This window comes from Alnus glutinosa, chromosome 11 (genome assembly GCF_958979055.1).
Source record: "Alnus glutinosa chromosome 11, dhAlnGlut1.1, whole genome shotgun sequence".
NCBI lineage: Eukaryota > Viridiplantae > Streptophyta > Magnoliopsida > Fagales > Betulaceae > Alnus > Alnus glutinosa.
Genome location: NC_084896.1, coordinates 9,385,971 through 9,458,059, shown reverse-complemented (window position 1 = coordinate 9,458,059; position 72,089 = coordinate 9,385,971). Strand labels below are relative to the sequence as shown.

At 37.5% G+C, this 72,089-nt stretch overlaps 4 protein-coding genes across 5 annotated transcripts; 2 read left to right on the top strand and 2 right to left on the bottom strand.

The window, feature by feature from the left end:
- Window positions 1-14,634: 14,634 nt before the first annotated feature.
- Window positions 14,635-19,744, top strand: LOC133880883 (uncharacterized). Its single transcript, XM_062319841.1, has 7 exons — window positions 14,635-14,753; window positions 15,531-16,067; window positions 16,219-16,460; window positions 16,548-16,775; window positions 16,875-16,967; window positions 18,996-19,097; window positions 19,211-19,744. Exons 2-7 carry the CDS (start codon window positions 15,542-15,544, stop codon window positions 19,718-19,720), a joined length of 1,701 nt encoding a protein of 566 aa, XP_062175825.1. The 5' UTR covers window positions 14,635-14,753; window positions 15,531-15,541; the 3' UTR covers window positions 19,721-19,744.
- A 3,871-nt stretch (window positions 19,745-23,615) lies between these two features.
- On the top strand, window positions 23,616-25,559 carry LOC133882779 (uncharacterized). Its single transcript, XM_062321992.1, has 2 exons — window positions 23,616-23,997; window positions 24,366-25,559. The coding sequence occupies exons 1-2, from the start codon at window positions 23,638-23,640 to the stop codon at window positions 24,963-24,965; spliced, it is 960 nt and encodes a 319-aa protein (XP_062177976.1). The 5' UTR covers window positions 23,616-23,637; the 3' UTR covers window positions 24,966-25,559.
- A 5,072-nt stretch (window positions 25,560-30,631) lies between these two features.
- On the bottom strand, window positions 30,632-35,875 carry LOC133881536 (serine hydroxymethyltransferase 7-like). Of its 2 annotated transcripts, XR_009902542.1 has the most exons (5): window positions 34,658-35,875; window positions 32,801-33,206; window positions 31,845-31,946; window positions 31,396-31,739; window positions 30,632-31,038 (listed from the first exon to the last, which is right to left on the bottom strand). XR_009902542.1 is itself a non-coding variant. In XM_062320482.1 (4 exons), the coding sequence occupies exons 1-4, from the start codon at window positions 35,723-35,725 to the stop codon at window positions 31,516-31,518; spliced, it is 1,800 nt and encodes a 599-aa protein (XP_062176466.1). In that variant the 5' UTR covers window positions 35,726-35,875; the 3' UTR covers window positions 30,632-31,515. The 2 variants fall into 2 exon arrangements, 1 of the variants encoding a protein (XP_062176466.1); XM_062320482.1 differs by having other exon boundaries at window positions 30,632-31,739.
- Window positions 35,876-63,320: 27,445 nt separating this feature from the next.
- LOC133881082 (uncharacterized) lies at window positions 63,321-65,103 on the bottom strand. The gene is made up of 5 exons (XM_062320046.1): window positions 65,077-65,103; window positions 64,585-64,950; window positions 64,055-64,315; window positions 63,934-64,006; window positions 63,321-63,847 (listed from the first exon to the last, which is right to left on the bottom strand). The coding sequence occupies exons 1-5, from the start codon at window positions 65,101-65,103 to the stop codon at window positions 63,321-63,323; spliced, it is 1,254 nt and encodes a 417-aa protein (XP_062176030.1).
- Window positions 65,104-72,089: the final 6,986 nt, after the last annotated feature.

Here is a 72,089-nt window from a genome sequence, read left to right as displayed (position 1 = left end):
TCTTTAGAGGTAATTTCTTGACTACTCGAGTGAGACGAGCCCTATATCATGCATAGTATGAATTTCTCTTGTTAATTTATGATTGACCATTGTTATGCGGTGAGTGGTGAAATCAATCCCCTATTTTTTATCTCATCCATATTATCTTTAAATTTATGTCTTTTACTTTATGTATTTATTTTAAGAAAACAAAAATCAAATATCTTTTAAATTAAGTTATTTTTAATCTCGATAAGCTTGATAATAATACCTACGCAGTCCTTGAGGTTCGACACCCTCAACATAGCCCTATCCTATAAGGATTCGTCCTATTGCGAGTGGTTATTTATTATTGATATATTTTGGTAAACAAAAGACCACATCAGGGTTCTTTTGTTACTTTATTATGCCCAAGATTCGGTTATTCAAATTGACATAAATAACAAATCCATACCACATGCATATGATGATCAAGCATAAACATGAGAGGAATTCAAGAAAATAGGAAATAATCAAGTTAAGCATCAATATATGAATTATAGCAAAGACGCCAATTGAAAACCTTAATGAGACATAATTAGGGCTTCAATCGAGCCCTAACTAAAGTATTAGTTACAACTAATAGAAACTAAAATTATAAACATACAGAAAATAAATAAAGGAAGAAAATAAAAACTAGAAATAACCTCCTTGATGTAGTCTTTGATTCTTCCTCAAAGCTTGTGTGTCTTTTCTTCAAAGGCTAGAGGCCTATTTATAGGGATTAGAGAAGCTCTAGAATTCCTATTACAATTCTAAGTAGGTCTTCTAGTCCAAATAGAGTAATTACAAGTCTTTTCCTTTTCTGAAATTTCTATCCAAGTAGGAAAAGGATTCCAAAATTCATACAGATTTGTGGTCTTTTATTACGGGGCGATTTTGGCATGGTAAATGTCCGAATTAGGAAAAATATATTTCTTACATATTTGTTTAATTTTCTCTTAGCTTTCCAACGCCACAAATTTTGTTGAAATCTGATATTTGAGCCGAAGGTTATGATTAAATTACTAAGACGTGCTCATTCTGGATTCTTTTCGAAAATAACGAATTTTTGCCAACTTCTCTTTCCTTAAATTCAAAATTGATTGGAATTGAATCTATCCAAAAGTGAGTTTGCTGACTTCATTATAATCTTGGAATTTGATGGATTTTCTTCCAAAACCTATAAAATACAAGAAAACACAAAAACAACACAAAACATCAAACTATAACAAAATTATGAGCTTAACATATGTAAATTAAGGGGCTTGAATGTGTAACATTCAGCACTTATCAATTACTCATACAGATTGAAGCCTTGAAAATTCATTGTGTATATTTTAAACAAGATTTCATCTATGGTAGTCCTTAAGACACCTTTTAAATTATGGAAACCACGTTTAACGCATTTACACATATGGGGTTGTCCTTGAAAATTAATTATTAACTTCTAATTAAACCAAGTGTGTGTGTTTGTATGCAACAAAATATCTTAAAATGTGGAATTTAAAAGACAAGATATTTATTGACAAAGTAGAAACTCTGTGAAGAGAAAAACCACTCCGAGGCAGCCAAACCCAGGAGATCCACTATCCAAAAACAAAGCTAGTTACAAGACACTCATACTCACATACCCTTATGCAGTAGTCATACCTTTAACTTTGACACGAAGCCTATCGTGAACGCTTCCCAACCAGATTTTCCACCTGAAGGGGTTTTTGATGGATTTCTTTACCTTAGGGCTGACCCCTAAGATAGACTTCACACGAACAGTTGAGCACACACTGGTAATGGATTGAGAGCTAACAGATTTTCGATTTTTCCTAAACACACTCTCAAAGCACTATGGAATTCACTGTTGAATTCTGTACAAAATACAAGCCTAGGGCCTTTTATTTATAGGCTTACAAGAAACCTAAAACTGCTGAGATTCGGGCTCTAGCTGTCAAGCGTCTGGACGGAAGTTAGCCACGTTTGGACGATTTTCTGCGATATCCTTTCAGAAACAACGTAATTCTATCTTTATCAGGTTCACGTCAAGACAGCTTGACTGAGCGTCCAGACGGTCTTCGTTAAACTCATTTCCACGTTCGAACGGAACTATGAAGTATTCTGAAATACTGGACATCGTCCAGACGTGTTGCCACGTCGTCCGGACGGCTTATAGAGACTTCCCAAATAGTGTTGACTTCTGAAATCCAACTCCGTGTTGATCAATGATTGACCTAGCATCCAAACGGTGATGCTCTGACATCCGGACGTCTTCATCGTTATCTGTAAGACACTACAGGGCGTCCGGACGCCTTCAAAGGCAGATAGTTGCACAGGAACCGACTGTTTTGTCTTGGATTTTGCAAGGACTTTTCATGGACATCTTTTAGAAGCTTGTAATCAGTTACTTTCTTTGATTTGGACACTGTCTAAATACATGAAGATTTTGATTTGAAAACCGACCATCCTGTTAATTTGCAACCATTACATAAAGTGTTTTTGTCATCCAGAATATAGCCAACATAAAATGCTAACATACTCCCCCTTTGGCCATTCTGGGACAAAAAACACTTGACCGGTTTGGAAATACAGTCCCAGTCTAAAAACCAAAATGAACAAAAAAACTCCCCCTTTTTGTCACACAATGACAAAGGGTAAACAGAGTATTAATTAAAACCATGAGTGTTTTAAGAACTACACAAAATGTCAGCACAATTGTAAAATTGTTCGAAAAACTAGAAACAAGACAGAACATATAGATAAAGAAAAACACTCAATCATCATCATCATTCGGCTTTGGATGATGATATTTCAGGCACTCCCTGATGTCGATTTGGCTCTGCTCGACACGCTCTCCTATAATATTGACTTCCCGCTGGAGAGCTGACATTGAAGTCATAATCTGTGCAAAAGTAGCTTCAATGTCAAAGGTGGGAGACACAACCTGTGATGATGATGCAGCTATTGTAGGGAAATCTGGTGGAGGCTGAGGAATAGCGCCTTGAGCCTTATGCCGCAACTGAGCATTATACTTCGTGAGAGTTTGTATGCCAAGGGGATCTGGGATCCATGAGCGGAGCTCAGCGTCTGAAATATCTGTCACGACCTGAAGACAGATTTGAGTGATTAAACACCCAAAAGACAGACTCGTGTTCTTCTCATCGTAAACCTCAAGCATAGTGTGTAAGATGTGCTTGCACAGGCAAAAAGGAGTCTGCATCACGATGGCATAGAGAAGGGTGGCCTTCTTGAGAGTAAACTCACTCCGACGAGCTTGAAGCCAAAGGTTTGTCACCACAATCTTTGCTAAAAATTGGTGCATAGGAGCAAAAGCACCGATGTTGATCTGGGAGTGGAACTTGTCTTCTTTCTATGGTCTCATCCCTAAGAAATCATGTAGAAAATCAATGCTGGGTGCCTCATCACCTGTAGGAAAAGGAACGCCTGAGACTGGTAGAACAGGGACCCAATCACAGAACTGATAAGCTGGGGGTCAATCAAAATTGTCTGGCCTCTGACCATAGTCTGCATGATCAGTCCTCTGTCATCATCCTGGATGATGATCATGTGGCAATAAAATTTTCGCACCAGTCTGGGAAAGGCCTGGCAAGCACAATTGTACAGAAATTCCCAATGGTTCTCCAGTAGCATTTGGGCGATGGGGAGGAGAACTGGGTCTCTCAAATCTAGGCGGAGAAGATTCCGCTCTGATAGGACCTGTCGTGATCGCATGCGATGCAACCTGTCAGCAACTGATTCTTCAGTTCTTTGCCTGATTTGGGGAGAAGAGTCGTCTGAAGACATAATTCCTAAGCTAAAAAAAATCACAGAAACAAATCCATGAAAGCATTAAATCCTGTTAGTCCAAAAAAAATTGGGCATCATAACGACTGTAAAAAGGACTATTCCAAAAATTACAACTACATAAACACAACCCAAACAGGAACAAGATACCAAAATATGTCAAAATCTCAACCCAAACACAAAATTTCCTCAAGACAAACAAGAGGAAATATAGGGATAGAAAAGATGGTTCCATAACAACATGCAAAGTTTTTATAAGAAGATAAAAAAATATGCAAGTGTACTTGTCATGCTCTAGGATTTAGGAACCAAAATTGTAACGCCCCAGATTTTAAGTAATTATATAAAATGTCTTAAATTAGAATTTAAGACCGAATAAAATAGACAAGTCTAGAATTGACGTTCGAATCATGAGACTCGACGCTCGAACGGCTTAATATTGTAGGAAACAATATTCACATCAATCAGTTAATAAAATACGTGACTTTAAACACCGTATTTTTAATCCCTGAAAAATAATAAGGAATACATGGATATTTATGAAAATAAATATTCCTTGGTCTTATTATTTATAAACCGTAATTTTATAAATGAAATAATAATATTACTGTGTAATATATATTTATGGAGTTATAATATTATTGAGATAATAATATTACCGATGAAACAAACTAGACACAAAACGGACTTAGATTGTAATTTTGATGAATTATACATATTGGTAAAGATCAATTTAAAAATATCAGCAGATAAAATATCTAGAGAGATATTTTTGTAAGAGATATTTTTATAAGAGATATTTTAATAAGGGATATTTTAAGAAAACTTAACTGTTAAGTTATGCGTAAAATATCAGATATTTTACTAAGATAATGATTACTGAAAAATAATATCTCTATTTTATTATAACCGGACCACGCTTCTTCTTTTCTCTTCTTTTTCTTCTATTCTTCCTTCTTCGTTTCTTCTCTGTTCTTTTGCCCGAAAACAGAGACAGCGAGAGGGAGAGAGAGTGAGACTGAGATGAGAGATCGAGTGAGAGAGAAATGCGAGAGATTGAGAGAGATGAGAACCGAGAGAGAGAGAGAGAGAGAGTGGCGGGGAAGAGGGGACCCGGTGGATTCGTGAGAGAGAGAGAGAGACTGAACAGAGAGGGAGAGGAATCGGGAAGATCAGACCCGATCTTCTGGTGGCCGAGCTGGGTGACGCCGGCGAGACCAGGGAACGCTGGCGACGTGACTTCCGACGAACCCATGGCTAAAACACAGCCGCAAACCGCAGCCCGCAACCCGTCAGACCCGAGAGAGAAACTCGGATGGTTCGTGAACCCGATTCTTCGGAGGTGGAGTCTGGCGTGATTTTCGGTGGTTGGAGGCCGTTTTTCGGTGGTTGTCATCGGTAGTGGATTGCCCAGCGACCCGTGAGCCCAGAAAACCCGAGAGACCTATGAAACCAGTGACCCCGTACCCGTGTGACCCGATGGCTTGAAGGCTAGGTTTCCGGCGACTTTTCCAGCGGTTCAGTGAGGCGTTTTCCGGCGGATTTGTTGAGAAAAATCTCCAAGGTATAATTCTATAATTTATTAGATTGATTTGTTATTATTGATATTTTTGGGTTGTTTGGATGTTGTTGGTCGAATGAGTGTTTGGGCATTTTTAGAACTGAAATTGAATCCCTGTTTTTGATCAAATGCTCCATGTTTTTATGCTAGCCGAATAGTGGTGATTTTAGGATGGATCCCCTGTTTTGATTTAGGGTTTATGCATGTGTGGTGTTTGGTGGCTATAAATTCCAGTGATGTGTGTGTGTTGAGACCGGCTGTGTGTTAGTGCTGGCTGATTGAGAGTGTGTGGATTGTGGGCAGTGTATGTAGTTGTTAGACTTGTGATATTTCCTGTTGATGATTTACTTTGCTATGTTTTCTGTCCTTGACTGGTTGCTGGGGTTGAGTAGTTGGGATCCTCTGTTTTGAGTGTTGAGAAACCTCAGTGGGTGTACTAAACTGTGAAGGATTTTCTGTGTTGTCGATTTTAGTTGGATAGGTGTTTTGTTCTCCTGTTTTGTGCTGGCTGGTTGGTGTAAAGATTTTTGTGTATGTCCTAAAATGTTATTTGTTTGGGATGATTTGGCCAAGTGTGTGTGTGGGCTAAATTGGGATGTTGGCTGGATTGTTGGCTAATTGGATATATAGACATATTATGGTGAGATGGGTGTTCAATTGGATTATTTGCTGCCTTGGTAATGGGAGATTTAATGAGTTGGCGGATTAAATGGATAAGTGTAGAGTTTGTTGATTTTCTGATTATAAGTTTTGTTAGTGAATTTAGTTATATTTAAGATGGGACAGATGGTATTGATAGGATGATTTTGGTAGATTTATTGTGATTAGCTGTGTATGAGCTGATTTGGAGTTGTTGGAAACGTTTAGTGTTCTTGCCGGCTATGTAGGGTATTGAACAGTAATTTGTGATTTTCTTGTGTATGTGTTTCTAGAACAAAAATTGGATTCCCTGTTTTTGGTGTTAGCTGTGAGGTGGATTCGATTATGTGGAAGTGGTAATTGGTAATTGATTTTATATGATTGGATTTCTTTAATTAAAGCTTGGTTATATAATCTAAGGAAAATATATGAATATTGTTATAGAATGGTTATATGATTTAAATATGAGAACATGTTCATATGTTGAGTTCTCTTTAATTATAATTATGTTCAAACATCTTTTCTATTTGGTTGTGTATTATGGTTGAAAGCTTTTGAAATTAGCAGAGTAATGTTAATATCTTACCAGAAATATGCATAGGTTTCTTTATGACTGAATTATCCATACTTTAGGAATTAAGTTTTGAATTTTGGCTGTGTTCCTTTTTATGATGGTATCAATGTTTGGAAGTTAACACATTAAATTCTAGTCATGATAATTGCTTACATGTATGTATGTATGTCACTTTGGGGATTCATGTTTAGGCATGAGTTTCTAAAAGAAATGTTATTGACCTTGTTGTATGCACATGTATATGTATTTGATGCAGATGATGAATTGAGACTGCACAAAAGGGCTGTAAGTATAAATTACTTACTGAGGGTAGTACTGGATTTCAATAGTGTTGTGTTTATGTTTTATTTTAATTGGATGCGTGTGAATGATCATTGCATACAGTTAATAATTAACCTATAAATATTGGGAGGGACGTCTCCCAAAGGTTCAGGATGGGAAATGTGCCTGAAACCGAAAACACAATAATTCATATTGATTGGGACGGCTTTCAAAGTGCTAGTAGAGTGACGTGGAACGTACTCTGCTAGTGCAAAAATAAGTTAATCAAAATGTAATGTAGAGGGGACAGCCTCGAGAAAGACGTTGATCGGGGGGACGGCCCTTATAAGAGAGGAGTGCAATGACTATATTGAACTGTTAAACTTTGCATGAAAACTATCACTACATCATTATGTCATATCTCTGTTCCTTAGATAACGCATAAATCATGATGTTGTTGAATGACAGTTAGCTCACTTATGGAACTATGGGATTGTGGCGGTAACCACCTTCTCATAGATGTTTGCGCAGGTTCTGAAGATTATGGATTGGATTAATTGCTAGCTTAAGAGATTTAAAGTTGTGTAGTTAGGATTTTAGTACTTTGTACTCATAAATGTTTATACTATTTGCGTGTAACATGTTTAGACATTTACTTGTATTTATTAAGTTCCATGTATGCTTTAGTGTCATATGTGACACATGTTTCTTTGTAAATAGTGTAAAGACTTTTAATGTATTTCTAGAGGATGTCAGTTAAAGCTCTAAATGTATTGTAAGGGAATTGTCCCTAATGTTTGAAAAAAAAAAAAGATATTCGTATTTTCCGCTGCCAGATTTATCATCTCTAAATGGTTAGTGACACGTAATTATCCAGATATAATTATTTACGTTTTTTTGTAAAAAGCGGGTCGTTACAAAAATCCTAGGCATGTGTGACCTTACCTACTAAGTAGGTCTGCTCCCCCTCGGGGAGTAGGTGTCCTCATCTTTGTCCTGTCCTTCCTTCTTTAGCTGTAGTGTTAGAAATCTTACCAGATCTTGCATGAAAGAACTGACAGGAGAATTTCCTTCACAACAAATTTTGCTTTCTGCAGTCTTCTGTTTTTCCAAATACAGCTTTTTGGGAACCCAAGTCTTTTTTGCTTGAATAGGCTTCTGCAGCTGCTGATGCCTTGGAGTATGATTTCTGGGCGGAGATCTATGCTGCCTGGGTGGCTTAGGTGGAGGACACTTAGGTCTCATATGACTGCTAACTCCACATTGGTGACACATGGGAGTTTTAGAAGCCTGCCACTTTTTCTTCCTCTGAACTTGCTGATGTGGGCAGTTAGGTCTAATGTGCCTTGGCTCGCCACAATGATGGCATGTGAGAGGCTTTCTTCTGATAGGAAGCTTGGCCGGAGGTTGAGGGATGATAGGTACTTCCTTATCCATAATTGTTTTTCCCTTATCCATGATTGAGGGTGGAGATTCGAGAATAACTAGCTTTACGAAAATAGTCTTAGAGGTAGAAGGTGTATCAGAAATAGAAGGAGGAACATACCCGAGTCCAGTCTTGTCAGTTGGGCACTTCTGAATGGAGAGCATGTGAATGAGCTTCTCGTCTGAGACTCTCTAGTTGCAACTATGTCTCCAGAAGTATCTCTTCTAAATCATTGATCTTTATGAGCATAGAAGTCTTCTCAGACCTATGGCTATTCAGCTCTAGTACCTGCTATTTGTATTTCTCCCTCAGCTTTAGGAATTCAACATATTGAAGTTGATAGGCTAACTGCATATCTTCTTCTTCACTATTCTCAGGATAGTAGGACTGAGAATCCTCCTTATCTTCATGTGGGGCCACGAAGATCAGGAATTTTTCTTCTTTAGGAGTTTCTTCTTCCTTCTCAAACTCATCGCTGAGAGTTGCATTAAAGGCTTTCCCTTTTTGTTTCTTCAGATTTGCACATTCAATCCTAATGTGCCCAAAGCTTCAACATCCAAAGCATTGGGGATCCCTCGGATCTTTCTTCTCTGCTTCTTCTGTATCAACTGTGTAGGGAGCCTTTCTTAGTCTGTTAGAAAACTTCTTCTTGAATTTATTACTTTTCATGAGTGAAAGTGCTTGACATAGTGCATGGAGGGCTTTATCATTGGAAAGTTGTGCGCTTGTTTGAGTAACAGTAATTCCGCCTGCTTCTTTTGGTTTAATCCAATCAATTTCAACAATTTTCCAGACGTCAATAGATTTTAAAAAGAAGTGCATTCGGGCTTTCCAATAGCCATAGTTCGTCCCATCAAAGGGCGGAACTGAATTAAGATTTTGAGACATAATAATCAGAAACAGAAGTCAAAAGGAAATACTAAAGAAATAAATCTAAAACATAGTGTACCAAGCTCTGATACCAATTGAAAATTAATTATTGATTTCTAATTAAACCAAGTGTGTGTGCAACAAAATATCTTAAAATGCAGAATTTAAAAGACAAGATATTTGTTGAAGAAATGGAAACTCTGTGAAGAGAAAAACTACTCCGGGGCAGTCAAACCCAGGAGATCCACTATCCAAAAACAAAGCTAGTTACAAAGACACTCGTACTCACATACCCTTATGCAGTAGTCATACCTTTAACTCTGACACGAAGCCTATCATGAACACTTCCCAACCAGATCTTCCACCTGAAAGGGTTTTTAATGGATTCCTTTACCTTAGAGTCGACCCTTGATATAGACTTCACACGAACAGTTGAGCACACATTGGTAATGGCTTGAGAGCTAGCGATTCTTACTAAACACATTCTCAAAGCACTATGGAATTCATTGTCGAATTTTGTACAAAATACAAGCCTAGGGCCCTCTATTTATAGGCTTACAAGAAACTTAAAACTGCTGAGATTCAGGCTCTGGCTGTCGAGCGTCCGAATGGAAGTTAGCCACGTCCAGACGGTTTTCTGCGATATCCTTTCGGAAACAACGTAATTCTATCTTTATCAGGTTCACGTCCAGACAGCTTGACCGAGCGTCCAGACGATCTTCGCTAAAATCCTTTCCACGTTCGAACGGAACTCTGAAGTATTCTGAAATACTGGACATCGTCCGGACGTGTTGCCACGTCGTCCGAACGGCTTGCAGAGACTTCCTAAATAGTGTCGACTTCTGAAATCCAACTCTGTGTTGATCAATGATTGACCTAGCGTCCAAACGGTGATGCTCTGACGTCCGGACGTCTTCATCGTTATCTGTAAGACACTACAGGGCATCCGGACGCCTTCAAAGGCAGATAGTTGCACAGGAACCGACTGTTTTGTCTTGGATTTTGCAAGAACTTTTCATGGACATCTTCTAGAAGCTTGTAATAAGTTACTTTCTTTGATTTGGACACTGTCTGAATACATGAAGATTTTGAATTGAAAATCGACCATCCTGTTAATTTGCAACCATTACATAAAGTATTTTTGTTATCCAGAATATAGCCAACATAAAATACTAACAGTCCTGTTGAAGTGTGGATTTACAATCCACACAAAAAGGAAATTAGATTGAAGGACAACCAGTGAATCTTTTTATAGGTTATGCAGTAAATTCAAAGGGATTTTAGGTTTTATTGTCCTTCTTATAGTACTAAAATTGTTAAATCTATAAATGGAAAATTTTAGAGGATTCTGAACACTTTGGTTGAATATGACCAACTTTGCCACAATGATGGTAAGTAGGAACAAACTTATAAGAAGCTTGTTTCCAATGAAGAGGGACATAAACCATTTTCCCTTTGTTGACAAGTGTGGTTTCCGAAGTGGAAGCAACTGTAACAAAATCAACCTCACACTTGTTTTCTAAGGTTTTTTCTATTTGGAACTCAAATCAATAACATTATTCATATCATGCAATTTAACACATAAAGATTCCTTTTCAACCACAACCTCACCACATTCAATGTATCTACAATGACATATATGGTTACGTAAACATATGAAAGAAGAGAGGCAAAAATACAGGCACCTGTGTCGTCCGAAAGATTCTTTGCAAGGCAGCGCAATCTCCTAAGTCGAAACAACTATTGTTCCTCCTCAACGATGCCGCTGCCTCTATACACAACGTCATTCTATATGGCGCAGTCGATGCTGTTGTACTTGGTGGGGACCTCGCATTAGGAGTACACCAGCAGAGCCGCAATGGTGACAAGGTCCACTCCTCTGCTTAGGTCTGACTTGGGCGGAATATTTCATGGCGGAGAAGCCGTTCTTCTTCTCAGGCCAGTGATGTCATGCTGGATTCGGCGACAATGTGACTCGGCTGTCACGTCGTTGCCGTAGAACAAGTATGCGCAGCACCCACTTGCGTGGAGGCAGATGATGCCTATAAGGAAAAGCAAAATTACCCCCGCGAGTAGTGTGCCCTCTAGTGGTAATGAGGTGTGGTGGTGCAATAGCGGGCTTGGGCTCGACGCCAACAACTTGTGGTACGAAGGGGCTTAAATTCCTATAGTATTGTGGAAGGGTTTCTTACGTTGGAAGGCAATGAAGAGTCAAGAATGAGGTGGAGACTTGTCAAGCTGCATTTCTTGCCTTCTCATTCTAAGATGGTGACTGAAGAGTTGGCGCACTCCCTGGAGTCACTCTAGCATCCCTCCCGGCTGACGTGGCACCATGCCATGTCAGCCCCTTTTTTTTAAAAAAAAAAAAAGAAAAAAGAAAAAAAGACCTGCGTATATTATGTTTGGAGGTATATTATTTTTTTATATTCTTAATATTCTTCTTCTTTTTTAAATATTGTTTGTTATATGTGTATTATGTTTATAGAACTTGTACAATTGTATATTATGTTTAGTTGATGGATCTTGGATATTCAGTTCTGATTGGAGGTATTTGTTGGACAATCATCTTGTCGTGTTGGTTTTTTGTTTGGTGGGACTTAGCATTTTCAAGTGTTGTGATTTCATATTTACTTGAATATTGTTTGTAATTAATTTCTATATTGTATTTATCATAGCATTTGAATAATCTTTTGATCGAAATTGGTTTGAGTTATTTGGAGGTATCTTTGATGGACTTACTGATCAAGTTGTTGTTTATGTTGTTTGATGGGACTCTTTATTATGGTTTCTAAAATTTTGTCATTTCATTGTCTTGAATATACAAGTTTCTACTCAATTTTATATGTTGTATTTATAATTGTAGATGGTGAACAATTCATATCCCTCTTGGTAGACATGAATACTTGTAAAGGCTATAACCGACACTACAAAAAATTAGGATTTTTGATCCATTTTTGAAGTTGTTTTTAACTAAAACGGCTCTAATAGGAGCCATTTTAGCAAAAAGGGCTCCAATTGGAACTGTTTTGGAAGCATTTTTCTAAAGCAGCTCCATTTTGTGCCGTTTTATAAACGACTCTAAGTGGAGTCGTTTCTAAAACGACTTTAAATGGAACCATTTTAACAAAAAAAACGTCTCCAATTAGAGCCAGTTTAGCAAAAAGAGCTCAAATTGGAACCGTTTTTCTAAAACGGCTCCATTTTAAGCCCTTTTTCTAAAACAACTTCATATTGAGCCGTTTTATAAACGACTCTACTTAGAGTCGTTTTAAAAAATAAAAACGACTCCATTTATAATAATCCTAACCCTATATATATAGTTGATCATTTATGAGTTGAGTTTAAATAGTTGATCTTGAACTAGAGTCCAACTATACAATATATATTATATAAATACTAAGTATTAATAACTAATTAATACGTTAGCTAGCTAGCTTAACATACATAATACTATTATCAAAATATTATAATTAATTTGTAATACTATATTTAATTAGTTAGTATACTACATGCTTATTTAGTATATATATATAATTTTATTTTATTTTTGTTAATAAAAAAAAGACCTATAGACTATAGTTAACTACGATATATAATATATATAAAAATATCGAGTAATATAAAGTTATTTATATTTCTTAGTATATTTTAATTAACTAGATAATATGTTAATTTATGAGCTAACTAGTTAGTATATATATTAACTAATACACATAAATATTAAGTACCATATATAACATATATTATAAATTGAGTAAAAAACTATATTAATAAATTGAGTAAAATTAAAAATAATTGGACTCCGACTTGAGCCATTTTGGGAAAAACTGGCTCCAATTGGAGTTTTTGCTAAAAAAGATTCCAATTGGAGCCGTGGCAAAAACGACTTCAATTGGAGCTAGTTTCTCCCCAAAACGGCTTCAGTTGGAGTCATTTGAGAAAACGACTCCAAGTCGTTTTGGGGGGCGAGGGGTAGGGCGCGCGGGACACGAAACTGTCCCGCGCAACTCCCGCGTCATATCACCAATTTTTTTCAAAATTTTTTCTTCTCTCTCCCGTCCGAACACTACTCTACGCCGTCGATTTTTTTTCGTCTCTCACTCTCTCTCTCTCTCCCCCCCCCCCCCCCCCCCCCCCGGCCACCCGCCGCACCAGCTCGAAATCCAGAGACACCCTCCACCGAACGCCACCCTACCAGCTCGAAATCCGTTGCTCGGGCACCGTACGCCACCTACGCTCCTCTCTCTCTCTCTGTCTCTCATTTTCTATATCGTTTCCGGCGACCCAGCCCCGTTGCGTGAGTGGTCCGTGATTTGGTCCCCATAGCTTCTCTGCGTTCAAGCCAAAATCTACAAGGTAAATTTTTGTCCTCAAACGTCTCTCTCTGATTTTTATTCTTTTTTTGTTCCGTTTGGTTCCTGAGAAAATATAGGAAAAGAAAATGATAGATTTTGGGAGTAATAACTAGTTGTGGTTGGAACTTATGCAAAAAGTGATTTTGGGTGCCAGAGAGTGATTCTAGTTATAGTGTCAAATTGTCACCGTTGCAAAAAGTGATTTTCCTCCAATAAATGGTTCAAAAAAATCACTTTTACTCATTTTAAATTTCAGTTGGTAGGCCTATAGGCCTGTTTTTGGAGTCTTAGCACAATCAGTCTTTTTTGTAACATGTCATTTGGTTCTTTTGTTTCTGTCATATCGCTGAATCATCGCAGCCAGAGTCTCTCGTCCTTAAGTATTGCCACCTCTTAGTTTCGTCTCTGGTTAGTCTCTGTTAAATTCTGGTATGATCACTTTAGACAGTTCCACACCTGAATGACATTTGTGGGAGGAGTTGCATCAATTCATCAGCAATTTTTCATTAGACTCAAACACATGGCCTAAAGAATTTCATTTTGTAGAACTTTTCGAATTAAACAGTTTATAATTATGACTGCCTTTTTCCAGTTCTAATTGATGCTTTGATGCGTAAATATTTTCATGGGATTTTGTGTTAGATATATTTTTATTAACTATTTTCTTTGGATGCTTCCCACTGTTTAAGTATCACATATACTGGTTTTCAATCACTTGTTTTTCACAGGAACTATTGAGAAATTTGGTTAAAAAATGGGACTATCGATCTGCTACTAGACCCTATACTCACTATGACTAGTTTCAAATGTTGCTGCCTACTTAATAGCATTATGAACTAGTATAATATGTGTTCATTTTTCATGCCTATTCTTTTTTATAGCATTTGTATATCGCCCTATTATTGATTTTTTTTTTTTTGGGTGGTTTGATCGATTGTAGTGCTAAAATTGGATTTTGTTTATCTTTGTATTGGCCGAAATTGGAGCAAATTTTGGGTGTTTGGGTTCTTTTGTTTTAGATTTCAATAATTTGTTCTTGATGTTGAGTAGTTGCTAAAATTTCTGAAGGATGTCGGTTTGGCTGTTTTTTTGGGTTCTGGCCGAATAAGAATAGATTCGGATTGTCTTATTTTGGGATTTCTATGATAATTTTTCAGTTGCTTGGCCGAGTCAGGGGCTGCGATTGATGAATTGTGAATTGGGTAATTTCCTTTTGGACGACTGAGCTAAATTTTCAGAGAGCTGTGGGTTCTTCAATTGTAAACCAATATTCATGTGAGTGGGTTTATTGTTTTCAAGTTATATTACACCCTTTATGGTAAGATGCTTACGGTAGTTTCACTGTGTGTGATTCTTCGAGTCAAACCAACAACTATTTGGTAGTATCTGAATTTTGTTTGTTTTGTTTTGGGTATTTATCTATTTCCTCTGCGTTTCATATATTTCGATGTACATTATGCTCAAGGTTGTATCTTTTGGTTCTATAAAATCCCACATGAGTTCTCAACTAAGTACAAGTACTTAATCTGTGACATATTTATGAGATTTGATTTATTTCAGACTATGTTTTTGGAGTGTTATTTATAACTGCAAGTGTCTTAAATGCACTGTTTTTTTTTTATTTAAAAAAAAAGAAAAAAAAAAGAAAAAAAAAAAGAAAATAGTAATTCTGTACTCTAGTTTGAGATGTTAAAACTTATAAGGTTTTTAATTGGCAAGAGTTTTGTCTAAGGTCATTAACATTAAAGCTGACCTTTAGTCTTTGCCACATCTCTGTTTTATTAAATCCAAGCACCTTTGCTCATCATTTTGGTCTTCCTCTTGTCATTTTCTCCCTTCAAGTTTAATCAAGCACTATTTCAGATGGTACCCTCACCTTTGAGCGTATATCCTCATCCTAATATATTTATATAGTAACATTATATGGGTTTAGTGCTCTATAATGTTACTAACATTATACATGTTATATATATACGAAATATAACTTATATATTTTGGTTTATATATATTAGTTTTATATACTCATTAACCATTTTGTGTATTATAATGTAGTCACGCTAAATATGGACAAGAGTTGGATGACAAAGTGGAGAGGCTCAAGGGAGTATATGGAAGGGGCCGAAGCGTTTGTGAAGTATGCAGTTACGAACTCTAGAAATAAAAATTCAATTGTGTGCCCATGCAAGAAGTGTGGCTTGAACAGGAGTTTGCGACCAGAAGAAGTATATGACCACTTGACCGGTGGAAGGGGAATTTTGCCTAATTACACTGAATGGATTTGGCATGGAGAGAAGATTAGGGCTCCTGTACCTAATAGAGTACCTATAGTTGAATCTCTCAACCCGGCTCCGACTACAGATAATGTACCAATACCTGATGAGATGGCACAGGACCCTCGCCCACCTTCTCCAAGTGCATTAATTGAGGAGCCCTTAGTCGACGACGTACATACATCGTCGGATACGGCCAGTACTGGGTTTGTAGAGTTTCTTCGTGATCTTGATACTCCAATATTGCCACATAAGGATAACAGGGCACAAGGTTCCAATATTGGCGTATTATTGGATAGTCGACAAGTCCGTACGATAGGTATATATGTATATTACACTTGATATATATGTAATCTAGGTTCCAAAGTTTTTACGTGATCATGTTGCAAGAATGTTTATATTCCATTCAACATATATATACACATGTAATATTGTCTCTTATATTTTGAATCTGTTTAATTTAAATACAGATACGGATGGCAATTTTCACATAAGAGATGTTGGCTCTCCAAACGCCTTTTGGACAATACCCGCGGAAGAGAAGGTGGTAGTTGATTTTAATGCGACGTGGCAGCCAGTTGGCACGAGTGGGATGAAATTTCGCCGGCTAGGAGCGAGATATGTCCGGACTGGAAAGTTTGTAGAGCTAAGCGCCCCAAACTGGAGGAAAGTAGATCCTCAACTTAAGGAGGACCTGTGGGCCGCCCTGATGGTATATAAAACAAGTTACAAATTTATTGCGTTGAACATATATTACGACATGTACATAGTATATAATTGTTTTTTTATTAATTTGTAGAAAAAATTTTACATCATGCCCGATGCACCTATGACTGCAATCAAACGGATCACAATGATTGACCTCGGACATAAGCGAAAAAATTACAAGTATAGGGTGAAGAAGGGTCTTAATATACAAGACAATGATACCCGCGAGTCAATTATTGATGCGACACCCAACATCACGGATTTCGATGTTGAGGACGTCGAGATAACCATCGACACATGGTTGACTCCAGAAGATAAGGTAATTATATCAACAAATGTCACTAACTATTAATATCATATGTCTTTAAACTTTCAACAATGCATGATATCGTATTTGTTTATAACAAAAATTGTGTAGGCAAGGGCTGAAAAGAATAAACAATGCTCCAAAAGCAATAAGATAATTCACACATCTGGCTCGAAGAGCTACGCCAGAGTCGCGAAAGAGCTGGTATGTTGCTTTCAGTCAACAGAGAAATAATACTCCTTTTCACTAGTTATAAAAATTCAATGTCTTAAATATAGTGATCCGGTTTAGTGATTTTTTTCTTTGTTTGCATTACCATCTTCTGCAAAGTTGATGAGTAATAAATAATTTTAATTGCTTACTAATCATGTACAAGCTCTTTTATTTGATGTCATTTACCCTCCAGTATTTTGATAATCGATTTACTTTCTATAATGCTTATGTTAAGATTCCTGCTTGACATTGTTTTTTCACCTTAACTTGCACCTCATAAAGATGAACAGCATGCAGAATTACTTGGGTCTGACAACACCAATATAAGAAATTAAATGTCTTTTTGACAGGATTTTTACTTTGATAGATAAATTCATTATAAAGCGCCTATAGGAATCAACCCACAAACACAATCAGTGTCCTTTGGTTATTGTGATTAAAATTCTGTACATAATAAAATAGAAGGAAGGTAGATTAACAGCGAAACTGATTTAATGTTATTTTATGTTGTGTGTAAGCACTTTGGGAGACGTTAATGTTGGAGGCATCTGTTAGCTTAAAATCTGAATGATCACTGTTGCAGTTGCCAGTAATTTTTTGCCACACTATGGTTGTGGTTGACTAAAAGGTGAAGCGAAAATGCTAATTAGTTAAAGTGTGACAGCATTATTTCATATAGGTATATGCGCAGTTAGACTAACCACAATAAAGTTTGCAAGTTGCAACAAGTGGATATGTTCTTGGCATTTGGATATGTCCGTTTTAACTTTGCTTGACCTTTTTTATCCTTTTGCTTGCTCTTGAATTTATGTTGGCGTAGCATGAACTATCCTTTCGTTTGTTTTGAGTATGACTTGCATAGATTAGTATCATGGTCATTATTGGTGAGAGCTAGTCAAGTGTCTGTAATTCATCTTCTTGATAGTGAATTTTGGTTGGCATGATGTTGCTATGAAGTTGGCCGAACCACCTATATTTGTCATGTTGAGCTCTCATGTGTTGTTTAGCCACATGTTAGTTTGTTGTTTGATGTGGCACCTCCAAATAGGCAAATAGGTAGCCTCCTAAAACATATATCACAGAACTCTTTGTATGTATTACATAACATGATTCTTACATATTTGTTTTCTTTGGTTTATGGGGAATTTGAATCTTGGAAATTATGTAGGAAAACCTCCATACACACTTGTTCTGGGCCAAGAAGTTTGCTTGATTGGTTATGTAGAAAAACCTTTAATAGTATCTTTTCCTTTTGATTTTGTATATAATTTCAAAATATAAAAGGTGGCTTTTTCTATGCTTGAAAACCTTTGCACAACTTTCTTCTGCTTAAAAGTGCACTTTGTTGCATAAATTTTAAGGTTTCATTAAATGAACAATTTTTTGAATTTTTCTTTATAGATTATAGTGCTTATTTGACAGTGTAGCATAATGTGTCGCTTCCCTATTATTGATGAATAAAATCTGCAAGGAGCTTAGGAAAAACAAAATCTGCAAGGAAAATATCCAACTGTGTCCGAAATGATAGTTGAGAATATAGTTGTGGTGACAAAGTATCTTGTAAACTTAACTTTATTTTAAGGAGCACTTGTGTTCCATGTGGGCCTGGAAAAACCGACTTTGCTAGTAAGGGGAGAAAAAAGTAAAAGAGAATTCTACCTTCTCTTCTCCTTCTTTCTAGCAGAAATAGTCAGGATTAAAAGGTCAATGTTATTATTTCCTAGAGGTTTATTTATACAATCATGACTTGCATAGATTAGTATCATGGCCATTATTGGTTCAGGTTAGCACAAAGTTACAAAGGAAGAGGGCTTCCTTGATTTAATATGGTTGAGAATTACTTTAACAATATAGAGACACCAACATAAAGTATTCTGGAATTCTTTTGTTCTGAGTTAATATGTGTTCTAATCCATCAGCGTATGTGATAATTGTAGAACTCATTGAAGATATATATATTTATTCAGTTTTTAACATTCATGACTAACTTTGGTTAATTTATATTGTTTGTTTTTGTAGGAAATATTAAAGCGAACACCACCCACCCGAGCTGAAGTTTTTGTGGCAACTCACACAAAAAAAGATGGGACGCCCAGCACTCAAGCAGCTTCGGAGACGATTGTACGTGTTTAACTTAGTGATTTACCTTGTGTGTTGTTGAATTTATCGAAATAGTATAAGTATTTAGCGAGGCAAATAAGTGTTTAATAATTAACACATTTAATATATGTCAGGACAAGCTTAAGAAGCTGATGGCTGAGGACACTGCAAGAACAAACCATGTATCTCCGCAGGGTTCAATATTGTGGGCCGAAGATGATGCGCTTGCAAGGGCAATGGAAAAAGCGGAATACTCAGGCCGTGTCCGTGGAACGGGGCTTGGGCCACTACCAATTAGACCCACTTCTCGTTCATCTACATCATCAGCGTCACGCTTGTCTCAAGAAGCTGCATTCAATAATCAAATGAATGAAATGATGACAAAATGGGAGCAAGAGAGGAAAAGAACGGATGAACGACGGGAGGAAAAGAGGAGAAGAACGGATGAACGACGGGAGGAAGAGGGGAGAAGAATGGATGAACGGATTGCAGCACAGAGTCAAATGATAGCGAATATGCAGAAGATGATCAAAAATCTTGCTGCCGCCAATGCAACACTAGTGGGCAACTCTTCAGCTACACAAGACACTGAGTCACCTAATGTCGTGAGAGTGAGCTCTTCAGTAACTAGTCGACCAGGTTAGCTCCCAACATAATTAACTAATTAACAAAGTATAATTTTTTGAGTATATACGGTTGAAAATGTTACGTGTATCGTTACTAGTTTCTTATATATATATATATATAGTTGCGTAACACATTTCATCCGAATCACTAATGGAGGTGTCGTGCTCTCGACCCAGGATGATGATTCGCATGAGCTACTGTCGTGACATACAATATCTTAAGTCGTTAGAATATTGAAGTTTGTAAATGATGTAAACATTGTTTATATGATTTAATTGGTTGGACTTGATCAGTTTGTGATATTAAGTAACTTATATATTATGTTTTGGAATTACTTTGAACGTTTTGGAGTTTATATTATATATGTTTGGGGTTGAGTGATATTAATTATGTTGATACGCTGTTTTATTTATTATTGTTTTGTTTTTATTGCTTGGTGTGTATATCAAGCCATAGTGATCGTTTATGATTGTATGGAGTTCGAATTATGAGTGTGATCGTTTATGAGTTCATATATGTAAACAATATTCTTGCTATCAGGTATTAACAAAATATATTTTTTAATTTTTTTTTTTTGTGGAATCGTTTTTAGACCTAAAATTGGCTCCTATTGGTTGGAGATTTTGTAAAAACGGCTCTAATTAGAGCGGATTTAGTACTAAAACGACTCAAACCTAGAATTAATGTGCTATATATTGAGCCATTTTGAAAACGGCTAAAAAAAGGCTCAAAATAGTTTTTTTTTTTTTTTTTTTTTTGGTAGTGTGAGCCGAATGTCAAATGTTCAAATTTAGTTTGTTTAATTTGTTTCGAACGAGTCAAGCTCGAGCTTCTCACTAAAATAAATAATATGTTCAAATGAACCCGAGTTTGTCTACAAGCTGCTTCATTAATTTATTTATTCTTTATATAAAGTAAATATTATCATTGTTAGTTAGTAACGTAATTATTGTTAAGATTTTATCCATGAGTTAATTAGATAAATTAACTTTTATTTATAAACTTGTAAAAATTAGAGAGAACTCTTCTAAACTTTTACTCGATTTCGAAACTACTATCTCAAAAGTTTAAAAATTCTCAATTTCACTTTTCAAACTTTGAATTTGTTGCAATGTCTCCACTCTAATAGAGTTTAGGGTTAAATCAGACTAGAAAATAGGTAAAATAATTTTATACCATTAAAAATTTTAAAAAAATTTAATTTTACCCTTAATTACAAATAAATAAATAAATTTATTTTTTTAAAAAATAATTCGGTTTATGTGATCCACCGCCCACAAATCTTGGTCGTGGGTCACAGAAACGCACAACCAGCCAGCTTAGCCATGGGTCACAGAGACCCAAAGCTAAGCTTGGCCGTGGGTTTCTGTCCCACCTTAGAAACCCACGGCCAAGCATGGCCATGGTTTTGCTCAGTGGGTCTCAACTATTTTTTATTTTATTTTTTTTAATTTTTAATTTTAAAAATCAGGGATATTTTGGTCATTTTGATGGCCTCGGTTTGAATTTAACAAAAAAAAAAAAAAAATTCTAACGGAAGACATGGCAACAAATTCAAAGTTTGTGAGGGTGAAATTGAAATATTCTCGTTATAAAGTTAGAAACTTAAAATATTCTTATAAATACTTGAGATATTCATCATTACAACGTTAAAAACAATTATAAAATTAAAAAATAAATAAAGTTATATGGATTTATCTAAGCTTGTACGAGTCGAACTAAATTTATAAGACTTTGGCTCATTTAATATATGAAACTAAATTTGTGTTTAAGCATGAGTCATTTAATATATACATACGAACCAAACTAAAGTTGTGCTCAAACTGTTCATGAATGTTCTGTTCATTTAGAGCCCTAATTACTTGGTTTCCCTCTCAATACATTTCAAGCAATAAAATCTTCTTAACTGTGCTTCTCTGGTTTTTGGGTGTTGAATCTTTGTGATGAAGGGTGTCTATGACTTTGAAGCCAATAAAAAGGGACAAAAGAAAAACTGTTGGGGAGGCTAGGATTAGTATAATGGAAGAGATATATATATATATATATATATATATATAAGAGAGTAACCCATCATAGTTTTCTTGAACGTTGCACAAATCCTTTGAATCCAGTACCAACGAGTATCATCTGTCTTTCTCTTTTAGACCTTTCAACCAATCAATACGACCTTAGAGAGTGGCTTTTGCTAAAACTCGAGCAGTTACTTGAAAACTTGCTTCTGATATGAAACTTCGAGTATTTAAAAATGCTTTCATTATTCCCAATAAGATGGCTCGATAACGGATTAATTGCTTCTTCCAAAGCATGCCCTTGCTCGTTCCGTCCGCAACAATTCAATTAGTTCTCCGGGTGAAAAAATATTAGACATTCTATCTTTTGAAACCCACATTTTTTATGTTATTTGACACACAATAACCCTCTATATATGTAGAGTATGAATCTGCACTACTATTTAGTGGATATAAAAATTTTATAAATTGGATTTTAAGAATTTTCTAATCCAGTTTTTGAAAGTATATACCTATTTTAACATGTCAGAAGTACATATATTTTTTTTATTAATACTATTAAAAAAGTACATGCTATTAAAAAAAAGAAATTATATTTTATATGCTAAGAGACACATGAAACTTTTAAAGACTAAGATTGAGAAATTTTCTTACAATCCAGTTTATAAAAAATTTAGGTTCTTTTAAAATCAAGAAATGCTATTATTTCTCCAACTTTTATCCAACTTCGACAATTTTTTTTTAAATATGACCCACATATAGAAAAATAGAACCAAATAGCTAGTTTGAAAAAAAGGTTAGATGAGAGACAGAAGTTAGAGAAGTAATATGTCTCTTTAGAATCAATGGGTACGTGTTTCAAAAGAAACCAAATTGTAAAAGGAAATACTATTTCTCCAACTTCTATTCAATTCCTATCCAATTTCAACAATTTTTTTTTTTATTATTATTTTTTTAAATCAACCATCGAATATATAGAACATACATGTAGGAAAACAAATTCAGTAGTTGGTTTAAAAAAAAAAAAAAAAAAAAAAAAAAAAAAAAAAAAAAAAAGATAAAAGTTGAACAGCCAGGAGTACTAGAGATCGAAAGCATGTCTCAATTGTAAATTCAATGCCCAAAAAAGAAAGTCCAGGTCCTGAAAAGAGAGAAGAATCGGCATTAATTGAAACATAAAATTTGTTAACATACAGATCGAGAACCTTCACGATATCCAATTCCTTTTAAAAGAAGCAAATCTCAATAAAATACAGCTTGTTAAGGAATACAAGACCAAAAAGTTGCAATATATATGAGATATATATATGTAGAACAGTAGAAACATGAGGAAAGAATAGAAAAGAAGGTGAAGAAGAGGCCAAAGAGCACTCAATTCAAAAGGAACCAAATCAAACTTGAAGAATGAGAAAATAAAAAAAAATAAAAAAAATCTCAGTCAAAGTAGTCAGACTTTTACAGCCAGGAAACATAATCTAACATATGGTATGATGAAGAGCTTCAAGATTGTTGATTTACTTTCTAACACATATATTCCCATATTTTTAATTTACTTTCTAATATATATATGATACTGACCCCTCAAGAACTCCCAAAAAAAAAAAAAAAAACAAAACAAAAAAAAACAAAAGAAAAAAGGTAGAATAGAAAAAGAAAAAATTGAGAGAACTCAACTTTTTTTTATTTCTTTCTTTCTTTCTTTTCACTAACTTCCCATTTAACAATGGAACGGCAGATTCCCAATCATCCCCTCCACTCTATAGGAAACACCCATAATTGCACCCAACAATGCTTTTCACTATAGAAAATAGAGCTCTTAAAAATACCCACCTTTTTTTTTATTTTTTTTTTCTTCATCTTCTCTACTATATATATCCATCAATCTCTATCATATTTTTCTCCCCAACCTCCCTCCACCTTCCATCATGGATCCCTCACGCACCACCTCTTCTGTCAGTGGCTTCTACAATTTTCTCAACCAAGGGCTGGACGAGCTTGATCACTCCTTGCTCTCCCATGACTTCATGTCAATCCAGTTCCTGCAGAAGGTTCTTTCCTCTCTAAGATCCTTTCATTCCCAGTTAACCATTTTGGTTCACAAGCTTCAGTTGCCAGTTGGTGAAAAATGGCTCGACGAGTACATGGATGAAAGCTCCAGGCTCTGGGAAGCCTGTCAAGTTCTTAAATCTGGTGCCGCCGGGATGGAAAATTATTATTCCGGCGCCGCCAATATTGAAGCCTCCCTGGATAGTTTTCGCCACTTGAGCCCACAGCTCTCTCGTCAGGTCAGTAAATACTTTAATACTCTCTTTCACGTGTGAGTTCATAATTCTCTATTATAAGTGAAACTCAACACGAGAAATATAAAATTGAAATAAGAAATAAACTATGGAGACGGGGTTGAACTCAGAGCTTAAATGGATAGATTTTGAGTAAATTTAATCAATACTCCCTCGCGTGAGCTCAAATTCTTTCTTAATAAATGAAGCTCAAAACCTGAAACAATTAACTGAAGTAAGCGGTAAACTGTAGAGCTAGTGTTAAACAAACAGTTATTTCAAGAACTTAAGCTAATAAAAAAGATTATATTTAATCATTAAATCAATACTTTAACATAATTTATATTCATTTCGAGCGTATGGTTTATGCGTAGGTAATTCGAGCTATAAGTGGTAGCCAAAGAGAAATTTTAGCTTTGGAAGAGGAAAACAGGAGCTTGATGGAAACAAGAATTCAACCCCTATCATTATGTTTCAATGATCAAAACATCTCGACAATATCAAAGTTCAACGGGTTTAATGGTTTTCGAGGGGTTCTATATTCAATGAGGAGTATTAGCTCATTGCTTTTGATGATCCTGCTATGTGGACTTGTATATTGTTGGCCTCCATCGAGCTTTCGCCAGGGAGGCTATGAGGGGCATCCTGTATTTGGCTCAACTTTCATGGTTTCGGTCACAAGATTGCAGCAAAGGGTCGCAAATGAGATTGATCAGATTGAAGGGCAGCCGGGAATCACGCTTTACGAGTTCCGGGAAGCGAAGACCGCCATGGAAGAGCTGAAAGCTGAAATGGAGAAATTTTTGGAGTATGAAGGTGATCAGGGTGATATACAAGACAGGATTGACAGGTTGAAGAGTTGCTTTGGGTCGTTGAGATGTGGGGTTGAGACTATAATTGCGCAGCTTGATGATTTTTTTGATGAAATAGTTGAATGGAGGAAGAAGCTTTTGGACATGTGCACTAATAGGTAGACAAAGGATGTCTGGACGTACATGTGCAGCCCTAGCTTGAGGAATGGTGGGGAAGAAAAGGTTCAAACAAAAAGTAGAAAATTCTTTTTCCTAAATAAAAATGATACACATACTTTCAAGTGTTCACTCCTTAACGTGACAGTAAAAATTACCAGTGAATAGTACATGTACTTTCATTTGTCATTTCATCCACGTCAATAAGTGATCATTTGATCAGAGTGAACACTTGGGTGTACGTGTAGCACTCTTTTTTGTTAAACTTGCACTAGTTTCAGCCATTATTGATTCCTCTCTCTTTTTTTCTTTTTTTTTTTTTTCTTTTTACTTCTGCTCGATTATTTTTTATTTTTGGTTTTATATATATATATTTTGTATCTTGAAGTCACTTTGCCTTGAAGCTATAGTAGTGTTGAAGCTTAAAGAGAGATTTTCCAGGGAAACCCATAAAAGGAAAATTGAGGAGGAAAGAGAATTAATGTGATTCTTGCTTAGAAGAAAAGCAAAAAAATTATTATCCCAAGATAAGAAACAAGAAGAATATAAAGACAGGGAGTAGCTTGAAGGGAAAGCAAGATATTCCTACTCAAAGCTAGCTAGCTCAGATTCTTCTCCTATTGGGGGGGGGTGGGGGGTGGGGAGAAGATAATATATAAATGATCGATGTGAAACACGATGCTTCATGTTTGTCCCACAGGACCAGAAATCACTGAAATGAAGTACTTGACATGTATGATATTCATGACAATTTCTGTGAAACAGTTTGAGAGAAAGAGATAAGATCGAAATCACTTTAATTTTGTACTCTCCCTCCCTCTCTCTTTTCTTTTTTTCCCATAAGACAGCTATTACTTGTAATTTGTTATTGCAGTACTTTCACCACTTTAATCATGCATGGGATTACTTAATTATTCCCTATTTTATATTTGAACCAAGTTCTGAATTAAGGTTTAAATTGTGTGTCAAGATTTTGCCTTTTGCTACTTTGACTTCCTTAATTTGGTGAAAAAACATTAATCATACCCATTAATTACTTTGCTGCTGCAATTAATTGAAGACCTATACTTGAAGCATGCATGAGTATCCCAAACCATCCCGTGAACATGAACGCTCACGTTAGGCTAGTCAAAATAGTAAAAAAAAAAAAAAAAAAAGGGAGCTCTCCGGTCGGTTATTTTTTTGCTTTGGCTAAATATTTAACTAGCTGCTACAGTGCTCAGCAACAATGCATAAGTTAAATTAATAAAATAAAAATAAAAAAAATTGATTCTCTCTCTTCTTTAGAAATAATGAAAAAAGATAAAGCTACAAAGAATATTTAAAATATAATTGTTCGAGTGAATAGTTAAAATGCTAAGTCGAATATAAGTACTTTAATAAAGTAAGTATTTTAAAAAACAAAAAAAAAAAATGTTTCAGAGCTAAATTTTAGCTAAACATTTACAGAATCAAATGCTAATGCTCAGAAAATAGGAGGAATTGGAATATATATATATATATATATATATATATATATATATATATATATATATATATATATATATATATATAGGCTTATGATCAGAAAACAACAATAGCACATAAAGGTATTTAAGACAGAAAGAGATCATAAGGGATCAGTGAGGTCAGAAGGATGGATGGTAAAAAATTGACCTGTCAAGCTAAAAAGAAAAACAATTACCGTAAAAAGGGATCTTTATGTTTAGGTAAAAATAAAGGGAGATTTTGCTACCTGTCCACAAGACAATCTGAAAAACATATGCGACGACAATGATGTTTCTTAATTATGAAGGCAAAAATTATTCCTTATTTCATATGTGGTTCACCTAATTCGTACGTACCTTCTTTTCAACCTGTCCAATTAACTAATTAGTTGCTCGATCGGTTCACCTTTAATCATGTTTAATTACGTACATTAATTTCTTGCCTTGAAATTCACTTCTACCAATTAATTTGATTAATTAAGTCACTACCTAATTTTTTTTATTTTTTTTTTTATTTTTTTTTATTTTTTACATTTCAACATTTCAATGACTATACTTGGCCAGCCTCTAATATATAAGTAGCTTATGTCATGCTATTTTGTTGATAGAATTACTTGGTGTTATTTGAACAGTATATTAGGACATAAATTTCTTACAAATTGGGTTATAACAACGTACTTCTACGGTTAGGAAATAAATCCTATTTATCAAAACTAGTAAGAAGTGAAAAATAAGAAAGAAAAAATAAGTAATCGTAAACACAAAAATTTATGAGTGGTTCAATATCACTAAAGGCTACGTCCACCGAGTTGCAAAAAGGTTTTACTAATTTTTGAAAAACAACATTAAGAAGCGTCAATACAGCACAAAATCCTAAAAACAGAAGCACCTATATATATATATATAAGACTCTCAACTGGGTCAAAACCGTAGCGCTTCCAACAACGTCGAACCAAGTTGGGTGCAAATCGGGTCATCTTCGGACACAAACCAGGCTGCACATAGCCTAATACCTACAATTCAATCTCTAAAAATATGATATGCATCTTTTCGCATGTGAGTAGCACATATTTTTTTAATAAATTAAACTGCTTCGTGCATGTGGAACACGTGAATGCAAGTAGAATTAACCAGTCTTGATGATGGAAGTAGAATTCGTCGTCAACGTGAAGTAAACAGTTAAATAATTCAGTGGCACTTGAGTGGGGGGAAGGAAAATGAAGGCAGAATTAAGATTCGTAAGAGCTTGCTGTCACGTAGTACTGCGTGATTTTCCTTCTATAGAGTCAAGAAAGATTATGTGCCCCCCTGTAATGGTGCAGATGCATATCTTTTGCATTTTCATAGAGATTCCAAAGAATTGTGGTAGTAAATTGACTAATCATTTTAGTGTTAAACAATGATGGAAAAAGCGGGTTGATAGGACAAACACAGAGAAAGAGAGAGAGAGAGAGAGAGAGATTCCTAGGTTTGCTTTATTATAAATTTTCAAAAAGCAGTGTGTTTTTTTCTATCTCGATGAAGGCATGAATGAAGCTTTTGTCTGATTCTTGTTTGGTTTGAGAGGAAAGCAATGGTGTTGAATTGCTGTAGTTGATGACCCTCATGACTCCCTAAAACCAGCTACTGACATGTTTCCTGTTCATTGTGATTACTTCAATTTTCTTTTTTCTTTTCTTTCACTCTCTCTTATTACTTGTAATAATGGCTTCGTCCTTTCCCCATAATGAAATTATGAGCATTCTGCTTTTGGATGCATGGTGGGGTTTTTTATGATGCCATTTTTGTATTGGTTCCCTAAAATTTAGATGGATTGAAAATTCAAAGAAAATAACAAAATATAATAAAGAGATTGTAACGTGTGAAATTAGTTCTTCAAGAATTACTTATGATTTTTCTCTATTATTATGTGTTTTGCATACTACGTATTCAATACTTCTTTTTATAGACATGAAATCTTAATAGGAGATTAAGGAATATGAAATAGTAGCACATGAATCAAAATGCTACGTTAATGTATTACATGAATGTTATAAGAATTCTAAAAGATGACATGAATGTGTAGAATTTCAAAAAATAAAATTAAATGGTCATCCACCAAATGCATGAATGCATTCATAACAGATAGAAATTTTATTAATAAAAGTTTGAGAAAACTTTACTTATTATTCTTAATTTTTCATCATTTTTGTAATCATACCCTCAAACTTTAAAAAGAATCAATTTATTGTATCCATATTTCAATTTTTTTCAATTTCACTACTTAAATTTTTTTATTAAATCATATCAAAATTTTCAAAATAACCATTTTAAAAAAAAAATAAAAAATAAAATCAAAGATTCAGATATGAGTATTTTTGTAAATTCTGTTAAATCCTAACCAATGGCTAAATCCTTGCAATTTTTTTTCCTCTTTTTTTACTTAAAAAAATGAGGGGTATTTTAGGAGTTTTAATAAGATTTTACGAAAAATTTAATGGTCCACGGAGCTAGAAGCTCTTATGAGCAGGGGCCAAGAGCCAAAAAAATTTATTGCTAGAGGTCAGTAGGTTAATTATTTTTTTTTTACCTAATCATTTTTTTCTTTTTTGAAATTTAGGGGGGGGGGGGGGGGGGTGCATGGCCCCTACCAGCCCCCCTTAGTTCCGTCCCTGCTAATGGATAGATAAAATTGAAAGACGGATATATTAAATTGACATTTTTTAAAGTTTATGAATATGATTGTAAAAATGATGAAAGATCAGAGATGATAAGTGAAGTTTTTCCTAAAAGTTTTTAATTTTTGAAATTGCATAAATATTAGGCATTGCGTATTCACTTGGTGAATAGTCTATAAGTTACATTATATGTGATTTAAGTGTGTTAATGAGATTAATGCACAGATCGAAGATCTAAATCACAATTTCTTTATGACTTATAAACATTAGTTCATAGTCGGTGATAAAATTTGACATTTCATCCAATAAGATTATAATATATCAATTATGATGATCTATCTTGATCATAGAAATAGATTTTTGATTGATATGGTGGTGTATTTGAAATATACTGAACTTGACCATTGTGAGTTATTATTCTTTAAACTACTATCATTTTTGAATAATTAAACTCACAATTGTCTATAATGTTTCACTCTTAATCGCGAGAAGACTACGAAATCAAATGTGAAGCATAAGTCACTTTAATATATTTAAGAGTTGAATCTTATATGGTCAATATCTCAATATGTTAGGTGATCACATGTATGTTGTTGTAAAACTACTCAATATAGAAATCCATAATCATTTTAAGAGATAAGAGATACCATTTTGAGAGAGATTTAATGAAAATTGATTATTTTAAAGTATCAAGCCTGATCATTTTAATAAGGATTTACTAAAATAAATATATTCTATAAAATTAGATTCTAAGTGTATGAGAATAATCAAAAAATTAAACCAAAGATATATGTTTAGTTTTATATATTTATATTTTTAAATTTTTTTTTTTTATTAAGAATGACATGTGTCATAATAAAAAATAAAATCTAATAAAAATATAAATAAATTAAACAATTTTTTTTTTTTAAAAAAAAAAAAAAAAAAAAAAAAAAAAAAAAAATGAAAAAAAAGAAAACAAAGATTTTTTATTTTATTTATTTGTCACCCTTAATTTCCACTTTTTGGTTCACATTGATAATGTGAATTCATTAACATTCAATTTCTCAAACAAAACTAGATTAAATAGTCTCAAAGCATTCTCATCCTCACCCAGTTGAGTATAACCATATATCATCCCACTCCACGAAACCACATTTTTCTCCAGCATTTCTTCCAACAATTTCCGAACATAGCTTTTCGAAAACATGTAAACCATATTCCCCACAAACACATAAAACGACGCAGCAGCCAAAACAATAACATTGACAATCATAATTTATATCTTGTTTCAGTCTTCTATTGTAGTAAATCATTTCATACTACATAACCCCCAAAAGAATCTCAAGATTATAAGGAAAAAATATTGACCAAAACTATTAAAACAATTCACGAAAAACATATTAGATCGAAACAAAAGAGTTTTTAGTTTAGAAAGTAATTACCTGTTCAGATATGTCATCAAAACAATTTCTTTATAGCTTTCTACATGACAAATAGTTCAAAGCTGCAACGCCTTGGACTAACTATCCAGGTAAACATTCCGAGCTTTACAGCCTTTTTTTGTTCCCTAAAGAATTGATATTACAAAACTTCCAAGGAACTATACAAAAGTACAGAATGACCCCACATTTCCCACCTCTATCTCTGCAAAGAATGATCGGAAAATCAGCATGCTGTATATCAATGAGATTATTTAGCAAAAATAATATGACAATGTTAAGGGGATCAAAGAATTATTGATCCAACATTGCACAGGCTGTATCAAACAACAGTGAAAATAATTCAACGCTTCAATTTATACATATCAAGTTCAGAGTATCCTGCAGGCTCTCCTCCATCAATGAAGAAGGTTGGACTCTGGGTTTGGTTGATCATAGTTTGATCTTCTGTTTTGACAGCTGAATCATAAAGTGTCCCAGGCATCATGCTCATTCATGGTTCAGATGTCTGGAGCTACCATTTTATCAAAATAGCAGGAAGCATTAACTATCAAAATAATCCTCAACAATGGCAAAATCTGTGTACCAACTGTGACCCGGATTTGGCATTGGTGCTGTAAAAAAACTACAGCGTATCAACAGTCCAGATTTTATTTCAATCTTTCTCATTAGAAACTTAGAATTAAATCTTGACCGTCGAAAAACTACAGCACATATCCTGTAGTGTTTTTTTACAGCACCCAAGTCAAATCTGACCTTATGACACTTTAGTTGGCAAAAGGCTGGCAACTGCATAAACCGTCGTCAAATAATTGCAGATGTGCCAACCCAGAACACAAGGGCAATCATAGGACATGAATTTGGTAGTTACCATGAGCAGCAGAGGCCCGACAGGTATAAAAGGAAAAGGATAATGTAGTGGTTCCAGAGCCCCTTCAAATGTCACATGGTAAGTTGGTGACCCTTCATATTCTGCAACTCCAGAACCCATTCAAACGTCAAAACCTGGCATTGCAAACTGTGTGGCAAAAGTTTCAACTCGGGTCCGGAGTTCAACAATGTCCTTGTTATTTTCGAGACCCTTCAGAAAAGCCTTTTGCAACTTCCCATGCTCTCGCTGTACTGTACTAGCAATCTGTGCAGCTCTAAGGAGGAATTCAGCAATTGTCTCAAAATCAATCTCTAGACAACCTCTAGTTGTCATAGCCGGGGTACCTGAAAGCATTAACAGGAAACGCTATTATAAAACCACTGTCCCTTGAAATACATTTATCAAGTTTAAAAAATTTACAACTTGAAATCTATGAATTCTTCACATACCAATCCTTACTCCTCCAGGAGTGATGGTTCCATTGTCACCGAAAATAGCAATTTTATTGAGAGTTATGTGACACATCTCGCAGACTTTCTCATAATTTTTACCTGTAAAATAAAAAATAATACAGAAAAGGATGGATTAGGAGATGCTCAGAGATAGGAGAATCAAAAAGAAAAAATTAGTCCCAAGAGAGTTCAGAATAGGACCGTGTCCCAGGTAGGGAAAAGGAATAACCACAGAAGAAGAAATTGTGAACCATATTATTTGGTCAATTATTTAATAACAGATGAAAAACATAATTTGTATCCTATTATAATAGCAAGCACAAACCAGCCTTTCAATGAAGTTATTGTGAGAAGGCACAGTGCTTCAAAAAGTTAAAAGAGCCGTCAGGGTAAAGTGTTGTCAATGACGTCTTTCTCAAATCCTTAATTGATTTTAGTTAACAACGAATAGATTTGCTTCAGATGCTAAAGACAGCAGGTGGAAGAAAAGCCTCTACCTAAGACATCCATCGCTATTCATTCTCCATCCCACATTATCAAGCTACATCATTTTCACATCTAACAAATTTAGTTTATGACACAGCCTCAGGCACCTGAACTTATCATCCATTCAAGTTTCTAAGAAAGGCAACACTCCAATGCATAACCACCCCCAACAATCTAGTAAGTCTTCCATTGAAGAACCCTAGAGGTTGGAGTTTCAAGTAAGAATCTCCAATTCAAACATCATGCCAAAACAATAATACACCCCAATTCACTGTAGTCAGAAAAAAGAAAAAAAAAAGAAAAAAAAAAGAAAAAAAAAGAACCCTCATCCCCAATACCTCCAATGCATCATAACATACAAAATTTAACTAGGCGAAAACAAAAATTGTTAGAATTCTAGGAAGAAAACTTTATATGCAAAAATGTAATGTACCAGCTTGCATCATATAGATATAATAATACCATACCTGTTAATCCAAAAGGCCTTAGATCCCAAAGTAACAAATGGTTGTCTGTGCCACCAGTAACCAACCTGCATTTTCTTCTCAGTAAAGCAGATGCTAGAGCCCGAGCATTTCTCTTCACCTGTTGCATATATGCCTTGTACTCAGGTGTAGCAACTTGTTTTAAGGCTATGGCAAGAGCAGCGATGTGATTATTGTGTGGTCCACCTTGCAATGATGGAAACACAGCAAAGTTTATCTTTTCCTCAAAATCATATTGGTCGCTTTCGTCTCCTTGACTCAAGAGCATTCCTCTCTTCCTTGGCTTTGAACCCTTTCTATAGAAAATTATACCTCCCCTAGGACCTCGAAGACTTTTATGAGTTGTTGAGGTGACAATGTCACAGTAGTCAAAGGGGTTAACAGATTCCTGTCAAAAAAAAAATCCAGACATGTTAGATGGAACATTTTGTGGATGGATCTGACTCACATATATGTTAGTTATTAAGTTTTTCCAGAGACAACCACAGTTGCCTTCAAAGGTTTCAAAATAGTGGCATTCAAAAAAAAAATAGAGATCTTAAATTTAGTTGAATGGCAAAATTTAATTTATTCCAGAATAACAAGTCCAAGGAGATTGCTAAGAATGTTTTTTTTTTATAGGTAAAGGAGACTGCTAAGAATGTTCTGGTGTACAAAGTTTATAAGTATAATAAAAACAATGTCTCTCTACTAAACCAAAAGATTTTGGATACAACAATTATTACATACATGAATATGTTCTAATGACAAGGAGGAGGTGGATAAACTCAAAATAAATAGAGCAAGGTCAATGATAACACTAACAACACAATATCTTAGACACCAATCCTGCATCACCAAAAATTGTCTAATAATATCATGCCAATAACCAAACATAACATTCCTTTTTGGCTAGTTTGAGACAGAGTTACTCCCCACATGCCACCCCACCCATCAAAACCTACCACAACCACCAAAGGCAAGCAAGAATATGTCTTAATGAGAAACAAAAATCCAAATCTTTTAAGAGGCAGCAAATAAAACTAACAGCACAATAGTCAGTCCACTGGTTATTTAGCACAAAAGCCATGTAAGGAGTAGGTTGAGCTACATAATTATCATTGACCCAAAGGAGGATAGCATACCACAAAGTTAAGATCTAACAATATCTGGCATATGTACTAAAGCCTGTTGCAATAGTAGCCAAACCTAAGACGTCTGTGGGAAGCTGTACCACATTGTCCTCTTTGACTACTTATGTTGCTGAGAGAAAGAAAGATATACTTGTTGATCTCATCCAGCCAACAACAATGCAGAAAATATTTCAAATTCTAGATTATTGGACCATGACTGCCCAAATGTACTATGCGGTCACATTGAAAGGGCAACTCATACTGCATCGCAAAATAACATGACTTCTATCAAGGTTAACATTACCTTCCCTTCAAGAAATGGAGACTTCCTAGTGGATGCAGCATTAGAACTTGTGGCAAACAAAATATACTTTTCTTCCACAAACACTTTGTCCTTTAAACAAGACTTGAACTTTCCCCCTTACGGCCAATTTCTGAGTTACTGCCTATGAACTCTAATTTCCTACCTCGTAAAAAAGATTTAGACAATTGCAAAAAGAACAACTAAACAAAACACCAAAATGCCAAAATTCAGTTAGATGACATCAAATAACCGCTATATATACAAACCAACAGAGTAAAAAAAAAAAAAAAAGACATTACTCTACAATGCACAGGCACAAAGTAAACAAGACATAATGACGCGCACACACACAAAGCAAAAAACCAAAAAAGCAAGCAAGCATCAAGAAAATAACACAACCACGGACAGTGAAATTTACACAACCTTAGCAGCAACAATGCCACTTATTTGAGCCATATCACACATGAGCACAGCGCCACACTTATCCGCAATCTGCCTAAACCTGGCATAATCCCATTCCCGAGGGTACGAGCTCCCCCCACAAATCAATATCTTGGGACGATAATCCAACACCCTCTCCTCAAGCTTATCGAAATCAATATACCCCGTTTGCGGATTCACCTTATACGGCAAACTCTCAAAGAAAATCGACGCCCCGGAAACCTTCCTCCCATTGGGCGTGCAATACCCATGACTCGTATTCCCTCCGGACGGCGTATCCAACCCCATTATCCGATCCCCAGGAAGCAACAACCCCGTGTATACCGCGAAATTCGCAGACGTGCACGAATACGGCTGCACATTCACGCCCCAATTATCCGAATCAAGCCCGAACGCCTCCAATGCGCGATCGCAACACAGCGTTTCGATCTCGTCGATGTATTGGTTCCCGCCGTAGTATCGCGCACCGGGCATTCCTTCCGAGTATTTGTTGGTCAAGTGGCTTCCGAGCGCTTCCATTACGGCCCGGCACACGAAATTCTCCGACGCAATCAATTCGATCCCTTTGAATTGCCTCTCTTTCTCCTTCTCCATTATCTCGAACACATCGGGGTCCGCCACGCGCAGCGCCGCGTGGCCCCACGACCGCACCGCGCCCCGCCGCGACTCAAGGTCGGGTTCGGCCGAGACCGCTCTCCTCGAGTAGGAATTCGGCGTGGAAATCGACGACGATGAAGACTCCCTGTCTCGGCGGCGCTTGAGGCACATAGAGTGACCGAGAAGGCGGATTTCGTCGACGCCATCGTCATCAGCATCAGCGGGTTCGGCGTCTAAAAAGGAGCCGTTTTCAGCGGGCTTCTCGGTGGGGGTTTGGGGTTCAAGCAATTGGAGAGCGAAGGGTGGTAGCGGTTGGTGGGTGGAGGTGGGGTCACGGAGGCTGGAGTCGAGCTGGAGGGTGATGGAGTCGTCGGAGACTTGGGTACGGTGGGGTGGCGATGTATGGGACGAAAACCCTAGAGAGAGGTTCGCCTGTGGTTGGGTCAAGTCCATCTCCGAAACACCAAATCAAAACCCTAGCGTGTATGAAAATAAATCTCTGATGAACAGCCACAGGAATTACAATTCAAGACTTGAAGACTTGTCGAACTCGAAAGATTGATTTGTGATTTGTCGTTCCAAAATAAAATAAAAAAATAAAATAAAATAAAAATAAAAAAGAGATATGCGTGGGTTAGACGGGGATGTGTAGATTCGAAGGGGATGCACCTGGACGTTGATGAGCTGGCAAAGGTGTTCGGGTGACTTGGAAGTCGGGTCACCGGTCATCGGGTTTATAGAGGATATCTCTGTTGTGGGATTCGTTTGACCTTTTCAATACGTGAAGAGCCATCTTTATGAATAGTTTTTTAGTTCCATTGGAACGAAAGGAAACGGATCTGCTTCGGTTCTTTATAATTTAATGAAAGAAGGTGAATCAGAATAGCCTAGAAAGACTGGAATAGTCTCGATGTAATATTATGTGATAAGCATCTAACTTATTTTGCAACGGGGGACGAGAATGATTATTTTAAGGTTATTTTATTTCACATATATTCTTCTATGTTTAATAAAAAAAAAAATTTTTTTTTTAATGTAATAATCGTTCTACGTCCCAAACATAATCTAAGTGTTAGATCTCTTTTTTTGTTTCACTAACCCTTTGCATAATCTTTCATGCCCATCATTGGCCCATTTTTCTCACTTGTCTTGATTGATTGTCCCCTATCACTTAAACTTCAAATTTAAACTACGGAAAAGTATGCATATCCCCTCAAATTAGCAGGCAATTTGCAATGTCTCTCGAAACTATCGGTTGAAGCAATGTCCCCTTCAAATTATAAAAAAAAAAATTGTAATGTACCACAAATATCAAAAATACCCTTGATAAAAAAAAAAAAAAAAAAAAAAAAAAAAAAAAAACCCGTTGACAAACCCACAACCACCACCGTGGGTTTTCACCATGCTTTTTTTTTTTAATTATTTTTTTAAAAAAAAAATAAAAAATTATAGGGGTATTGTGCCTTATTGAAGAAATACCTAAATAAAAAATTATGAGAATTTTTGTCTTTTTGCATGACAAAAAAAGGTATATTGCAATTTTCTGGTAGTTTGAGAAAAACATTGCTTCAATCAAAAGTTTGTTGGTGACATTGCAAAATGTGTTTTAGTTCGAGAGGTGTATATGTACTTTACCTATTTTACAATGATCAAGTTAGCACGTTTGTTTTATTTTTTTGAAAGTTGTCATTAAAGATAAATGTTATGATATCACTTATGAACATGTTGTACTAATATGATTTGAAAGAAAGAAAGTTCTCTTTAAGAATGTTAATGCTGAAAATTAACAATAACTACGCATGCTTAGTCTTCGATTCGAGATCCCTACAAGACAGTCAATCGTTAGAGTGGTGCGCCCATAAAGGAGGAGGGAGCGGCGGTACCACTTCTAATACTTAATGAAAAAACGAAATTGACTTCTAAAAATAAAGTGTGTGCACAGGTGTCAACAAAAATTAAAGTACAGCGGAAAGTAAATGACACAGATTTTTGTTGACGAAGTGGAAACTCAGTTAAGAGAAAAACCACTCCGGGGCAGCCAAACCCAGGAATTCCACTATTCAGAAGACATAGCTAGATACAAGACAGTAACACTCACATGTACCGATGCAGTGATCGTACCTTGATCTCTGACATATAACCCAACACGAACGCTTTCCAACTAGGTTCTCATACCTGAAGGGGTCTTCAATGGAACTCCTTACCTTAGAGCCGACCTCTAAGATAGACTTCGGTTTATAGCACAGCACACTTGTAAAACGGCTTCAGAGGGATTGATGACTTCTCTGAGCTCTAATGGAATTCACACTGAATTCTTGCAGTTCTCAGTGCCCAAGGGCCTTTATTTATAGGCTAAGGGCTCAAATGAGCATCAGGCAAAATATACATGGGCACTGTCCGGATGTTGGACATGGCCGTCCGGACAGACAACTGTGCGACAAGATTTTCCGAAAAATTCGCGGGGAAATCTTTTCTGTTTAAGGACATCGTCCGAACGGGATGGCACATCGTCTGGACGGTCGCACGTCCGCTGCAAGTAATTTCCTTATAAGGCTCTCGAGCGTCCAGACCATGGGGGATGAGCGTCCGAACGGCTATTCTTCAACACACAATTTCCATATCGGTAATGCTCGCGTCCGGACCATGATAGGTAGTCGTCCGGACGGTTGAAGTCGAATCGGCAATTTCCTTTTTTGATGCACGCGCGTCCGGACCATAGCTGTCAGACGTCCGGACGGTCATATTTGAATTACGATTCTTGCCTTAAGGAGACGCGCATCCGGACGAGATGCCACATCGTCCGAACGGTTGACTGATCTTTCCTTTCTTGGAACTTGCAAAGAAATTAGAAGCTGATCGAGTACTGGGAGGCGTCCAGACGTGATGCTGAAACGTCCGGACGGATGCAAGCTGGCACAGAAACTTCTCGATACAGTATGGGGTCCGGACGGAATGAACACTTCGTCCGGACGGATGATGCTGGTCTATTTAGCTTTCGAACGGGATGACACGTCATTCGGACGGATGGAACAGTGGACAGATGGGCGTCCGGACGGGATGGCTCGATCGTCCGGACGGTTAACAGGGAACTTGAATTCTTTTAACTTGCAGACTCTGAATAGTGGAATCCCTATTTACAACATCTTTACACTTAAGTGATTTTGTCCAAACACAGAATGAGGCCAAATACTAACACTTAAGTGAGTAAAGGTGTTGATGTAAGGTAATAAGAGAATAAAAAAAAAAAAAAAAAGTAGAAATAGGGGCATGAAAGTATACCTGGGTCTAGCCTTTGGCTAACTATATATAGACGTGGTCTTGGCTTGATTAGATGCCTGCGTAAAGCGAGTATCGCTGATTTAGTGGATGATTGAGCCTTTGATCACGTTGAAGTATTTTAGGAGATTCCTTTTGGTGGACGTTCATTTCCTTCTTTAGGAGAGTGATTTGCAGTCTCATAATCATGGGGATTTGTTGCCTCTTTGGCGACGTCTGTGTGCCTTAAGTCAGGTGTCTATTGGGCTTGCGGGCTTCTATGTGACCCAAAAATTACGCTTTGGACGTATGGATATTGGGTCGACTATTTATCGGGCCAGTTGGGAATGTAAGCCTACATTCCAATAGTCTCTCATTTCCTTTGGGCTACCTGTGTAGGCCAATGGGAATTAAGTTGAAGATAGTAGCCTTTATTCTAGTAGTTCCACATTCCATTGGGCTACTTGTGCAGGCCAATGGGAATTAAGTGGAAGATATTGTGGTGGGCCTCCATTCCAGTAGTTTCTCATTCCCTCGGGCTACTTGTGTAGGCCAATGGGAGTTAAGTTGAAGATAGTGTTGTGGGTGTTGTGAGTTTTAAAAGTACTTGCAAGTGCACGAATCGTTTGCAATAAAGGGTTTTGCAAGTGCAAGGTCGATCCCACAAAGAAATTGTTAAAAACCAAGGTTTTGTTTAACTAATTTCATTTTAACCTAGTTCCAAATGTTGAGGTTTAAACATGCAAAATAACAATTAAGTTAACGATAATGATAAACTAAATCTAAAAAGAACTAAGGCTCAAGAATCCACCAAACCAAGTCCAACAACACACACTCTTGTTTTCTATTTAAAACACCCAAAGAACACTTAAGCTTTGTATTGTCATTCAAGTACTTAAGCACATGTGTTAGAACCATTTAATGAGTCCAACTTAAATCACAAAAAGTACCCATTTGAAATCAAATCATCCATTGTACCCATTCAAGGAACAAATCACAATAGATACCCTCTTTCGAACCGACAACTTGATGTACCTATTGGTTGAAACACATCAAATGCCCTACAACTTCAATAAATTCACATTCACACTAAGGCATAAGCAATAAACAGAATGAAACTTGAATAATATTTCACTAAAAATTAGAATGTACAAATAGCATAGCAAGAGTATGAGTGTTATCAATGGTGAAGCTTTATCCTCAACCTTAGTTAAGGGTTCTAGCCTACCATGACTAAAAACACCACAAAGCTTGAAGAAACAACATAAAATTAAATGAAACTTAAAAGTAAAGAGTTACAAAATAGAAAAAGCTTCTAAAACTAAGCTAAAACTGAAGAGAAAATGGCCTAAACTACTGCCCAACTTGTTGGTTTTCAAAGGGGAGAATGCCATGGCTTTATAGAGGAGCATTAGGGTTTGAGGGCCATATAGAAAGACTCCCCTACCCCTTTCTAGGGTTCAGCTCTTGCAAGAGACAACCAAAATCACGAAACTAGCGTGCTTTGCTACAGAAATCAGAGGAAGAAGTGCTTTTGTCATAAGAAATGGTTTGATTGGAGTTCTGGTACAAGTTTATGTTTTTGCCAGTTTTGCAGACTGCGCTCGAGCCCACACGGGCTTGAATGACTTTTTTGCACTCATCGTGGTGCGTTGATGGCTGCTGGGGGCTAGTGCGCTCGATCACAACAGGGTTGCGCTCGAGCTTACTTAGCTTGAAAAGCTCTTTTGTGGAGCATCGTTGCGGGTTGATGGCCTACTATGGGCGCGTGTGCTCAAGCTCAGCAGGGCTGGGCTCGAGCCCATTTGCATGAAAGGCTCCTTTGCGGCACATCAATGCGGGCTGTTGTGGGCACGTGCGCTTGAGCTCAACAGGGTTGTGCTCGAGCCCATTGCCTTAAAATCTGAATTTTCCCCTTTTTGCCCCAAAACCTCAATTTTTCACTTAATGGCTTGCAAAATGCTAAAACACCTAAACTAGCAAAATGCATCAAAAAATAACAAAGCTAAAGGCTTATCTGTTGAAAATTAAGGGGTCCAAATATATAATATTTGGCACTCATCAAGTACCCCCAAACTTATATTTTGCTAATCCCTTAGCAAAACAAAATAAAAAACAAAATCAAAGCATGAAACATAAATTCTCTTTCGTGGGAGAGACGATTGCATTTAGCATATGCAACGAGCCTTTTAAACCCCTAGGACTCCCTAGTGAACGAGTGAAGTCTCGTGAGGGTTTGCCGAAAATGATACCTACAAACATTGAAGTTGTTAGTATTTTATATTGGCAATATTTTGGTTGACAAAAACACTTTATGTAACGGTTGCTTTTTAACAGGATTATCGTTTCTATTCAGAGTCTTCATGTTATATGGGCAGTGTCTCTTTTCATGCCATGTGTTGGTCACAAGGTTCTAGACGATATCCATGAAGTTCCTTGCTGAAAATAAATAATGACTTCTAAACAACCAAGTATGTGTTCGTGTGCAACAAAATATCTAAAGTGCGGAAAATAAAAGAGACAAGATATTTGTTAATGAAGTGAAAACTCTTGAAAGAGAAAAACTACTCCGGGGCAGCCAAACCTAGGAAATTTACTATCCAAAGACAAAGCAAGTTATAAAGCACTCGTACTCACAAAACCCATTGCAGTAGTCATACCTTCAACTATAACATGAAGCCCATCGTGAATGCTTCCCAACCAAGCCTCCTACTTGAAGGGGTCTTTGATGAATTCCTTTACCTTAGGGCCAACCCCTAAGATAGACTTCACAAGAACAAAGGTAGCACACACCGGCAACGGCTAGAGAGCTAGCGAATCTTCAATTCTCCCTAAACACCCTCTCTAAGCACTATGAAATTCTATACTGAATTCTTACAAATAACAAGCCTAGAGCCATCTATATAAAGGCTTCAGAGAACCTAATTCTAGACAAATTCAGACTCTTGCTGTGGAGCGTCCGGATGGAAGATAGCCTCGTCCAGACAGTCTTCTGCGACCGTCTGTCCAAAATAGCGCGATTCTTCCTAAAACAGAACCACGTCCGGATAGTCTTTGCTGTAAATCCTTTCCACGCTTGTAAAGGAAACCCGAAATATTCTAGAATGGTCCGGACAAGTTGCCACGTTGTCCGGACGTCTTGCAGAAACTTCCCCAATAAGTGTCGACTGAAATCCAACTCTGAGTAGAAATTGGGAAGCTTGACCTAGGTTCTGGACAGTGTTGCCCTAACGTCCGAACATCTTCTACGCTGAAGCTTTTAGACACTACGGGGCGTCTGGTCACCTTCAAAGGCCTGTCTGGACAGTTGCACAAGAACTGGCTAGCTGATTTGGAATTTGTATGAAATCTTCATGAACATCTTCTAGAAACTTGTGACAAAGCATATGGCTTGAAATAAACACTATTCATAAAACTTGAAGATTCTGAATAAGACCAATAATCCTATTTAAATAGCAACCATTACATAAAGTATTTTTGTCATCCATAATGTAGCCAACATAAAATACTAACACTTCCAGTTTTCAAATCAGAATAGTTGGTTCCTGTGCAACCGTCCAAACGAGCCTTTGAAGGCGTCCGGACGCCCTTTAGTGTCTAGAAGGTTTACGTTGCATCTGTCTGGACGACTGAGCAACACCGTTCGAACGCTAGGTCAAGCTACTCCGATTTCGACACGGAGCTGGATTTCAGTCGACACTATTTGGGAAGTTTCTGCTAGACGTCCGGACGATGTGGCAACACGTCCGGATGCTACCCAAAGTTTCAGAATATTCTGGGTTTCCTTTACAGATGCAGAAATGAGTGACAGTGAAGACAGTCCGGACGCTTGGCCAAGCCGTTTGAACGTGGTCCTGTTTTGAGAAGAATTGTTCTATTCTGGAAAGGCAGTCGCAGAAGATCGTCCGAACGAGGGCAAGTTATTGTCCAGACGCTACTCGCCAAAGTCCCTTTTTTAGCAAAATTAGGGTTTCAGTAAGCCTATAAATAGATGGCTCTAGGCTTGTAATTTGTAAGAATTCAGTATAGAATTCCCCACACAAACATATTGTTCATACATCATGAGCATGTCTAACAAAATGAACATCACATCATTAGGACATAAAAAATTGATCAACTCATAGTTGGAATATTGAGGTAGCACATGTTCAAATAAGTGTAAGGTGTGATTATCATAGACTCATAAGATTTTAACTTTTCTCAAAGCATGTGTACCCTAAGACTCACAGGAATTCTATCAGATGAAAATAACCAAGGCTTAAATTAAAATATGCAATTTTTTTTCTTCTTTTTCTTTTATTTATTTATTATGTAGGTTGTGCAATGCTTGACTCCCTTATGCTTTCTAATTGACTTATGTAACAAGTGTTGGGTCAGTGACTCTCAAACCAGATGGTTTTAGGGCACTAGATGTAGAAACGTCCCTAAGACCTTAATTACTCAAGTCAAAATGGCTGTCAAACTAGCTATACAATCAATCAAATTGAATTTTTCATCTTTTTACACGAACGCTTAATGCTTAGTGAGGCAAGAGGCTCGGTTACTCAATGAGAACTCAAATTGATAATATTATTCTATATTGTATCTTTCCCCTTTTTTTTTTCTTTTTTTATTTTTTTTTTATTTTTTGTATTTTTTATTTATTAAGCCAAGGTTTCATCAACAAGTCATCCTACCAATTCCAAAACACACATACTCAAATTCAAATTTCATGCCTTACAGACCCTAAGCTAATGTGCTTGTGATAAACAATTCAAACACGTGAAGTCTCTCTAATCCAACAGGCGAGTCAAAAGATTTTAGATTTTTAATGATATGAAAAGTTCAACATGTTAAACAAACCAATGATATACAAACCACAGTAAGATGTAAAAACATGCTTAATCAATCAACAGAACACACGTTTTTTTGGTTTTTGGGGTTTTTTTTTTTTTTTTTTTTTTTTTTGGTTTTTGTCAAGAAAAATGCAAGGGTATGAAGGAAAACTGAATTAGAAAAAAAAAAAAGAAAAAAAAAAAAGAAAGAAAAAGAAAACACATACTGAATTAAAAACATATATTGTCAAGACAAAACATCAAATACAATAAAAAGACAGAAAAGTCAAGACAAAACAGCAAATACAATAAAAAGACTAAAAAGAAAATATGCCAAAATACAAAACAAGAAAAATAACATGTGGTACTAATCCACACCCCTAAACTTGAATGACACATTGCCCTCAATGTGTACAAATGACGCAAGGGATCACGGGGGTGGTGGGAGCCTCTCCAAAATAGACTGCAGCAGCTGCTGAGTCTGCTGCTGTGCTTGCTCGTTCCGCAATTGATCCTCCCTATAGTCGCGGTAAGTTTCCACTTCGTCAACAAATATCTTGTCTCTTTTATTTTCCGCATTTAAGATATTTTGTTGCACACGAACACACACTTGGTATTTAGAAGTCAAATATTTATTTTTCAGAAGTGTTATAATGTCAATTAAGCAAAAATCCCCACGCAAACATATTGTTCATACATCATGAGCATGTCTAACAAAATGAACATCACATCATTAGGACATCAAAAATCGATCAACTCATAGTTGGAATATTGAGGTAGCACATGTTCAAATAAATGTAAGGTGTGATTATCATAGACTCATAAGATTTCAACTTTTCTCAAAGCATGTGTACCCTAAGACTCACAGGAATTCTATCAGATGAAAATAACCAAGGCTTAAATTAAAATATGCAATTTTTTTTTTCTTCTTTTTATTTTATTTATTTATTATGTAGGTTGTGCAATGCTTGACTCCCTTATGCTTTCTAATTGACTTATGTAACGAGTGTTGGGTCAGTGACTCTCAAACCAGATGGTTTTAGGGTACTAGATGTAGAAACGTCCCTAAGACCTTAATTACTCAAGTCAAAATGGCTGTCAAACTAGCTATACAATCAACCAAATTGAATTTTTCATCTTTTTACACGAACGTTTAATGCTTAGTGAGGCAAGAGGCTTGGTTACTCAATGAGAACTGAAATTGATAATATTATTCTATATTGTATCTTTCCCTTTTTTTGCTTTTTTCTTTATTTTTTTATTTTTTTTTATTTTGTATTTATTAAGCCAAGGTTTCATCAACAAGTCATCCTACCAATTCCAAGACACACATACTCAAATTCAAATTTTATGCCTTACAGACCCTAAGCTAATGTGCTTGTGATAAACAATTCAAACACGTGAAGTCTCTCTAATCCAATAGGCGAGTCAAAAGATTTCAGATTTTTAATGATATGAAAAGTTCAACATGTTAAACAAACCAATGATATACCAACCACTGTAAGATGTAAAAACATGCTTAATCAATCAACAGAACACACGTTTTTTTGGTTTTTTTCTTTTTTTTTTTTTTTTTGGTTTTTGTCAAGAAAAATGCAAGGGTATGAAGGAAAACTGAATTAGAAAAAAAAAAAAAAAAAAAAAAAAAAAAAAAACATAAAAAAGAAAACACATACTGAATTAAAAACATATATTGTCAAGACAAAACATCAAATACAATAAAAAGACAGAAAAGTCAAGACAAAACAGCAAATACAATAAAAAGACTAAAAAGAAAATATGCCAAAATACAAAACAAGAAAAATAACATGTGGTACTAATCCACACCCCTAAACTTGAATGACACATTGCCCTCAATGTGTACAAATGACGCAAGGGATCACGGGGGTGGTGGGAGCCTCTCCAAAATAGACTGCAGCAGCTGCTGAGTCTGCTGCTGTGCTTGCTCGTTCCGCAATTGATCTTCCCTATAGTCGCGGTGAAGATTGGCTATCTCAAAGTGTAGCTGAGCGACCTCATCACAAAGATGGCGAAACTCAGCTCGTGGAATGGGCTCGCGCGAATAAGCAATGTTAGCATCCTCATGTTGTGCTGCTTCTTCCTCCGCTTTGTCCCCTCCTTGATCTTCTTCCATGGCATTATGAGCTTTGGCAGGGGCTTGTTGATGCATGTGAGAAGTACTTTGGTTCTATTGCGGCAGACCGAACTGAGGGAATGTCCTAACCGTGTATTCTCCCTATTGGGGCTCCACTCCCTTTTCCAGCAGGATCTAGATGATAAGGGCGGGGAATTGTAGGTCCCATGTCGTTGTAGCTCGTGTTCTTTGGGAAATCAACCCTTCCCAACACTTGTACAGTTGTCCCCAGATAACGTTGGGGACTAAGATCCAATGACTGTTGTGAAAGTCATACAAGGCTTCAAGGAACGGTCCACACCTCTGCGTTTTGTGCCCCAAAGGACACATATTTTTCTGCAGGACTGTATCCATAAATCATAGGCATGATGGCAACAAAGATTTGCTCGTACAATTTCGGTAGTCGTTAGTGAATCTACCATCACACATCCCCTCAACCATTAACTGAGTGGTGAGGCCGGAAGGGGAGCTACCACAACCGGGGGGGGGGGGGGGGGTGCCATCCTCCTAACCTCTTCAGATGGACACTCATGGGGGCACCCAAGGGTATGAGCAATATTGAAAGAAGTTACCTCAATGGCGAAGCCGTCAAGGTGACTTGAGAGCACACCTGGCCTTTCATAGTCAAATGTACGATTCTGGTAGAACAACCGCACAAGACCCTGGTACACCACGTCGGTAACCGAGTGGAATAATGCAGCCAAGCCCCACTGATAAGTGCCAAATAGTGCATATGTGGACTCCTTAATTTGCATTTACTAAACCTTTAGTTTTGTTATGTTCTAATGTTTTTGGTTAGTTTTGGTATTTTAGTATTTTGCAGGTCATTGAGACAAAACAATAGCTTTAAGGTGAAAAATGCAAAGTTTGAAAGAAAGCACACTTTGAGAAGACCTAGATGATGTGGTTATGTTCAACCAAATCAAGGAGAGGACTAAATCAGAATTTCTCTAATTGGAGTCAAAATCGGATTAGATTAAATTTCAGATTTTGCACATATTATAGTATTTTGGCCATAACTTTCAGCTCAAGTATCAAATTAAAGTGAATCAAGCGGTGTTGGAAATCTAACTCAATTTTCAACAAATCATTGTGAAACAGGATTTTCCTAATTCGGACGTCTGCTATACCAAAAGTGCCCCATAATAAAATACCGCAAATCCGGACGAATTTGGAGTCCTTTTCCTTCTTAGATTGAGTTTTGAGTCTTCTACTCAAACTAAAAGACTAACCTCTGATTTTACTAGATATTATAGGGCTTTTAGGATTTGTTTTTTTTCCCTAAAATAGACATCTAAGCCTCAAGAAAAAGGGTGAGAAGCTAGAAACCAAATATATTCTTTTCTTTTTAATTTAGTTTTTCTTTAGGGTAGGTTTTTATTTTCAATAATCACATGTAGCTAGATTTTAAACTAAGGTTGATGATGAAGCCTTACCATTGAAGAGCAACAATATTTTCATGTAAGTTTATACGATCCGATTTTATGAGTTTTTGATTTCTAATTATTCTACTTCTATTCAATTATTGATATGATTTTTGGATATCTATTGTGATTTACGGATATATGTAATAATTTGAGATAGTTTCATTTAATTGATTGCTTAGGTTTTTATTTATCAAAACATTGGATATTCATTGTGTTTCGTTCTACGGATGCATTTGATGATTTGGTTTAAACCGGATATCTTTTGTGATTTGTGTAAAGAATGGATTCATTAAATGATTTAATGATTTTTTTGAAGCATAGTAGAACATACATAAGATTTGTATGGTGAGAACTTCGGATGTGTATTGATGAACATGAGAATATGTTGTTATGATTTGGTGGGTGTGGATTCCAAAACCTTAGTACATTTTCTTTTGTTTTATTTTACTTTATTGAGTTTATGTTTTTTTTTTTTTTTATTGTTATCAAAAATCAAAATCTCTTAATTTTTTGGAACTATGTTAAGATTTAATTAGTTTAGAAACAAAATTGTTCTTAAAAAACACAATTCCCTGTGGAATCGACCTTGCACTTGTAAAACCCTTTATTGCAAATGATTCGTGCACTTGCGAGTACAATTAAAATTCACATCAAGTTTTTGGAGAACAATTTTGTTTCTAAACTAATTAAATCTTAACCTAGTTCCAAAAAATTAAGAGATTTTGATTTTTGATAATAATAATAAAAAAACATAAACTCAATAAAGTAAAATAAAACAAAAGAAAATGTACTAAGGCTTTGGAATTCACACCCACCAAATCATAGCAACATATTCTCATGTTCATCAATACACATATGAAGTTCTCACCATACAAATCTTATATATGTTCTAATATGCTTCAAAAAATCATTAAATCATTCAATGAATCCATTCTTTGCACAAATCACAAAAGATATCCGGTTTAAACCAAATCATCAAATGTATCCGTAGAACGAAACACAATGAATATCCAATGTTTTGATAAATAAAAACTCAAGCAATCAATTAAATGAAACTATCTCAAATCATCACATGTATCCATAAATCACAATAGATATCCAAGAATCATATCAATAATTGAATTGAAGTAGAACAATTAGAAATCAAAAACTCATAAAATCGGATCGTATAAACTTACATGAAAATATTGTTGCTCTTCAATGGTGAGGCTTCATCATCAACCTTAGTTGAAAATCTAGCTACACATGATTATTGAAAATAAAAACCTACCCTAATGAAAAACTAAACTAAAAAGAAAAAAATATATTTGGTCTCTAGCTTCTCCCCCTTTTTCTTGAGGCTTAGATGTCTATTTATAGGGAGAAAACAAATCCTAGAAGCCCTAGAATTTCTAGTAAAATCAGAGGTTAGTCTTCTAGTTTGAGTAGGAGACTCAAAACTCAATCCAAGAAGTAAAAGGACTCCAAATTCGTCCAGATTTGTGGTATTTTATTACGGGGCACTTTTGGTATAGCAGACGTCCGAATTAGGAAAATCATATTTCACAATGATTTGTAGAAAATTAAGTTAGCTTTCCAAAGCCGCTTGATTCACTTTAATTTGATATTTGAACTGAAAGTTATGGCCAAAATACTATAACATGTGCAGAATCTAAAATTTAATCTAATCCGATTTTGACTCCAATTAGAGAAATTCCGATTTAGTCCTCTCCTTGATTTGGTTGAACATAACCACATCATCTAGGTCTTCTCAAAGTGTGCTTTCTTTCAAACTTTGTATTTTTCACCTTAAAGCTATTGTTTTCTCTCAATGACTTGCAAAATACGAAAATACCAAAACTAACAAAAAACATTAGAAAATAACAAAACTAAAGGTTTAGTAAATGCAAATTAAGGGGTCCACATATGCAATATTTGGCACTCATCAAATACCCCAAACTTACATTTTGCTAGTCCATTAGCAAAACAAAATAAAAAACAAAATCAAAGCATGAAACATAAGTCCTCTTTCGTGGGAGAAACGATTACATTTAGCGTATGCAACAAGCCTTTTAAACCCTTAGGACTCCCTATAGGATGAGTGAAGTCTCGTGAGAGTTTGCTAAGAATGGTGCCCACAAACATTTTAAAGCACTATGATGTTGACAAACAATGACTTCCACCCAAATACATGGTTCACACATCATGAGCAAGTTTAACAAGGCGAACATCACACTCATATCATTAGGACATCAAAAATCATTCAACTCATAGCTGAAAAATTGAGACAACTCATGCCCAAATAAGTGTAAGGTGTGACTAACATAGACTCATGAGGTTTCAATTTTTCTTAAAGTTTGTATACCCCAAAATTCATAGGAATCTCATCAGATGAAAATAACCAAGGCTTAAATCAAAATTTGTATTGTTTTTCTCTCTTTTTTATTTATTTATTTATTTATTTATTTTTATTTTTTATAGGCTGTGCAGTGTCTGATTCCCTTAAGCTTTCTAATTGACCTATGTAATGAGTGTTGGGCCAGTAACTCCCATACCAAATGGTTTTAGGGCACTTGATGTAGATACATCTCTAAGGGCTTAATTACTCAAGTCAAAAAGGCTACGAAGTCAAACTAGCCATACAATCAACCAAATTGAATTTCTCATCTTTTTACGCGAACACTTAATGCTTAGTGAGGCAAGAGGCCCGGTTACTCAAAGAGAACTCAAACTGATGATTTTATTATTATTCTTTCTTTCTTTCTTTCTTTCTTTCTTTCTTTTTTTTTTTTTTTTTTGAATTTGAGCCAAAGTTTCATCAACAAATCATCCTACAAATCTTAAGACACATATTCCTCAATTCAAATCTCATACCTCACAGAACCAATGCTAATGTGCTTGTGATAAATAATTCAAACAAGTGAAGTCTCTCTAATCCAGCAGACAAGTCAAACGATTCAGATTTCTAAATACGTGCAGTGTTCAACATGTTAAGCAAACCAATGATATGCAAACCACAGTTGCAATGTAATCATGCTCAATCAACAATATAACATAATTTTTTTTTTTTTTTGGATCTATTTCTAGAATAAAAAGACAAATAAACAATTTTTTTTTTGAACAAAAAGACAAATAAACAAACAAACAAATAGATAGCGTGTTTTTCTATACCCCCAAACTTGAATTACACATTGCCCTTAATATGTAGTATAGAAATACATTACCAGAAGTAAGGAAACATCAAGGTGTGAACAAGGCCAGGGCGTCCCCCAAACTTAAACATCAAAACACCTGTCAACAACATTAACAACAATATTTTCTAATAGAAACAAATATCAAAAGGTCATTTGCTGTCAGAAACAAAAAGAAATTAAATGAAAAAGTAAAAAGAACTTAAAAATTAAATGCGAAAAATAAAAAATAAAAATTACCATACCTTCCCCGATCATGTGGTTGTCCAACCAATCCCTTCCACCCTTTCTTCTTTAAAATTTGATAGCACTCTGGAAGGATATTTTGCCATCTGAGGAAGCCAATTTGCTTGCTTGGAAATATTTTCTTGGGACGATGATTCCTAGATTTGTGCATTTGTCTGCATAAATCCTTGAGAATCTTGGCATACGATGACTCTTTGAGACATTGAAGAATTGAAGCTTTGAATTCATGATGTGTCTCAAAAGGGACAATGATAAAGGAAGGAGCTTAATACTCACTTCCTTATCATTGAACAGACTTGTATCTGCTGGAGGCTCAATTTTCTCTTTATGCTTATCTTGCTCAACTTGCTCCATTTGCTCCTCTTTGTGCTCAACTTGCTCCTCTTTTTCTTGCTCCTCATTGTTATCCACAATTTCCTTACTCTCGAGTATAGTGGTGTCAGGGACATGCTCATGACAAGAATGGCTAGCATCATCATCATCAATCATGTAGTTCCCTGGAGCCATCAGCTGACTTTGAAGCTTTCTTCCTCTATTCGGTTGAATTCAGCAACCAAATAATCAATTTCTCCTTCCATCTTGACAATAGCTTGATGCGTGAACTGATTTGAATCCCTGATCTCATTTGTAAGCTCTTGTATATTCTGGCTATCTCTCAAAGTGGCGGTCTTAAGTTCTTGTATAGTCTGGTTAAACCCTTGTATATTCTGGCTACTTGCCTGTATGAATACTTTGACTGTGTCTTCAAAAGGTAATTCTTGTGCCGGATAATTATAGGATGAATAATTGGAAGATTGGTGATTGAACTATGGATATTCAGGATGGTGCAGTTCATGGTATTGGGGAGCGTAATTTCCCGTGGCTTGAGCTTGCCACGAAAAATCAAAATGGTTGCTCCAGTCCGGGTTGTAAAAATTGGAATTTAAATCAAGCCTCGGGTTAGAGAAATTTGTGTTCATTTGTTCACAAGATAAATTAGAAAATTGTCTAAATTCTAGACAATCACTAACATGATGATAAAGATTGAAACAATATGAAGATGGTTTATGTGGGTAGGAATTGTGAGTGTAGTTGGTAGAAGTAGGTGTCCTACCACTAGGTGAAGTATGTTGTGTAGAAAAATTGTTATAATTATCATAAGAAAAGTCCATGCTTCACTCTTACTATTTAGGGGTAATTACCTTTTCCTCCCATGAATTACCAAAAAATGCGAGATGCCCCCATGAACTACCAACTCAACCAAAATAGAGCATTCAACTACCAAAGACAACCCTTTTCCCTCCTTCCGTTAGTCAAAGGGGTTAAAACAAACAGTGAACGAGTCACGTGACCGTCACACGCCGTTTTACCCTCAATTTCTTCATCTTTCTCTCCCATGAACTACCACCATCTTCCTCTTTCCCCCCATGAACTACCACTATCTTCCAACATGCCCCCATGTAAAACGGCACATGACCCATTGACTGTTTCTTTTAACCCCTCTAACTGACGGAATGGGGTAAAATGGTTTTCTTTGGTAGTTGAATGCTCTATTTTGGTTGAGTTGGTAGTTCATGGGGGCATCTCGCATTTTTTAGTAGTTCATGGGGGGAAAATGTAATTACCCCTACTTTTTAACATGCAAATATCCCACATAAAACATCAACCAATTTTTTTATTTTTTTTTTTAAAATAAAATAATAATAATAATAATAAGAAAATAAAATAAAAACAAGGAAAACAAAGAAAAGAAAAAAAAATCTTTTTTTTTTTTTTTTTAAGAAACAGGAATAACAAAAACAAATAAAAATAAAAATCCTAATTATAACTAGTAGAAAGATAAAATCAATTTAGAAATAAATTGTTTTCAAAAATCAAACAATTTCCCGGCAACAGTGCCAAAAACTTGATGTGAATTTTAAATGTACTTGCAAGTGCACGAATCATTTGCAGTTTATGGATTGCAAGTGCGAGATCGATCCCACAGGGAATTGTGTTTTTGAAAAACAAATTTGTTTCTAAACTAATTAAATCTTAACCTAGTTCCAAAAAAGATTTGATTTTGATGAAAAAAAAAAACATAAACTCAATAAAGTAAAATAAAACAAAAGAAAATGTACTAAGGTTTTGGAATCCACACCCAGCAAATCATAGCAACATATTCTTATGTTCATCAATACACATTCGACGCTTGAATTCTCGAACAGCCCACTTCGTCTCATCATTATGCTTGAACTCTTCTTTAATCATGAAGTGAGTCTCGAAATTTAGTCTCAAACTCACTAATGAAGTCATTACGGGTGTTGGAGGTGTGAAAGGTGGAAGCCTGGTTGGTATTCATGCTTAAAGTTGGGTGCGGCAATCTGTCGAACACCTGCTGGGTGTTGGGTTCCAAGGTAAGCCAATCACTAGCTTTGGGGAAGAAAGCTACCAAGAATGCACCCAAAAGAGGGTTCTAAGGCTTACCAAGGAAGAGGACAGCGAAATGAAGGTGGAACACGGCCGGATCTGTAGTTATGGGCGTGGAGGAGTGGCTGCGTTCGTTAGGGAGAAAAAGGGGAGCTCGAGCGTTTTTTGGAAGAATGAAAAAATAAGGTCTGGATATGTTTTTAAAGGCTATCACGTGACCAATTCTGCACGAGTGTGCTCGAGCCCAGGTCGAGTGCGCTCGAGCCCAGCGTACGCGAGCCTGATGCGGTGTGCGATGTTGTGTGCACTCGAGCACATAGGCAATGCACTCGAGCCTAGTGAGCTCGAGCACAGATGAGCGTGAGCTCGATCCCATGTGTGATGCTGAGTGCGCTCGAGCACAGGAGGGACTGTGCTCGAGCCCAAAAATTCCAAACCTAAAAAGAACTAAACTAAGGGAAAGAAAAGGCTGGGTTGCCTCCCACCAAGCGCTAAGTTTCAGTCTTCAGCCAGACTTTCTACAACTAACGACTATCACTCCGAGTAACTCGGATCCTCTAAAAGGGTCGTCTTAACATCCGGGCTCTGCAACTCCAAGAATGATTTCAGTCTTTGTCCATTTACCTTGAAAGTAGTACCATTCTTTGGATCCTCAATCTCAATGGCCCCATGAGGAAAAATTGATTGAACAATGATGGTAATGGGCCTATCCATCGAGATTGGAGCTTACCTGGAAAAAGATGCAGACGTGAATTGTAAAGAAGGACTTTGTGACCAGGTTCAAAAGATTGTCTCAAAATGCTCTGGTCATTAGCCTTCTTCGTCCTTGCTTTGTACAACCTTGCACAATCATATGCATCATTCCTCAGCTCTTCCAATTCATTGAGTTGGAGCTTCCTCTGTGAGCCAGCCTTCGTGAGATCGAAGTTTAGCTGCTTAATGGCCTAGTAAGCTCTGTGCTCCAACTCCACCGGCAGATGGAATGCTTTTCCGTACACAAGACAGTAGGGGAAAATGCCAATCGATGTCTTGGATGTTGTCCGGCAAGCCTACAATGCATCGTTCAAACAAAGAGACCAATCTTTTCTTGACGGGTTCACCATCATCTCAAAAATCCTTTTGATCTCTCGATTCGAAATCTCCACTTGACCATTCGCCTAAGGGTGATATGGAGTGGCAACCTTGTGTGTGATGAAATAGTTCTTCATCAACTACTCGAAAATCCGGCTGCAGAAATGCTTACCACCATCACTAACAATTGCTCGAGGAGTACCAAAACGAGCAAATATAGTGTCTTTTAAAAACTAAACCACAACTCTGTGGTCATTGGTCTTACAGGAAACAGCCTCCACCCATTTGGACACGTAGTCCACAGCAACAAGAATGTAAAAATAGCTGAAGGAGTTTGGGAAAGGTCCCATGAAATCAATGCCCCACACATCAAAGATCTTAACAATAAGAATAGGGTTGAGAGGCATCATATTCCGGCGTGAAGTACTCCCTAACTTCTAACAGCACTCACACGAGACGCAATAAGTGTGAGCGTCTTGCAAAATGGTCGGCCAATAAAATCCGCACTACAAAATCTTTACAGCGGTCTTCTTTGCACTAAAGTGGCATCCACAAGCATGATCATGACAAAAGGAGATGACATTGGATTGGTCAGGCTCAAGGATGCATCTCCTAATGATCTGATCGGGACAATACTTGAACAGATATGGATCGTCCCTGAAAAAGTACTTCACCATGGACATGAACTTGGACTTATCTTGCCGCCCCCAATGCAAAGGCATTTGACCGATGACAAGATAGTTTACTATATCAGCAAACCAAGGTGAATGAGTGTAAGCAATGTGCATCAACTGCTCATAAAGGAAGGTCTTAGAGATGGGGGTGGCCTCCTCAGTGAAATCCACGGTAATCCTCGAAAGATGATCAGCCACCACATTTTCGGAACCCTTCTTGTCCTGAATCTCAATGTCAAACTCTTGCAACAGTAATATCTATCGAATGAGTCGAGATTTAGCATCCTTTTTGGAGAAAAGATACTTCAATGCCGCGTGATCCGAGTAGATAATGACTTTCGATCCTAGCAATATAAGATCGAAACTTGTCCAAAGCAAAAATGACTGCCAACAACTCCTTCTCAGTGGTCGAATAGTTGAGCTGGGCATCGTTCAGAGTCCTGCTTGCATAATAGATGACAAGGGGGAGTTTATCAATGTGCTACCCCAAAAGAGCTCCAACAGCATAGTTTGACGCGTCACACATGATCTTAAAAGGTGCACCCCAGCTCGGTGGCTGAATGATGGGTGTGAACGTCAGAATCTTCTTCAAGGCCCCAAATGCCTTCTTGCAATCGTCATAAAAATAAACTTGCACAAGGTCATGGTGATCTTGTTGAAATCCTGGATGAATCGCCGGTAGAATCCTTCATGAAAATATTTATTGACTTCTAATTTAAACCAAGTGTGTGTGTTTGTGTGCAAACAAATATCGTAAATGCAGAATTTAAATAAGACAAGATATTTGTTACGAAGTGGAAACTCTATGAAGAGAAAAAACCACTCTGGAACAGCCAAACCCAGGAAATCCACTATCCAAAAACAAAGCTAGTTACAAGACACTCGTACTCACATAACCCTATGCAGTAGTCATACCTTTAACTCTAACGTGTAACCTAACACGAACGCTCTCCAACCAGATCTTCTACCTGAAGGGTTTTTGATGGATTCATTTACCTTAGGGCTGACCCTTAAGATAGACTTCACACGAACACTTGAGCACACACCGGCAACGGCTTGAGAGCTAGCAGATCTTCGATTCTCCCTAAACACCCTTTCAAAGCCTTATGGAATTCGATACTGAATTCATACAATTTACAAGCCTAGAGCCCCCTATTTATAGGCTTAAAGAAACCCTAAATCTGCTGAGGAACGAACTTTGACTGTCGACCGTCAAGATAGAATTTAGCCCCGTTCGGACAAATTTCTGCGATATCTTTTTAGAAACAACGCAATCGTGGAGGCCGTCCGGACACTGCTCTCTTTCTGTCCGGATGGTGGGCCATCTAGATGCCATCGGGACATTCAAGTTGTAGGATTTTTTTCTTGGCTTTCCAACGACACCAATTTTGTCTCAATCTGATACTCAAGCAGAGAGTTATGATAAAAACACTGAGACGTGCGCATAAATCTTCCTCGAATCCTGAAATACGTCCAGACGTTTCTCTTAGCCATCCAGATGGTCAGATTGTATCATTTTTTGTTAGCTTTCCAATGACACTAATTTCATCCAAATCCAATATTTGAGCAAAAAGTTATGATCAAAATACTGGATGGCGTCCGGACGGCTTGACCAATCGTCCAGATGGTCAACTTCTGCTGTACGTAATTTCCATAATAAGGCTTTGAGCTTTCGGACCCTAAAGGCTGATGTCCGTATGGTTGAACTTGATATGCACAACTTGCCTTATGGAGGACATCATCCGTACGAGATCACACATTGTCCGAACGGTTACAGCCGTCTTCCCATAACTGTGTCTTGAGGCAGAAACCCTAATGCTTGTCAAACACTGAATGGCGTCCGGACGGTATTGCCACGTCATCCGGACGGATGCACTTGAACACTGGATTCTTCTCAATCTCTTAATAGCGTCCGGACAATTTGCCATTACGCCCGGAGGGATGCAATCTTGAACAGTTCAAAGTTTCTAGACACTGATGGGCGTTCGGACGGAAAGTTCTCATCGTCTGGACGGATGTTGCTAACTGAAAAGTGTCTGGACGGGATCACACATCGTCCGGACGGTTGCTTGGGATCTGACTTCTCTGAGTTGGAATCTACTCTGAATCTTCCTTGAACACTGAAATAGCCTTCATGAAGCCTGTTACACTTGCAACTTGTCATAATACGGCTCTTTCCACATCAGAGAAATAAACTCTGAATATCTGAAGACTCTAAAATATACGGCATCCCTATGAAAGCGGCAACATTACATAATAGTGATTTTGTCAACAGAATGCAGCCAATAAAAAAACTAACACTGCATGGCCCAGAAAAAAGTGAACCTCTTTCACCGTACGTGAGGGTAGAAGGTTGGATATCAGATCCACCTTTGCCTTGTCAACTGCTATCCCCCGATGAGAAATGACGTGCCTAAGCACAATTCCATGCTTCACCATAAAATGACACTTCTCCCAGTTGAGCACCAAGTTATTTTCTTTGCACCTCACCAAAACTAAAGTGAGGTGGTGTAAACACTCAAATGTTGAACTGAAGACAGAGAAGTCGTCCATGAATATCTCAAGGAAACATTCTACCATGTCAGAAAAGATGCTAATCATGCATCGCTAAAAAGTAATGGGTGCATTGCATAACCCAAAGGGCATGCGACGGTAGGCGAACGTCCCAAAAGGATCATGCACCGCTAAAAAGTAACGGGTGCATTGTGTTAGTATTTTGGCCTCATTCTGTGTTTAGACAAAATCACTTATGTGTAAAGATGCTGTAAAAATGGATTCCACTTGTCAGAGCATTTTCGGAAGACTCTGCACTGCGAAAAAGATAGAAGATTTCAGATTCCCTGTCAGCCGACCGGACGACGTGTCATCCCGTCTGGACGCCCATCTGTCCACTGTTCCATCCGTCCGGACGATGTGTTCATCCTGACCGGACGCCAGACAAACCAGCATCATCCGTCCGGACGACGTATCTTTTCCGTTCGGACCCTACACTGTATCGAGAAGCTTATGTTCCAGCTTGCAACCGTCCGGACCTCTCAGCATCCCGTCCGGACGTCCATCAGTGATCGATTAGCTTCCGATTCTTTCCAAGTTCAGAATATGGGAAGATTGACACACCGTCCGGACGATGTGGTTTTTCGTCCAGACGCGATCATAAATAACGTAAGAATCGCAATTCAAATGTCACCGTCCAGACGTCAGTCAGCATTGGTCCGGACGCGCGCTCATCAGTTAAGGAAATTGCTGATTCAACTTCAACCGTCCGGACGTCTGCCTCTCTTGGTCCGAACGCACGCATAGCAGATATGGAAATTGCGTGTTGAAGAATTGTCGTCCAGACGTTCATCCTCCTTGGTCCGGACACGCTAAGCTTTATTTGGAAATTACTTGCAGTGGACGTGCGACCGTCCGGACGTCAGTGTCTCATCGTCCGGACGCGGCTCTTAAACAAGAAAGATTTTCAGCGAAATTTTTAGAAAATCCTGTCGCATAGTTGTCCTTTTGGAGGGCCCAAGTTCACCTTCCAGACGGCGTCCGTACATATTACAGCAGTCAGCCATTCTGCACCTCAGCCTATAAATAGAGGCCCCTGGGCATTGAGAATTGCAAGAATTTGGTATTGAATTTCACAAGAGCTCAGAGAAGTTTAAGATCCCTCTGAAGCCGTTTCAAGTGTGCTACGCTACAGCTGAAGTCTATCTTAGAGGTCGGCTCTAAGGTAAGGAATTCCATTGAAGACCTCTTCAGGTAGGAGACCTGGTTAGGAAGCGTTCGTGTTGGGTTACACGTCAGAGAGCAAGGTACGACCACTGCATCAGTACATGTGAGTGTTACTATGTTGTATCTAGCTTCGTCTTCTGAATAGTGGAATTCCTGGGTTTGGCTGCCCCGGAGTGGTTTTTCTCTTGATTGAGTTTCCACTTCGTCAACAAAAATCTGTGTGTCTTTTACTTTCCACTGTGCTTAATTTTTGTTGACACTTGTTGCACACACTTTATTTTTAGAGGTTAATTTCGATTTTCAATTGGTATCAGAGTAGGTACACTCTGTTTAGGATTTATTTCCTGAGTGTGATCCTCATCTCTTTGTGACTTCTATTTTTTTTATTACACCTTTTATTATGAATTCTTCTCGGTTATCTAATGAGGATTCTGATATTAAGCTCTTTAAGGTTTTTAAAAAATTGAAGAATGCTCAACATTCTAAAATTTCACATAAAGAGCTTAAAAGGGTAAAGCAAGAAAAAGAGTCATTAATTATGAAATTGTCTAAATCACATGCTTTGGTTGACTCTTTGAGATCTGAAAATACCATGCTGTTTGACATTATTGATAAACTTGAGAATAAATTAAAAGAATCTGAAGATCTCTTGAAAAAATTCTCTAGTGATAATTTGAAGAGCATGCTTTGTATTCATTCAGATGTTCCTAACAAACATGGTTTAATTGTTGATGATTTGAGTACTTCTAATTCACATGCTTCTGATTCTGAATTAGATTCCACTATTATTAAGCCTGTGATAATAGGCACTACTTGTTTGGATAATTCTTGCTTGAATAATTGTGTGATGCCCAAGCCCAAGGAATCAGGAACATAAGGTAAGTTTGTTCCTACTTGTCATAATTGTGAAAAAATTGGTCATATTAGGCCAAATTGTTATTTGTTGAAATCCCACAGGCCTTGGATTAAGCAGGATGCTATGAGGAAAAGTGAAGTTGATGATTCTTCCTAATCAAAATATGTCCCTCCGCATAGGAGACATATAAAAGGTAATGGCAATGTTATTTGTAAGAATGCTAACCATAATTTTGCAGAGAATGTCAAGAAGCATTCAAACAAAAGAAGCTTGCCCACCTGTCATAACTGCGGCATCACCGTTCACATCCGATCCAAATGTCCACAGCTCCAGAAGTTGAAGGTTCAGAGGAAGCTGCCAACAAGAGCTACATCAGGCACTCTACCTTCTACGGCACTTCAGGCTTTACGGCATCAGCAGCAGTTTGTTCCTGCCTATCAGAGTGGCAAATCAAAGAAGAACAAACCAAAGCACTACAAGAGGAAGCCGCAGAAGCCCACTAGCAACCATGGCTATGAAGGGTTGCTGAGCCTGATGCAAGATATGCTAAAGAGTATGGCCAATATGGACATGACCTGCAAACCATCTCCACGGGTGAAGCAGGTATGGGTTAAGAAAGATGAGACCATCTACCCCATGAGGGGGTACAGACGCACCTAGCAGTTTCGGGTGTCCATGCCTAGGATTTAGTTCCTAATCCTATGGCATCAGGTTTGATTGCTCAGTTTACTTGACATATTGTTATATGCAATCTAGGAACCAGTTGTGTTTGCCCCCTATGTTTCTTGAGAGAACTCTGCAGGTACTTTTTAGGGAAGACAGAAAAAGCAGGTCGAGCGACTGTTTTTCTGTAGTGGCATCATTGAGCGTATACAGGTTTGATCTTGCCTTTGCATATGATGTCATTTCCATATTGCTTGTTGTTTTTTTCTTTAAAAAAAAAAAATGGGGAGAATTTGTAGGATTTATTTTCTCTTGGCGTTTTAGATATTGCATGTATTTTTGCCCATATTGGCCAAGTGTTTTTCCTGTTTATGCAAAAAGTAGGATAGCTTCTTTTCCTCACGCGATGAAAAAGTGCACTATCCCGGGCTCCCCTAAAGGTACATCTTTCCTTCTCTGACCTCTTTGTTTCTAGAAATTCTGGATAAAAGAATAAGTTTTTGATAAGATGACCAAATTGACCTCATGCTAGTTGAACCTAGAGCCTATAAACTCTGGCACTCCCTATAGTTTGCAGCACCATAAGAAACAAGCAGTTAATCGTATGAAATCTATGCTTTACAGTATATATTCTCTGCTTATGTGCTACATTTGCTTTATGCCTTGCCCTTTACGTGCAAGTAAAACATTTACGTTGTCCTTCATGGTACAAGTAAATCACTTAGGTACTGCATCGCAGGGGGAGTGTATCAGATGAGGGTGGCTAGGCCCTAGTAAGGTTTGACTTTTGGCTTATCTTCCATTTATTTTCTCTCCTGTCTAAGAAAATCTGGTTGCTATTGGTCAAAATATTGAAAGTCATACCTTGTGGGAAAAGAGTCTTCACACACACACGTGCATTGAGTGAGTTGAGTTGTCTATTTGAATTTTCTATGACCAGGAAAAATATTTGTGCTAATTAAAATCACAACTCTCTTTTATATCTCTGTTTAGTTTTGAGATGCTCTCTGATTGTGTTATCAGTTGATTATACATGCATGTTCTGACACTGACTTGAGAAAATTTTATCTCTGTAAAATTTTCCTTAGTTTTTCTGGTGTTTCAGTGTGGAGTTTAGCAGTCCGAACGGACGGCTTTTTGTCGTCCAGACGGATTCCGTTCCACGTCCGGACGTGAGCTGTCATCCTCGGGTGGACGGGTAATTTATTTCATCCGGACGTGCGTAACCGTTTTGCTCCTTTCCGAAGTAGCGCGCGTCCGGACGTCATCAAAACACTGTCCGAACGGGCACCCCACAGAGGCTATAAATAGCCCAGATCGCTGATCTCACTCTTCCATACCCCACAAAATCCTTCCTTTGGCACTTTGTGAGTGATTTCTTGAGTTTTTGGAGTGATCTCATTTTTTTGTGTGCATTCTCACTCCCATTCCAGGTATTTTCTTTTCTTGTCTTATTTCTTTCAGTTTATTTCGCAACTGTTAGATTTTTTTTTTGGAATTTTTTTTTGGGATATCTGCCATGCTGAAATTCTTTGGACTTAATTGTGATATTCTCTGTTTTTATTTTTTACAAAAGTCCTTGTTACTGCTGTTATTCTACCAAATTTTTATTACACTAACAAGAATATATTTTTTGGATTATTTTTGGCAAAAATTCTTGTTGGTTCTTTTGCAGAAATCATGTCTGCAATCAGCTTCCAGCGCCGGGTCTGCCAGAGGACAGAGGAAGAGCAGAGTGCTTTCCAAGCCAAGATCATGGACCGCAATGTCCTCGCTGAGCGAAACGTGGTTCGTGCTGACATCATGGTGCCTCCATTGGATAGCATTTATGAGACTATCCAGACCTATCACTAGGGCTACCTCTACACTTGTGCCTGCATCGCCCTCACCAGGCTAGTCAGGCTCTTCTATGCCAACCTTGAGGTGGCTTAGGATGATGAGCATGGGATGGTACTGCAATCCACTGTTGACGGACACATCATCACTGTAGTTCCCCAAACCATCAGTCGGTTCCTTGGAGTACCAGTCCTTGATCTGCCTGCCAGTTCTTACAATGAGTTGGTGCTTCCTCCATCTATGGACGATCTCCGAGAGTTCTTCCATGCCGTTCCACAGGGTGAGGGGCGTCCAACTAATATCAGGATTGGTGCACTAGCTTCGGCTCATCGTATGTTGGCCAAAATTGTTTAGCACAATCTCTGGCCAGTTGCCAGGCGCAGTGATCTGATATTAAAGAGGGCACAGGTTTGTTTATGATGTTCATCTTCGCTTGCCTTTCTGTCTTTGCAAGCATATTCTGGGAGTCATGCTCGAGGCTCGTGATGAGAGCAATACCGATCTCCCCTTCGGCTGTTTAATCACTCAGATCATCCTTCAGTCGGGTATCAATGTGAATGGAGAGCCTAGGATGAAGATCCAGCAGCCCCTCAGCAAACAAACACTAATGAAGTCGAATGCGCAGTTGCGACGAGAGGATTCTGATGATGACATGCCTGCTGCTATGCATGTTGCTTTTCCAGACGTGGCTTCATCCTCTCATACCGTCCCTCCATCTGAGCCAGAGGCTAATTATTCTCAGATCATGGAGGCCTTAGCTGCCATTCAAGGAGGAATGTCCACCAAGCGGCAGTCCATCTCCTCCTTGCAGCTCGAAGTGCGGTCCATCAACAAGCGGGTGGAGCAGACCCATTTGGACCTTCAGGAGTGCCTTCGAGTCCATCATCCGGACAGCAGTGATGATGAGGATGTTGCAGCTCAGACTGTACACATGCCAGAGGATGTTTGATTTCCCTCTGTTTTATTGTTTTTTTGTTATTTTGAGACATTTTGTTAGTTTCTGTTATTTTGTTAAAAACTTAAACTAATATTACTCTGTTTACCGGGTCCTTCTGAGACCGTTAGGGGGAGTAATTTTTATGACAGTTAGTTTTTATTACTCTGTTTTACCCTTTGTCCCTTAGTGGCAAAAAGGGGGAGTAATTTTTAATTTTTGGACCGGGATTGTATTTCCAAACCGGTCAAGTGATTTTTGTCCCAGAATGGCCAAAGGGGGAGTTTGTTAGTATTTTGGCCTCATTCTGTGTTTGGACAAAATCACTTATGTGTAAAGATGCTGTAAAAAGGGATTCCACTTGTCAGAGCATTTTCAGAAGACTCTGCACTGCGAAAAAGATAGAAGATTTTAGATTCCCTGTTAGCCGTCCGGACGACGTGTTCATCCTGACCGGACGCCAGACAGACCGGCATCATCCGTCCGGAGGACGTATCTTTTCTGTCCGGACCCTAAACTGTATCGAGAATCTTCTGTTCCAGCTTGCATCCGTCCAGACCTCTCAGCATCCCGTCTGGACGTCCATCAGTGATCGATCAGCTTCCAATTCTTTCCAAGTTCAGAATATGGGAAGATTGACACACCGTCCAGACGATGTGGTTTCCCGTCCGGACGCGATCATAAATAAGGCAAGAATCACAATTCAAATGTCACCATCCGGACGTCAATCAGTATTGGTCCGGAAAAACTGTGTGTCTTTTATTTTCCGCTGTGCTTAATTTTTGTTGACACTTGTTCCACACACTTTATTTTTAGAAGTCAATTTCGATTTTTACATTGATAACCAGGTCCACAGGGACCTAGTTATATCCAGAATGACCATCCAAAAAGTAATAGTACTCGTGCCCTGCCAATCGCTCTACCATCTGATCAATGAATGAGAGTGGAAAATGATCATTCCTGTTGGCGGTGTTCAACTTGTGGTAGTCGATGCAAACTCTCCATCCTAACTGAACTCGAGTTGGCACCAACTCGCCGTCCTTGTTTTGCACTACCGCCACTGCAGCTTTCTTGGGCACAACATGAATTGGGCTCACCCACTTGCTGTTAGAAATTGGATAGATGATACCTGCATCCAACAGCTTAATCACTTCAGCTCGCACAACTTCTTCCATAACTGGGTTGAGCCTTCTTTGTGGCTCCCTCGATGGCTTGGCGTCCTCCTCTAGATGTATCTTGTGCATCACCACCGAAGGGCTAATTCTCGTTATGTCTTCAATGGTCCAGCCTATAGCTTCCTTGTGCTCCTTCAAGACATCCAACAATTTCTCCTCTTGAGCAGCAAGTAAATCTAAAGCTATGATCACAGGCAAAGTGTTTGCTGGACCTAGGAACAAATACTTGAGATTGTCTGGTAAGGTCTTAAGTTTCTTCTTGGGAGGCTCAAGTACTGCTCCTCCTCCTTCTCCTTACTTTCCAAAGGAGCAAACTCCAGAATGGCATCCGCCTGCTCAAGTAACTTATCCAAGTCCAAATCCTCTCCAAACTAAGCAAGACATGCTTCCAGAGGGTCTACAATGCTTGATCCTTTTACAGCTTCATCAATAATCTCCTCGATCAAGCAGACACTTCTGATCTCATCACATTCCCTCGGCTTCTTGTTGATCTCAAAGATGTCCAGCTCCACCATCATGTTATCGAAAGAGATCTTCATCACCTCCATTCTACATTTGATTAGGGCATTAGCGGTAGCTAAGAATGGTCTCCCTAAGATCACCGGTATCTGAACTCCAACATTCTCAATCGGCTCTGTATCAAGCACTATGAAATCCATGGGGAAATAGAACTTGTCAACCTTAATCAAAACATCCTCAACAATTCCCGTGGGATCTTAACTGACCGGTCAGCCAACTGAAGTGTCATGGAGGTGGGCTTCAATTCTCCTAACTCCAATTGTAGGTAAATTGAATAGGGTACGAGATTGATGCGAGCTCCAAGATCAAGTAAGGCCTTCTTAATCCGGCTGACTCCTATCGTGCAAGAGATAGTAGGACACCTAGGGTCCTTGTACTTGATGGGCAACTTGCATTGGAGGATTGAGCTGACTTGCTAGGTCAAACAAACCTTCTTTGGGACATTCGACTTCCTCTTGGTAGTGATTAAGTCCTTCAAGAACTTGGCATAAGACGGTACTTGCTGGATGACATCCAAAAACAAGATGTTGATCTGAACTTGCTTGAATACCTTCATGATGTTTTCAAACTTTCCTCCATTCTTGGGCATAAGCAATCTGTTAGGGTAGGGTGCCTTAGGTACAAATGACCTAGGAGGAATCTTAACAGTGGCTATAGATGGCTCTACATTTCTCTCCTCTGTGCTGCCACTTCCTTGCTCTTCTTGTGCAGTAGGGTTCTCTTCAGGAATAATTACTTGGTTGTCCACTTGTCTCCCTAACCTAAGTGTGACAACAGCTTGCACTTGCTCCTGCCCCTGCACAGCATTTGATGAACTCCCCCCATTGAACTACAACTTGGAGTTTGGCACGGGTTGATTGGGGAGCTTTCCCTTCTCTCTTTCACCCAAGTGATTAGCCATTTGACCCATCTGAACCTCTACCTTGGCAATCACCTGGGTGTTCACCATGGTGGCATTCTCCACTTCAGTAATGGTTTGGCTTGTAATCTGCACGAAGGCTTTGAGAGATTCCTCTAGAGTGGGTTGTGAAGAAGAGACTGGTACTTGAGTGGGTGCTTGATATGCCGGTGCTGGCTGCGCTGGACGACCCTAATGATGAACCGGTTTGATGAAATTTGGGGGTGTATTGATTATGGGCTTGATGAGGGCCCCCCCTTGATTCACTGGTTGGTTCTGCTTCCATGAAAAATTGTGGTGGTTTCGCCACCTGATGAGTGCCAAATATTGCATATTTGGACCCCTTAATTTTCATTTTTTAAGCCTTTAATTTAGTTAATTTCTAATGTCTTTTGCTAGTTTTGGTGTTTTAGTGTTTATCAGGTCATTGAGAGAAAATAACGGTGTTTATGTGCAATTGCAAATGAAAATAAACTACGACTTCTAATTAACCGCGTGTGTGTGATAGTGTGCAACAAAATATCAAAATGAGGAAATTAAAGAAGACATATATTTTGTTAATGAAGTGGAAACTCAGTTAAGAGAAAAATCACTCTGGGGCATCCAAACCCAGGATTTTCACTATTCAAAAGACAAAGCTAGTTACAAAGCAGTGGGACTCATATACCCCTGATGCAGTGGTTGTACCTTGAACTCTGACGCGTAACCCAACTCGAACGCCTCCCAACCAAGTCACCTACTTAAAGGGGTCTTCAATGGAATCATTTACCTTAGAGCTCCTCCCTAAGATAGACTTCACACGAACCAAAGATCACACAACGGCAACGGCTAGAGAGCTAGCAGATCTTTAATATCTCCCTAAAGACCCTCTCTAAGCTACAAGGAATTCACTACTGAATTCATGATATAATACATGCCTAGAACTTCTTATTTATAGGCTTTACAAGTCCTAATTCTAGTCAGAATCGGAGTCTCTGGCACGCACGTCCGGATGGTCAACTGTTTCCGTGTCTGAAAAGGAATTTCGAAACTTCTCAAATTCTGGAGAGCGTCCGGAAGCTTGATCTTTCCATCCGGAGCTGCACCTCCCAGACGTGTTTCTATAAGCCATCTAGATGGTTAATTTGTATCATTTTTTTTTAGCTTTCCAACGGCACCAATTTTGTCTCAATCTGATACTTGAGCAAAAAGTTATGATAAAAGTACTGAGATGTGTTCAGAAGCCTCCAGACAGTAAGGGGCGTCCAGACGGCTTGACCGAGCGTCCGGACGGTCAATTGCAACTGCCTTTCCAAAATAGCACTTAAAGCTTCCCATATCAAGACCTCGTCCGGACGGTCACATCTGTGATTCCTTTCCGCATCAGTAAAGGAAAACTGGAATCTTTTGGGACACTAAAAAGCGTCCAGACGATGTTGCCTATACGTCCGGATGGTCCCAGAATACTTTCCCAATCAATGTCTTCTTGAATGACTCAGAAAGCTTGACCTAGCGTCCGGACGATGTTGCCTTGTCGTCCGAACGGGTGCACTAGCATAAGCTTCTTGACACTTGGGAGAGTCCGGACACCTTCAAAGGCCTGTCCGGACGGTTGCATGGGATCCGACTTGTCTGAGTGGAATCTTGTGTAGAATCTTCATGGACGTCTTCTAGAAGCATGTGAGCTATCATTTGTCATAATATAAGGCACTGTCTATAACACCTGAAGACTTTGAAATAAAACGACATCCCTGTGAAATAATGCAACCTTACAAACACAGTGATTTTGTCAACATAATGTAGCTATTGAAAAACTAACGAACTCCCAATTTGGCCATTCTAAGACAAAAAATACTTGACTGGGTAAAAATGCAATTCCGGTCCAAATATTACAAATACTCTCATTTTTTGTCTCAAAAGGACAAAGGGTAAACAAAGTACATATAGAAAAACCACAATTACTGAAATCCAAAAAAACAAGGATAATAGTAAAGTGTCTCAACAAAAACTCAAATAACCAAAAGAGGAAAACAAAACCTCAAGACACCAAATCTTCTGAAATTGAGCCACTTCGGCTTCTTGCTCCTGAAGCTAGGAAACCATAAACAGAAAATTTTCAATCACTTGAGTCTTCTAGCTCGAAATCGATCATCCGCAGAATGAAATCCTCTAAATAACTGGTCTGCAAGTTGATAAAGAAGATTCACCGCTGAAACTCTAGCTAGTGAAGATTTGGAGGAAGAGGTTACGGTAGACTCTGTATGAGCTAGGAAAAAAGCTCATCTAAATCCTGAGACCTTTGGAGTTTGAACATATGACTTCAACAACAGTCAGTTTTCCAAATGATCTATCTGTCAGACATTGTGCTGGGAGCTGCTAGACAACATATTCCTGAAAAGATTTAACATAAATCTATCCAAAAATAATACCATAAAGAAATATTAGTTCCTGTTAGTTCTGAAAAGAATGTTGTATTATGACAGCTTGCAATTTGGATGCACAAGAATTACAAAAGCAAATATCGCAATCCAAATGATCCAGATATATCAATATCAACCCAACACACAGACAAAAAAGGATTTTGATGCACAATATCTCAAGAAAATATTCCAATATTCTAAAAAGCACAAGAACTTTAAAAGAACAAAGGAAGACACAATAAAAACAATGAAATGAGAAGAGATGTGCAAAGAATGCCAAAATCTCAGTAGAAATCTACGAGAAAAACTCACAACATGACAAAAATAAGAGAACAATGCAGTGCAGTGTGAATGACAAAGAAAGTAAGCGGCAAAAAGAATACTTGAAAAGAACACGTCCAGAAGTGGTACACACTCGTCTGAACGGTCCACTACCAGATTAGCAATCGGCAGGACCCCGCGTGTCCGGACGTGTATATTTTCCCTAAAAATAGCTTCAGAACACGCATGTATAATCAACTGATAAAACAGTCAAATAGCATTTTAGAAATATACAAAGATATAATTGAGAGTTAAGTATTCAATAAGCACAAATTTCCATGCAGATATAAATTTTTAAATAGATTTCTCAACTCATGCAATGCGTGTGTGTGAAAGCTTTCTCAATAAGGTATGATGTTTGCTAATATGATTTAAAACAACTGGATTTTCTAAACAAGAGAGAAAATCAATGTCAGATCAGTCAAAAGTCAAACCTTATCTTACTAGGGCCTAGCCACCCTCATCTGATACACTCCCCCTAAGATGCAGCACTTTTCTTTTACTTAGTCTTTTAGTGACCGTCTATTTCCGCAATGATTTGGTCACTGACTGTTTCTATAGGGGCAATTTCAAGAATAGATTTATAGCACAAAAGCAATGGATCTTTTTATTCATCCATATTTTCTTAATTTTAAATGATTTTTATCACTTGGTACTGCAATCTAGAAAGAATGCCATAATTTTTAAGTTCTAGGTTCAACTAGAGAGTTGGTCAATTTGATCATCTTAGCACAAAAAATCTCTCTTATCAGAATTTTTAAAAGCAAAAATCAAACAGGAAAAAAAAAAATGTTCCTTAAGGGAGCTTTGGATAATGCACAATTTTTCATCGCATGAGAAAAGTAACTATCTAGCATTAAGATACACATGAAAACTTAACAGATATCAGTCATAAACTCTCAATTATATATAAGCATATTCAATAAATGCACAATGAACTGAGATATAAGGCAAAAAGACATGCAATATCTGAAAAGCTGTCAAAAGAAAATATAAAATTTTCGCATCTTCTCCCCCAATTTTTATTTTTATTTATTTTTTTTATGTCGAAAAATAAGACAGAAAAACAACAAAAACATGCTAAATGAAAATAAATGCACAAACACTTCCTAGCATGTGTGATAAAATCAAACATGTTCACACGAAATGTTTAGAATTTACCAAGACAGAAAAACAGCAGCTTGATGTGCTTTTTTTGTCATCCCCAAATAGTACCTGCAGAAAGCTCTCAAGACAACAAGAGAAAATATCGGGGATAAAATAAATGATTCCTTAGACAGAATGCAAGGCATGAATAAGATGTGACACGATAAACAATGCAACGCAAACATACCTAACATGCATTTGGATTTAAGAATCAAAATCCTAGGCATGGTGAGACTTCACCTTTACTAGGTGAGTCCACTCCCCCTCAAGGGGTGAATGGTCTCATCATTCTTGACCCATACTTGCTTGACCCGTGGAGGTGGTTTGCAGGTTTTGTCCATGTTGGCCATTCTCATTAGCATACCTTGCATCAAGCTCAGCAACACCTCATAGCCGTGGTTGCTATTGGGCTTCTGTGGCTTTCTCTTGTAGCGCCTTGATTTGTTCTTCTTTGGTTTGCCACTCTGATTGGCAGGAACAAATTTCTGCTGATGCCGTAGAGCATGATGTGTCGTCGAAGGTAGAGTGCCTGATGTAGCTTTTGTTGGCAGCTTCCTTTGAACCTTCATCTTGTGAGCCTGGAGCTGTGGACATGGGTCGGATGTGCCTGGTGATGCCGCAGTGATGACAGATGGGCAGGCTTCTTTTGTTTGAATGCTTCTTGACAGTCTCTGTAGATTTAAGGTTAACATTCTCACAAATAATATTGCCCTTACCTTTTATATGTCTCCTATGCGGAGGGACATATTTAGATAAGGAAGAATTTTCAACTTTACATTTTCTCGGAGCATCTTGCTTAATCCAAGGCCTGTGGGATTTCAACAAATAAAAATTTGGTCTAATATGATCAATCTTCTCACAATTATGACAAGTAGGAACAAACTTACCTTGTGTTCCTAATTCATTGGACTTTGACATCACATGATTATTAAGCAAGAATTTTCTAAACAACCTGTATCTACTATCACAAGCTTAATAACAATGTAATTTGATTCAGAATCAGAAGCATGTGAAGTAGAAGCACTCAAATCATCAATAACTAAATCAGGCTTATTAGAAATATCTGTATGAATACAAAGCATGCTTTTCAAATTGTCACTAGAAAATTTTTCCAATTTATTTTCAAGTGCATCAACAGTATTAAGCAACATGGTATTCTCATATTTCAAAGAGTCAATCAAAACATGTGATTCAGATAACTGAATAATCAAAGACTCTTTTTCTTGCTTCACCTTTTTGAGCTCTTTATGAGAAACTTTAGAATTTTTTCTCAATTTATCAAAAACTTTAAAGAGCTCAATATCAGAATTCTTTTCAGATAACTGAGAAAAATTCATGATAAAATGTGTTAACAAAAAAATAGAAGTCACAAAAAGATAAGTATCACACTCAAGAATTAAATCCTTTAAACATAGTGTACTCGCTCTAATACCAATTGAAAATAAACTATGACTTCTAATTAACCGTGTGTGTGTGATAGTGTGCAACAAAATATCAAAATGCAGAAATTAAAGGAGACATATATTTTGTCAACGAAATGGAAACTCAGTTAAGAGAAAAATCACTTCGGGACAGCCAAACCTAGGATTTTCATTATTCAGAAAACAAAGCTAGTTACAAAGCAATAGTACTCACATACCCCTGATGCAGTGGTTGTACCTTGAACTATGACGCGTAATCCAACGTGAACGCATCCCAACCAAGTCATCTACTTGAAGAGATTTTCAATGGAATCCTTTACCATAGGGTTCTTCCCTAAGATAGACTTCACATGAACCAAAGAGCACACAACGACAACGGCTAGAGAGCTAGCAGATCTTCAATATCACCCTAAACACCCTCTCTAAGCAACAAAGAATTCACTACTAAATTCATGATATAATACATGCCTAGAACCTCTTATTTATAGGCTTTACAAGTCCTAATTCTAGTTAGAATCGGAGTCTCTGGCACGTGCATCCGGATGACAGTCTTCGTTCGGACGGTCAATTGTTTCCGTGTCTGAAAAGAAATTCCAAAACTTCTCGAATTCTGGAGAGCGTCCAGATGCTTGATCTTTCCGTCCGGACGTTTCTATAAGCCATCCGGATGGTAAATTTGTAGAATTTTTTGTTAGCTTTTCAACGACACCAATTTTGTCTCAATCCGATACTTGAGCAAAAAGTTATGATAAAAATACTGAGATGTGTTCAGAAGCCTCCAAACAATGAGGGGCGTCCGAACGGCTTGACCGAGCGTCCGGACGGTCAACTGCAACTGCCTTTCCAAAATAGCGCTGAAAGCTTCCCATATCAAGACCCCGTCCGGACGTGTTGCTCTAGTGTCCGGATGGTCATAGCTGTGATTCCTTTCCGCATCAGTAAAGGAAAATTGGAATCTTTTGGAACACTAAAGAGCGTCCGGACGATGTTGCCCGTACGTCCGGACGGTTGCTGAATACTTTCCCAATTAGTGTCTTCTCGGAAATCCATATACTTAAAGGACTCAGAAAGCTTGACCTAGTGTCCGGACGGTGTTGCACTGTCGTCCAAACGGATGCATTGGAATAAGCTTCTCGACACTTGGGAGAGTTCGGATGCCTTCAAAGGCCCATCTGAACGATTGCATGAGATCCGACTTGTCTGAGTGTAATCTTGTGTAGAATCTTCATGGATACTTTCTAGAAGCATGTGAGCTGTCACTTGTCATAATATAAGGCACTGTCCATAACACCTGATCGAAAACTCTGAAATAAAACGGCATCCCTATGAAATAATGCAACCTTACAAACATAGTGTTTTTGTCAACAGAATGTAGCCAATCAAAAACTAACAGCAAAGAAGTGGAATTTAGATCAAATGGCTTATGTTTGTCTTGACCAAAACCGGTTTGTATGGTAAAAGATTTGAAGACAATTTTTGTCTTGAGTCGAAAAACATTTTTCTCCATGGACTGGAAGCACTGAGACAGCCAGCGTGATTTTGTGTATAAAGGGAGACACGTCTTTTATCCATAACTCGGCAGCACATAATCCATGCAGCTAGGCAACCAAGACACACGTCCCATGCATAACAACGCAGCAGCTGATCTTCACGTGGACAGATTTTCTCCAAAGCTTGCATGCGCCGACCCTAGCAAGTAGTATACACATGCATCTTTTTCAGACTTGAAGGAGCAGCCGACTTCCTGTTT

Bases quoted from the DNA above. Each gene is read 5' to 3' on its own strand.
- LOC133882779 (XM_062321992.1), top strand. From the start codon at position 23,638: ATGGATCCCTCACGCACCACCTCTTCTGTCAGTGGCTTCTACAATTTT. The intron at 23,998-24,365 runs GTCAGTAAATAC...GTTTATGCGTAG, and splicing joins GCCCACAGCTCTCTCGTCAG to GTAATTCGAGCTATAAGTGG.
- LOC133881536 (XM_062320482.1), bottom strand. From the start codon at position 35,725: ATGGACTTGACCCAACCACAGGCGAACCTCTCTCTAGGGTTTTCGTCC. The intron at 33,207-34,657 runs GTTGTGTAAATT...TTTTTTTGACAG, and splicing joins GTGGCATTGTTGCTGCTAAG to GAATCTGTTAACCCCTTTGA. The intron at 31,740-31,844 runs GTATGTGAAGAA...TAATGCTTTCAG, and splicing joins TCCTGGAGGAGTAAGGATTG to GTACCCCGGCTATGACAACT.
- LOC133881082 (XM_062320046.1), bottom strand. From the start codon at position 65,103: ATGGTGAACACCCAGGTGATTGCCAAG. The intron at 64,951-65,076 runs GTAGAGGTTCAG...AATGCTGTGCAG, and splicing joins ACACCCAGGTGATTGCCAAG to GGGCAGGAGCAAGTGCAAGC. The intron at 64,316-64,584 runs GTTTGTTTGACC...GTTTTGATTAAG, and splicing joins AGTCGAATGTCCCAAAGAAG to GTTGACAAGTTCTATTTCCC.
- LOC133880883 (XM_062319841.1), top strand. From the start codon at position 15,542: ATGGACAAGAGTTGGATGACAAAGTGGAGAGGCTCAAGGGAGTATATG. The intron at 16,461-16,547 runs GTATATAAAACA...ATTAATTTGTAG, and splicing joins ACCTGTGGGCCGCCCTGATG to AAAAAATTTTACATCATGCC. The intron at 19,098-19,210 runs GTACGTGTTTAA...AATATATGTCAG, and splicing joins AAGCAGCTTCGGAGACGATT to GACAAGCTTAAGAAGCTGAT.